The sequence below is a fragment of the Neophocaena asiaeorientalis genome, unplaced genomic scaffold (assembly GCF_003031525.2).
Source record: "Neophocaena asiaeorientalis asiaeorientalis breed wild unplaced genomic scaffold, Neophocaena_asiaeorientalis_V1.1 scaffold989, whole genome shotgun sequence".
In the NCBI taxonomy this organism is placed as follows: domain Eukaryota; kingdom Metazoa; phylum Chordata; class Mammalia; order Artiodactyla; family Phocoenidae; genus Neophocaena; species Neophocaena asiaeorientalis.
Window position 1 is genome coordinate 1,061 of NW_020172143.1, and position 72,089 is coordinate 73,149.

At 38.5% G+C, this 72,089-nt stretch overlaps 1 protein-coding gene across 1 annotated transcript; it reads left to right on the forward strand.

The window, feature by feature from the left end:
- Positions 1 to 3,366: 3,366 nt before the first annotated feature.
- LOC112405724 (spermatogenesis-associated protein 31A6-like) lies at positions 3,367 to 35,123 on the forward strand. Its single transcript, XM_024754239.1, is given in 11 exon segments — positions 3,367 to 3,544; positions 28,922 to 28,982; positions 29,211 to 29,653; positions 29,656 to 30,072; positions 30,075 to 31,251; positions 31,253 to 31,395; positions 31,398 to 31,598; positions 32,084 to 32,321; positions 32,323 to 32,447; positions 32,600 to 33,073; positions 34,792 to 35,123. Coding segments are annotated over 11 exon segments (3,789 nt in total).
- The last annotated feature ends 36,966 nt before the right edge of the window (positions 35,124 to 72,089 follow it).

Here is a 72,089-nt window from a genome sequence, read left to right on the forward strand (position 1 = left end):
ATTTATTGAAGAATCCTTGAACCCCTGGAATAAATCCCACTTGATCATGGTGTATGATTCTTTTACTGTGTTGTTGGATTCTGTTTGCTAGTATTTTGTTGAGGACTTTTGCATCTATGCTCATCAGTGATGTTGGCCTATAACTTTCTTTTTGTGATGCCTTTGGCTGGCTTTGGTATTAGGGTGATGGTGGCCTCATAGAATGAGCTTGGGAGTGTTCCTTCCTCTGCAATTTTTTGGAAAAATTTGAGAAGGATGGGTGTTAACTCTTCTCTAAATATTTGATAGAATTTGCCTGTGAGGCCATCTGGTCCTGGAATTTTGTTTGTTTGAAGATTTTTAATGACAATTTCAATTTTATTACTTGTGACTCATCTGTTTATATTTTCTATTTCTTCCTGTTTCAGTCGTGGAAGATTTTACCTTTCTAAGAATTTGTCCATTCTTCCAGGTTGTGCATTCTCTCGACATATAGTTTTTTATGGTTTCTCTTATGATCCCTGTATCTGTGGTGTCTGTTGTAATTTCTCCTTTCTGATTTCTAATTTTATTGATTTGAATCCTCTCCATTTTTTTCCTGATGAGTCTGGCTAAAGGTTTATCAATTTCATTTATCTTCTCAAAGAACCAGCTTTTTGTTTCATTGATTTTTGTTATTGTTTTCTTTGTTTCTATTTCATTTTTTCTGCTCTGATTTTTATGCTTTCTTTCCTTCTACTCACTTTGGGGATTTTATTTTGTTGTTGTTCTTTCTCTAGTTGCTTTAGGTGTAAGATTAGTTTGTTTATTTGAGATTTTTCTTTTTTCTTGAGGTAGAATTGTATTGTTATAAACTTCCCACTTAGAGCTGCTTTTTCTGCATCCAATAGGTTTTGGCTCATCATGGTTTCACTGTCATTTGTTTTCATGTATTTTTTAATTTCTTCTTTGATTTCTTTAGTGATAACTTGGTTATTTAATAGCATATTGTTTAGCTTCCATGTATTTGTATTTTTTACAGTTTTTTTCCTGTAATTGATTTCTAATCTCATAGTGCTGTGCTTGGAAAAGATGCTTGATATGATTTCAGTATTCTTAAATTTGCCAAGGCTTGATTTCTGACCCAAGATGTGATCTATCCTGGACAACGTTCCGTGTGAACTTGAGAAGAAAGTGTATTCTGCTGCTTTTGGATAGAATGTCCTATAAATGTCAATTGAGTCTATCTGGTCTATTGTGTCATTTAAAGCTTGTGTTTCCTTATCAATTTTCTGTCTGGATGATCTGTCCAGTGGTCTAAGTGGGGTGTTAAAGTCCCCTAATATAATTGTGTTACTGTTGATTTCACTTTTATGGCTGTAAACATTTGCCTTATGTATTCAAGTGCTCCTATGTTGGGTGCATAAATATTTACAATTGTTATATATTTTTCTTGGATTGATCCCTTGATCATTATGTAGTGTCCTTCCATGTCTCTTGTAACAGGCTTTGTTTTAAAGTCTGTTTTGTCTTATATGAGTATTGCTACTCCAGCTTTCTTTTGATTTCCATTTGCATAGAATACCTTTTTTCATCCCCTCACTTTCAGTCTGTATGTGTTCCTAGGTCTCAAGTAGGTCTCTTTAGACAGCATATATACAGGTCTTGTTTTTGTATCCATTCAGCAAGTCTGTGGCTTTTGTTGGAGCATTTTATCCATTTACATTTAAGGTAATTATCAATATGTATGTTCCTATTGCCATTTTGTTAATTGTTTTGGGTTTGTTTTTGTAGGTTTTTTTCTTCTCTTGTGTTTTTTTCACCTAGAGAATTTCCTTTAGCATTTGCTGTAAAGCTGGTTTGGTGGTGCTAAATTCTCTTAACTTTTGCTGGTCTGTAAAATTTTTATTTCTCCATAAAATCTGAATGAGATCCTTGTTCGGTAAAGTAATTTTAGTTGTAGATTTTTCCTTTTCATCACTTTAAATATATCCTGCCACTCCCTCTGGCCTGCAGAGTTTCTGCTGAAAAATCTACAGATAATCTTATGGGGATTCCCTGGTGTGTTATTTTTTGTTTTCCCCTTGATGCTTTTAATATTTTTCTTTGGATTTAATTTTTGTCAGTTTGATTATTATATGTCTTGGCATGTTTCTCCTTGGATTTATCCTGAGTGGGACTCTCTGCACTTCCTGGACTTGGGTGGCTATTTCCTTTCCCATGTTAGGGAGGTTTTTGACTATAATCTCTTCAAATATTTTCTCAGAACGTTTCTCTTTCTCTTCTTCTTCTGGGACCCCAATAATTTGAATGTTGGTGAATTTAATGTTGTCCCAGATGTCTCTGAGACTGTCTACATTTCTTTTCATTATTTTTTTCTTTATTCTGCTCCTCAGCAGGTATTTTCGCCATTCTGTGTTCCAGCTTCCTATTCATTTATCTGCCTCAGTTATTCTGCTATTGATTCCTTCTAGTGTAGTTTTCATTTCAGTTGTTATGTTGTTGATCTCTGCATGTTTGTTCTTTAGTTCTTCTAGTTCCTTGTTAAACATTTCTTGTATTTTCTCAATCCATGCTTCCTTCTATTTCTGAGATTTTGGATCATCTTTACTATCATTACTTTGATTTCTTTTTCAGGTAGGTTGCCTATTTACTCTGCATTTATTTGTTCTTGTAGGTTTTTACCTTGCTGCTTTGTCTGTAACATATATTTTTGTCATCTCATTGTTTTAAATGGTTTAGGTTGTGTTCCTGTCTTCCAGGCTGTTTGGCCTGAGGCCTTCAGCACTGGAGTTTGCAAGCAATTGGGTGGAGCTGGGTCTTGGTGCCAAACTGAGAACCTCTGGGAGAGCTCACACTGATTAATATTCCCTGGTGTCTGAGATTCTCTGTTAGTCCAGTGGCTTGGACTCAGCACTTCCACCACAGGTGCTCAGGCCTGACCCCCGGCCTGGGAACCAAGACCTCACAAGCTGCAATGGCATGGCAAAAGCGTAAAAAGAGAGACAACAAACAAAAAAGAGGACAACAATCACAAAGAATAAAAAAGAGAATAAAATTAGAAAAATAAAAAATACATTAGAAAAACTAAATAAAAATGAAAAAACGAAAAAACAAAACAGATCCACTGCAGCAAAAAAATTAAAAAGATTTAAAAATACATAAATACATAAAATGAAAAATAAAATTAAATGATAAAAAATAAAACAATAAAAAAGTAAAAAAAATTAAAACTTCCCTGGTGTCTCCACTATTTGTGTCCTTCCCCCAAAGTGAGCTACAGCCAATCCCGGCCTCCCCAGTAGGCACTCCAAGACCTCTAGGTAGGTCTCTGTACCCGCTGTGTCAGCCCCATCTCTGTGCATGCTCCTCTCACGTGTCTACTTCTGAAGCTGCCCTGGTGCACCCATGCCTGCACAGGCCAGCTGGGGAACAGACCTCCATGGGTATGCCCACAGGGACCAGTGCAGTCTTTGGAGGTCTTGGGAGCATGGCACTTGGCTGGCCTGGATCCGCACAGCCAAACCAGGCCCTGTCAGTGGCGGCACTCAGGCTGCCAGGATCCATGTGGCCCTCAGAAGCTTTGGTGGGGTTTGTGCTCAGGACTGGGTTCTGCGCAGGCAGAAAAAGCTTTAGCAGAGGTGGGGCTCAGGCCTGGGACCTGTGCAGTGGAGGGAGTCCTTGGAGGGCCCAGGCCAGGGACCTGCTTGGCTAGAGGGGGCTCTGGGGACTGACTTAAGCCCAGGACCCTAGCAGGCTCACCAGGGCCTGAGCAGGTGAGGGAGACACCAGCCTTACTCCCCTCTGATCCCCCTATACCCTGAGGGCCTCTCTCCACCCCTGCTGATCCCCTTTCTGTCAGTGGACCCCTCTGAGTGTGGAAACCTCTCTTCTTCCCCAGCCCCACTCAGGGACACTGGTCCCATCCTACCTCCACTTTTCTTCCCTGCTCCTTCCTGTCACATTCTACCTGGTCGCACAAGGATTCCTCCCATCCCCTTAGGGGGTCTGAGGGCCCCCCCAGCACCCAGTAGGTGTTTTGTGAGAATTGCTCTGATGCATTCCCACAGCACCTGTGAGGAGATGCAAACTCCACATCCTCATACCCTGCCATATTGACTCCTAATAATAGTTACTTTAAATGTAAGTGGACTAAAGGCACTATGTAGAAGACATAGAGTGATTGAATGGATACAAAAACAAGACCCATATATATGCTGCCAAGAAGAGACTCACTTTAGATCTAAAGAAACACACAGACTAAATGTGAGGCAATGAAAAAATGTATTCCAAGCAAATAAAAATGAAAAGAAAGCCACAGTAGCAATACTTATAATCAGACAAAATACACTTTAAAAAAGACTATTACAGGAGACAAAGAAGAACACTACATAATGATCAAGGGATCAATCCAAGAAGAAGATATAACAATTGTAATTATATATGCACCCAACATAGGAGCACCTCAATATATAAGGCAAACATTAGTGGACATAAAAGGAGATATTGATAGTAACACAAAAATAGTAGGGAGTATTAACACCACATTTCTGTCAGTGGACAGATTATCCAGACAGAAAATCAACAAGGAAACACTGGCCCTAAGTGACACATTAGACCAAAAGGACTGGATATAGATATAGACATAGACATAGATATAGATATAGATGTAGATATAGATATAGATACAGGTATAGATATATAGAGAGAACATTCTATCCAAAAGCAGCAGAATACACATTCTTTTGAAGTACACAAGAAACATTCTCCAGGATAGATCACATGCTAGGCTACAAAACAAGTCTCAGTAATTTAAGATTTAAATTATATCAAACATCTTTTCTGACCACAATGCTATAAGACTAGAAATCATCTACAGGAAAAAAACTGCAAAAAAAAAAAAAAGACAAACATGTGGATGATAAACAGTATGCTACTAAACAAACAATGATGCACTGAAGAAATCAAAGAAGAAATAAAAAATACTTGGAGACAAATGAAAATGGAAACACAATGAGCCAGAAAAAGCAATTTTAAGAGGAACATTTATAGCAATACTAGCTTATGTCCGGCAACAAGAAAAATCTCAAATAAACAACCTTATCTTACACCTAAAGGAACTAGAAAAAGAAGAACAAACAAAAACCAAAGTTAGTAGAAGGAAAGAAACCATAAAGATCAGAGAAGAAACAAATAAAATGAAGACTTAAAAACCAATTTAAAAAATCAATTAAACTAAGAGCTGCTTCTTTTAAAAGATAGAGAAAAAAAATCGTAAACCTTTCACCAGACTACTCATCCATTTAAAAAAAAGGGCCCAAATTAATAAATTCAGAAATGAAAAAGAAGTTACAACTGACACCAAAGAAATACAATGGGTCATAAATCATTACCATAAAAAGTTATATGCCAGGCTTCCCTGGTGGTGCAGTGGTTGAGAGTCCGCCTGCCGATGCAGGGGACATGGGTTCATGCCCCGGTCCAGGAAGATCCCACATGCTGCAGAGCAGCTGGGCCCGTGAGCCATGGCCACTGAGCCTGTGCATCTGGAGCCTGTGCTCTGCAATGGGAGAGGCCACAACAGTGAGAGGCCCGTGTACCACAAAAAAAAAAAAAAAAAGTTATATGCCAATAAAAATGGACAACCTAGAAGAAATGAACAAATTCCTAGAAAGGTACAATCTCCGAAAACTGAATTGGAACGAAATACAAAATATGAATAGACCAATTACCAGTAGTGAAATTGAATCCATAATTTTAAATCTCCCAACAAACAAAATTCTAGGACCAGATGGTTTCACAGGTGAATTCTGTGAAACATTTAGAGAAGAATTAATGTCTATCCTTCTCAAACTATTCCAAAAAATTGCTGGGAAAGCAATACTTGCAAGCTAATTCCATGAGGTCAGCATCACCCTGATACAAAAAACAAAGATACCACACACACACAAAAAAATTAGAAGCCAATATCACTGATGAATGTAGATGCAAAACTACTCAACAAAATATTAGCAAACTAAATTTAACAATACAATCCCCATGATCAAGTGGGATTTATTCCAGGGATGTAAAGATTGTTCAATATCCACAAATCAATCTATGTGATATACCACATTAACAAACAGAAGAATAAAAGTCACATGATCATCTCAATAGATGCAGAAAAAGCTTTTGACAAAGTTCAACATCCATTTATGGTAAAAACTCTCCAGAAAACGGGTATAGAAGGAACATACTAAAGGCCATACATGACAAGTTTACACACAACCATACTCAATCGTGGAAAACTGAAAGCATTCCCTCTAAGATCAGGAACAAGACAAGGATACCCACTCTTGCCATTTTTATTCAATGTAGTATTGGAAATTGCAGTCACAACAATCAAACAATAAAAGAAAAAGAAATAAAAGAAATCCAAATTGAAAAAGACAAAATTTTCACTGTTTTCAGATGAGCTGATTCTTATGTAGAAAATTATAAAGACACCACCAAAAAACTACTAGAGTTCATCACTGAAATTAGTAAAGTTGCAGGATATAAAATTAATATAAAGAAATCTGTTGTGCATTATACACTAGCAATGAACTATCAGAAAGAGAAATTAAGATAACAATCTCATTTACAATAGTATCTAAAAGAATAAAATACCTAGGAATAAATTTAACCTGGGAGGTTAATGACTTTCATTCAGAAAATTGTAAGACTTTGATGAAAGAAACTGAAGATGACAGTAACAGATGGCTATACCACGTTCATGGATTGGAAGGACTAATATTGTTTAAATGACCATGCTACCCAAGGCAATCTACAAATTCAATTCAATCCCTATCAAAATATAAATGGCATTTTCACACGACTGGAACAAATATACAATTTGTATGGAAACACAAAAGACTGAATACCCAAAATGATCTTGAGGAAAAAAGAATAAACCTGGGAGCATCATGCCTCCTGATTTCAAACTTTATTAAAAAGCTACTGTCATCAAAACAGTATGATACTGGCACAAAAACAGACACATAGATTAATGGAACAGAATAGAGAGCCAAGAAATGAATGGACACTTATATGCTAAATAAGTCTATGACAAAGGAGGCAAGAATATACAATGGGGAAAATACAGTTTTTTCAATAAATGGTGTTGGGAAATCTGTATGGCTAATGCCAAGAATCAAACTGGTTTCTCACACTACATACAAAAATGAACTAAAAATGGAATAAAGACTTAAATGTAAGACCCAAAACCATAAAACTTCTAGAAGAAAACAGTCAGTATGCTCTTTGACGCCAGTCTTAGCAATATTTTTTTGGATATGTCTCCTCAGGCAAGGGACACCAAAACAAAAATAAACAAATGAGACCACATCAAACTAAAAACCTTCCTGCACAGCAAAGGAAATGATTAACAAAAGAAGTATGCCTACCGAATGGAGAAAATACTTGCAAACAATATATCTGTTAAGGGGTTAATATCAAAAATACATAAAGAATTCATACAACTAAACATCAAAAAACCAAACAACCCCATTGAAAAATGGGCAGAGGACCTAAATAGACATTTTTTCAAAGAAGACATATAGATTACCAACAGGCATATGAAAAGATGCTCAGCATCACAAATCATCATGGAAATGCAAATCAAAACCATAATGAGATATCACCTCACATGTGTCAGAATGGCTTTTATCAAAGGAAAACAAAATAACAAGTGTTGGTGAGGATGTAGAGAAAAGGGAACATTCATCCACTGTTGGTGGGAATATAAATTGGTGCAGCCATTATTGGAAAAACAGTATGAAGATTCATCCAAAAATTAAAAATAAAACTACCATATGATCCAGCATTTCCAATCCTGGGTATTTATATGGAGAAAATGAAAAAACACTAATTTGAAGATATGTACACACCTATGTTCATTGCACCATTATTTACAATAGCCAAGATATGGAAGCAGCCTAAGTGCCTATCGATAGATGAATGGATATAGAAGATGTGGTATATATATTGTGTACACACACACACACACACACACACACACACACACACAGAAAATGGAATATTACTCAACCATAAAAAAGAATTGTCTTGCCTTTTGCAACAACATGGATGGACCTTGAGGGTATTATGCTAAGTGAAATAAGTCAGAGAAGACAAATACCATATGACTCCTCTTATATGTGGAATCTGAAAAAAAATAATGAACAAACATAACAAAACAGATACAGAGAACAAACAGATGGTTGCCAGAGGACAGAGTTGTGGGGGAATGAGAGAAATAGTTGAGGGAGATTAAGAGGTACAAACTTCCTATCACAAAATAAATGAGTCACAGACATGAAAAGTACTGTGTGGGGAATAAGTCAATAATTATATAATATCTTTGTATGGTGGCAGATGGTAATGTAGAGGAGCAAAATTTGCCACTCCAAAATGTCTCTTTGTCATGTGCATTATAATGAACCGAGAAAACTCAGGACCCAAAAGATTTAGGAGGAAATTTTGAACCTCCTCTTCACTACCTAAAGAATGTAGGTGGAAGGCCTGTTCCAGGAAGTGCTATCACCACAGATAACTATACTGTGAGCTAGGTTTGTAAATAGGGAGGAACATAGCAGACTCTGTTAAAATTCCTCTCTGTGTCCCATTGTCTCTGCATGGCCCAGCAAACATTGTTTATAAAGCATTTTCTTTTCATCTTCATGTCAATTGCTTCCCCCCCACTTTGAGGTCTTAAACCACTACCCCCAACATTCTCTTTTTTATTTTATCTGAAGATAATATTTACAGTATGTGTTTCAGCTTTTTTGGTGAGTTACTCAGTTTTCCTGCATCTTTCCCATGTATATATGTTATTAAATTATCATTTAATTTCTCCTGTTTTTCTGTCTCATGCCAGTTTAATTTTTAGACAAACCAGAAGAACCTAAAAGGGTAGAGGAAAATTTCTTCCTTCTCAAGAGTAACTAGACTTATCATGGTGATCATTCTGAAATGTATAGGAATAGTGAATCACTATGTTGTGCACAAGGAACAAACATAGAGTTGTAGGTCAATTATATTTCAAAACAACAAGCAAACTCATTGGGAATGAGATCAGGTTTGTGGTTATCAGAGCTGGGAGGTTGGGGGAGGGGAAAATGGATGAAGATAGTCAAAATGTACAAAGTTCAAGTTATAAGAAAAATAAGTACTAGGAATGCAATGTACAACATGATAAATATAATTAACACTGCTGTGTGTTATATATGAAAGTTAAGAGAGTAAATCTTAAAATTTATCATCACAGGAAAAATTTTTTTTCTGTTTCTTTAATTTTGTATCTATATGAGATGATAGATGTTCACTAAAATTATTATGGTAATTATTTCATAATGTATATAAGTCAAATCATGACACTGTACACTTTAAACTTATACAGTGTTGTATGTCATTATTTCTTAATAAAACTGGAAGAAAAAATAAAGTAAATATATATACATACACATATATAGTCAAAGTATGAATAAAATTTCTCCCCTGATGTACATTCAAAAATTGCAAGTATAGTTCTTTGGTTAAATGCTCCAACCATGACTTGTGATGCCAATCACAGAAAGAAGTGAGAAGGTATTGCTAAATAAACAGTTTCTTTACAGTGTTCTGTGCTGACACATTTTGATAAAGATATTTATTACAATATAAATTTGAAAATATAAAAGTATATCTTGATTGACTTTATTCTAGTATTGATTATAAGGAGCTTTATTATATACAAGTGAAGATCTAGCAGTTTTACCAAAATCTTTCCTTAGAAAATGTGAAACCCATTATTTTTTATTATGAGGGTTTTACTTCTTAGATAAGCAGAACATATAGCCAAGTGTCATGTTGTTGCTGTTTTATGAGTATATTTACATTCTTCCAAAAAAGTATAGTTTAATATTGTTTAACTTCAGCCTCATAAGACATTAGATAAGTCGATTACTTTTCACACACTTTTGCTAAACAAAACCTAATTTTACACATATATGTCATTTTAGACTATTTCAAGGAGATCTACAAGCAGGACATTTTAAAAATGGAAGCAATACATGCACATGAAAAATCATTCAAATACTTTTATAAGCAAAAAATGAAACAAAAAACGTGTTTTTTTCCTTCCACAGGCCCTGGTCCTGCTCTTTAAGGGGAAGCAATTTTTACCACTTTCTTTTTTTATTATATACTACTCCTTTGAACTCTAAATAATGCTTTATAATCACCTAATTTGTTTGATCAATTTTAAGTCAGTTTGACTTCGTATGAATGGTAGAGAATATGGTTCATTTATCTCAGTTTCTTCTCCTAAAAGTACATTTCTATTAGTTCTTCTGAAAAGTTTTTTAAAAGCTTTTTCTTTTACTTTCAGTAAATAATATGCATTCTGTGCTTAATATTATGCATAAATAATATATTGTCTGTCCATTTTGTGCAACATTGCTTTTCTCAGTAGGATGTGGAGATTAGTGCTCAACTTACCTCCTTTGCAACATTCTCTATCATGGCTTTCAACTTTTAGCAAATATAGTTTGATGTTTATATGGTCACTTTATGTAATTTACATTCTCTTTTGTAGGGTCAGTATCCTGTTTTTCTCCATCATGAATCCCCTCAGGGTGCACAGTTTGGGGTGGCTACAGTGGCTGCTGGCTTGATGGCTGCATCATCATTTGTTTACTGATATGGCAGGCAACATTTTTCATTCACAGTGCTTCTCCTTGGTCTTAAATTCAACTAATGTTTGGGTGTCATTTTATGACCAATTTTGTCCCATGGTGCTAAGAAGTCTCATTCCTAGATCAGGTGAAGATTCTGTTGATAGGCTACTCAATGTGTTAAATTTTTTTTTGATTAAGTCTTGTTGATAATCTAAAATTCTCTGGATTGCCTGTCTTATTGTCTATTATGGTCCAGGAAGTGTCTTCCCATGTTGCTTCTTCGCATGTGTAGAGTTGCACTATTACAATTCTTCTATGTATATATCAAATGTCTCAAGACTTTTATCCATCATTAATTTTGTTGGAGACAAACAAAATTACATATTGGGTAATGCAAGTTACACATTGGGTAATGCAAGAGATGATCTTATAAACTAGACAGAATAAGTAATATAGCTAGTAACATTAATAAGTTCATAGTACAACAAAGAGAGACACAAAGCATAAACAATTTGGAAACAGAGAACAATCTAAAACAATGATTAGTATAACTAGTTGTAATCTGGTTGCAATAAACCATTAAATCCACAGAGGAGCCAGCTGGAGAAGTCAAATTCTGGAAGAATCAGTTAGAGAGAAAAAGATAAATGTTTAATTTTCATTTACAAAGGTGTATTTTATCAACTTGTAAGTCATAGTGTAAGAGAAAATGTTTTCTGAAAAACAAAGATTTAAAACTAGCATATTTCAGAAAAAGTCATAAAATTATAAATCATATTTATCAGTTAGTTCAGGTCCATGTACTTAATTCCTGATGGTCTGGATGAAGTTGTCAGGTTTTCCATTAGATTTTTATAATTTCTTACCTGGTTCAGTGGTATGATCTAAAAATTATCAGAAACAAATTTGTCAAAAAGTCCTTTTTATAAATCTTCTTGAAGATCTTTATTTTATAAAAACATCAGAGTAAAACAATAATTGTCTATAAATGACAAGACTTAAAATGGCATGATTAAAGATCTGATTACAATGCAATTGACAATATACTTGGATATTTCTGTGACATATAACATTTTAAGGTAATATCTAGAATTGTGTCTAATAACATTACACCAGGGAATATCAGATTTTTAGGACTTCCATATAAATTTTTGAATATCTATATTAATGACATTTGTCCATAAAATGTAACCCAAGGTTCACCTCCAATCATTTGACAATGCTTCTCAAGTAATTTAACATACTAAAAAGCCTAAGGTGTTTAATATTCCTCTCTGAGATGTCTCAGGGTTCCTTTGAAGCATCCCAAAGTTAGCTGGAGATCAAAAGAACTTTAGTTAAAATTTGATATTTGGGAAGTTTGTCAAAAATATCAAAAAGGTTTCAGAACACTTGGTCAAATAGGATCCTAGGTCACTGTGAAACAATACTTATTCACTTAACCAAAGTGACAAAAGATTTCAAAAACAAATACAGATCACTTAAAGGCAAGGAAACTCACACAGTCTGTTACCAAAAGCAGTATTCCAAGAAAACTTTGTGTTCTTCAGAGAGAGAAACCAAATCCAGTCTAGTACCATCCTACTTTTAATGACAAAATCCATTTACCTAATTAAATTTAATCTAATCCCAACTTGACCATGTACAAAACTCCTTTTTCAGGGCTCCCTTTCAAAACTTTCTGTATCCATATTAGTTTGTCCCTTATTTTTCCATCCAAAAACAACTAGCTCTAGGACAAAATCTTTCTTTCCTCTTAACATATTTTCATTCCTCATGCCTTTTTTTTTTTTTTTTGCTGAAAACACACATCCTGCTTCCTTGTATACTGAACTGTTTCTGTTAATATCTCTAGTAGCTCTACTTACATATTAAAATTTTAACCCTTAATACCTTAATCTCTAGTGAAAATCAACAAGCAGCAAGTATGGTTAACTGTTTATCATACCAGCTTTACCTGGTTGGCAAATTTAGGATTATTCCATAACTTCTAGAAACATATATTTTATAATTTCTTTCTTCTATGTGGTACAAGACATGCATCTAACAAACCCAAATATCTTTAGGTTCCCTCTCATATGGAGACAAAAGTAGGTAAATTTAGACCTATTTAGTAATTAATGTTGTAGTATTTTACCTTATTTGAAATGACCTGGATATTCAAAGAAGTCCCATCATTTAACTTAGCAAACTCATTACCAAAAATCTGGGGAAACTATTTTAGATAGATGTAACCCCAAACTTAATTATTCCTAAAGAGTTAACTCAGAAGTTATTATTTCATTTACCTTTCTTTTATAACTTATAAAATATCATCATACCAAATTAATTTTATTGCTGACAAGCTCTGTAACAGAAATAACATGAGCACATTGACCTTCAGTAAGTGTAGGTACAATAAAAGTAAGACATGTCTATATTGATAAAACCAGTAAGCTTAAGCTAGCTTTAATACCAGATGTTAATTTAATATTGAATATTTCCTAGATCATGTGAACCTGAAATTTATTCAGGGTGATTTCTTTCATATTTAGAAATATTTAGTTTGTAAGCTCTTACTTTTAAGTCAATTAAATAGAGCTCTTTTATAAATTTAATTTTGGTAATATTTTCCAGAGGTAAGACATCGCATATAATGTACACACAGACAAATAAAGAGACAAAACTAGAGATTTCAGAGCTTCACTTTAAAAACTTAGTTATGAATCAGATACTAAAATATAAACTTACAAGTTATAAGAGTGGGAATAAGATAAATTTATTTGCCTAGAAGACTAAGGCTTTACTATTTTTATTATTTATTTATTTATTTTTTTGTGTGGTACGCAGGCCTCTCACTGTTGTGGCCTCTCCCATTGCAGAGCACAGGCTCCAGATGCGCAGGCTCAGCAGCCATGGCTTATGGGCCCAGCTGCTTCACAGCATGTGGGATCTTCCTGGACTGGGGCATGAACCTGTGTCCCCTGCATCAGCAGGTGGACTATCAACCACTGTGCCACCAGGGAAGCACAGGCTTTACTATTTGTGGAAAAGACTTAATGTGTTCTTGAAAAACTTAAGGAGGTTATGACTTAGATTTTTGACTGAGGGGGACTTTCCAGTGGCTTGAGTTTTATTTTATTTTACCTTTTAATATTTTAATGCAATATTTCATTTCATTTTATTTATTTTTTAAATTTAATTTTATTGGAGTACAGTTGATTTACAACATTGAATCAGTTTCAGGTGTACAGAAAAGAGAATCAGTTATACATATACCCACTTTTCTATAGATTCTTTTCCATATAGATCATTAGAGAGTATTGAGTAGAGTTCCCTGTGCTATACAGAAGGTCCTTATTAGTTATCCATGTTATATATAGTAGTGTGTAGATGTCAATCCCAATTTCCCAATTTATCCTTCCCTGTCTTTTCTCCCCTGAGAACCATAAGTTTTTTTTCTACATCTGTGGCTTTATTTCTGTTTTGTAAATAAGTTTATTTGTACCATTTTTTTAGATGCCACATATAAGTGATATTATATGATATATGTCTTTCTCTGAATGACTTCACTAAGTATGACAATCTCTAGGTCCATCCATGTTGTTGCAAATGTCATTCTTTCTTTCTTTTTTATGACTGAGCACTATTCCATTCTATATGTGCACCACATCTTTTTTATCCATTCCTCTGTTGATGGACATTAAGTTGCTTCCATGTTCTGGCTATCGTGAATAGTGCTGCAATGAACATAGGGATGCAGGTATCTTTCCAAATTATGGTTTTCTCCAGATATATGCCCAGGAGTGGGAGTGCTGGATCATATGGTAGCTCTATTTTTAGTTTTTAAGGAACCTCAGTACTGTTTTCCATAGTGACTGCACCAATGTACATTCCCACCAACAGTGTAGGAGGGTTCCCTTTCCTCCAAAATCTCTCCAGCATTTATTCTTTGTAGACTTTTTATGAGGGCCATTCTGACCAATGTGAGGTTATACTTCACTGTAGTTTTGATTTGCATTTCTCTAATAATTAGTGATGTTGAATATCTTTTCATGTGTTTCTTGGCCATCTGTATGTCTTCTTTGGAGAAGTGCCTATTTAGATCTTCTGTCCATTTATTGATTGGGTTGTTTGTTTTTTTCGATATTGAGCTGCATATACTGTTTGTATATTTCGGAGATTAATCCCTTGTTGGTTGCTTCATTTGCAAATATTTTCTCCCATTCTGAGGGTTGTCTTTTATTTTGTTTACAGTTTTCTTTCCTGTGCAAAAGCTTTTTAGTTTAATCAGGTCCTATTTGTTTATGTTTGCTTTTATTTTCTTTACTATAGGAGGTGAGTCAAAAAGGATCTTGCTGCTATTTATCTCAGAGAATGTTTTTCTGATGTTTTCCTCTAAGAGTTTTATAGTATCTGACCTTATATTTAGGTCTTTAGTCCACTTTGAGCTTGTTTTTATATATGGTGTTAGGGAATTTTCCAATTTCATTCTTATACATGTAGCTGTCCAGTTTTCCACTTATTGAAGAGACTACCTTTTTCTCCATTGAATAGTTTTGGCTTCTTTGTCATACATTAGGTGACCAAAGGTTCACGGGTTTATCTCTGGCCTTTCTATCCTGTTCCATTGATCTATATTTCTGTTTCTGTGACAGTACCATACTGTCTTCATTACTGTAGCTTTGTAGTCTGAAGACAGGGAGGCTGATTCCTCCAGTTCTGTTTTTTTTCTCAAGATTGCTTTGGCTATTCAGGGACTTTTGTGTTTCCATACAAACTGTAAAATTTTCTGTTCTAGTTCTGTGAAAAATGCCATTGATAATTTGATAGGGATTGCATTGAATATGTAGATTGCTTTGGGTAGATTTGCATTTTCACAATATTGATTCTTCCAATCAAAGAACATGGTATACCTCTCCATCTGTTTGTGTCATCTTTGATTTCTTTCATCAGTATCTTATAGTTTTCTGAGTACAGGTCATTTGCCTCCTTAGGTAGGTGTATCACTAGGTATTTTATTCTTTTTGATGTGATGGTAAATGGGATTGTTTCCTTAATTTCTCTTTCTGATCTTTCATTGTTAGTGTATAGGAATGTAAGGAATTTCTGTGCATTAATTTTGTATCCTGCAAATTTACCAAATTCACTGATTAACTCTAGTAGTTTTCTGGTGTCATATCTAGGATTTTCTATATATAGGATCATGTCATGTGTAGACAGTGACAGTTTTACTTTTTTGTTTCCAATTTGGATTCCTTCTATTTCTTTTTCTTCTCTGATTGCCATGGCTGGGACTTCAAAACTATGTTGAATAAAAGTGGTGAAGGTGGCCATCCTTGTCTGCTTCCTGATCTTAAAGGAAACGCTTTCAGGTTTTCACCATTGAGAATGATGTTTACTGTATGTTTGTCATATGGCCTTTATTATGTTGAGCTAGGTTCCCCCTATGCCCACTTTCTGGAGAGTTTTTATCATAAGCTGGTGTTGAATTTTGCCAAAATCTTTTTCTGCATCTATTCAGATGATCATATGGGGCGGGTTGTTTGTTTTTTTAATATCTTTATTGGAGTATAATTGCTCTACAATATTGTGTTAGTTTCTTCTGTACAACAAAATGAGTCAGTTATGTTTACATATATCCCATATCCCCTCCCTCTTGTGCCTCTCTCCCACTGTCCCTATCCCACCCTTCTACGTCATTACAAAGCATTGAGCTGATATCCCTGTGCTATGCAGCAGCTTCCCACTAGCCATCCATTTTACATTTGGTAGTATATATATGTCAGTGCTACTCTCTCACTTCATCCCAGCCTCCCCTTCCTCACCCAACCCCCGTGTATTCAAGTCCATTCTCCACAACTGTGTCTTTATTCCTGCCCTGCCACTAAGTTCATCAGTACCATTTTGTTTTTAATTTCATATATGTGTGTTAGCATCTAGTATCTGTTTTTCCCTTTCTTACTTACTTCACTCTGTATGACAGACTCTAAGTCCATCCACCTCACTACAAATAACTCAGGTTTTTTTCTTGATATGGCTGAGTACTATTCCATTGTATATATGTACCACATCTTCTTTATCCAATCATCTGTCAATGGACAGTTTAGGTTGCTTCCATGTCCTGGCTATTGTAAATAGCTCTGCAATGAACTCCATACTGTTTTCCATAATGGCTGTATCAATTTACATTCCCACCAACAGTGCAGGTGGGTACCCTTTTCTCCACACCCTCTCCAGCTTTTATTATCTGTAGATATTTTTTTGATGATGGCCATTCTGACCAGTTTGAGGTGATACGTCATTGTGGTTTTGGTTTGCATTGCTCTAATGATTAGATCGTATGGTTTTTATTCTTCAATTTGCTCATGCATCACATTGATAGATTTGCATATGTTGAAGGATCCTTGCATCCCTGGGATAAATCCCACTTGATCATGGTGTCTGATTCTTTCAATGTGCTGTTGGACTTTGTTTGCAAGTATTTTGTTGAGGATTTTTGCTTCTATGTTCATTCATGATATTGTCCTTTTATTTTATTGGCATTTCCCATGAGGTTTTGTTATAGCAGTCTATATATATATATGTGTGTGTGTATATATATATATATATATATATATATACACACACATACACACACACACACACACACACACACACACACATATATATATATACACACAAATGCTCCTGGCCTCTTAATTTCAAATACAATTTCCATTTCTTTCATTTGTACTCTCCTCTTCTTATGTTTACTGGTTTTGAGATCATATTTGTGTATGGATGATATCCTGCTTTTACTGTATGTTTGCCTTTACCAGTGAGCTTTCCCATTTGTGATTTTCTTGCTTCTCCTTGTGGCCTCTTTTTTTTTTTTTCCCCCTGCCTAGGGAAGTTCCTTTAGCATTTGTTGCAAAAACTGGTCTGGTGATGCTGAATTCTATTAGCTTCTATTTTTCTGCAAAGCTTTTGATTTCTCTATCGAATCTGAGTGACAGTCTTGCTGGGTAGAGTATTCTTGGTTGTAGGTTTTTGCCTTTCATCGCTTTAAATATATCATGCCACTCCCTTCTGGCCTGCAGACTTTATTCTGAACAATCAGCTGATAAACTTAAGGGGATTCCCTTGTATATTATTTTTTGCTTTTCCCTTGTTGCTTTTAATATTTTTTCTTTGTATTTAAATTTTGTCAGTTTGATTAATATGTGTCTCCACATGTTCCTCCTTGGCTTTATCCTGTATGGGATTCTTTCTGCACTTTCTGGACTTGGGTGAAATTTCCTTTCCCATGTTAGGGAAATTTTCAACTATAATCTCTTCAAATATTTTTCTCTTTCTCTTCTTCTTCTGGGACCTGTATAATTTGAATGTTGGTGTGTTTAACATTGTCCCAGAAGTATCTGAGACTGTCCTCATTTCTTTTCATTCTTTTTTCTTTATTCTGTTCCATGGCACTGATTTCCATCATTCTATCTTCCAGCTCACTTATCCATTCTTCTGCCTCAGTTATTTGGCTATTGACTCCTTCTAGTGTGTTTTTCATTTCAGTTATTGTATTATTCATCTCTGTTTGTTTGTTCTTTAGTTTTTCTAGGTCTTTGTTAAACATTTCTTGTATCTTCTTGATCTGAGCCTCCATTCTTTTTCTGAGATTTTGCATCATTTTTACTATCATTACTCTGAATTCCTTTTCAGGTAGATTGTCTCTCTCTTCTTCATTTAGTTGTTCTTGTAGGCTTTTTTATCTTGATCCTTTGTCTGCAACATATTTCTCTGTCATCTCATTTTGTCTACCTTACTGTGTGTGTGGTCTATTTTCCACAGGCTGCCAGATCATAATTCCTCTTGCTTCTGGTGTCTGTCCTCTAGTGGGTGAGATTGGTCCAGGGCCTGATGTAGGCTTCCTGTTGGGAGAGACAGGTGCCTGCCCTCTGGTGGATGGAGCTGGGTATTGTCTCTCTGGTGGGCAGGGCTGTGTCAAAGTGTATGATTTGGGATGTCTGTGAGCTTAGTATGACATTAGGCAGGCTGTCTGCTGATAGGTGGGTCTGTGTTCCTGTCTTGCTTGTTGTTAGGCCTGAGGCATTCCAACACTGGAGCCCACAGGATGTTGGATAGGGTCAGGCCTTGGTGTTGAAATGGGATCCTCCAGGAGAGCTCACACCAATTAATATTCCCTGGGGCCTCCACTGTCACTCCCCTTGCCCCCACAGTGAGCTACATCCAACCCCTTCCTCCCCAGAAGACCCTCCAAGACTCCTATGTAGGTCTTGACCAGGTTCCTATGGAGGTACTGCTTTGTGCTGGGTCCCAGTGCATGTGCACCCTTGAAGAGTTTCTATTTCCTCCAGCCCTGTGGAGATCCTGCACTCAAGCCCCACTGGCCTTCAAGGCTAAATGCTCTGTGGGTTCTTCTTCCCCATGCCTGACCCACAGACTGTCTTGGAGGGCTATTTTTATGTGGGAATATTCCTGTGTAGCCTGCATGGTTTTATTTTTTTTTCTTTTCTTTTCTTTTCTTTTTTTTTTTGTGTGTGCAAAGGCTATTTTTAGTATAGATATCTGCTACCTCTTTCCTTAGTGTATACTGGCTGTTATCATCTTGATAGGGGGTTTGACTGGTGTTGTGGTGACCAGAGCCTGCACTGGATATTGAGTGGGGCATTCCCTTTCCTCTGTGGTTGTCACTGCCTTGTCAGGGTTGAGTTCTGATCCCTAGTCGTTGGAGTAGAGGCCCTCAGATCTGTTTCTTAGCTGTGTTTCTGATCTGTGGTGTGAGGTAGGGAGGATTGGAGCACTCCCACTTGGAAAGAAGCCACTGAGTATTCCTCCTCTGGAGGTGTTCACCTGTGGGTATGCTCTGTTTTGTCTCCTTTCACCCATTGTGTGGGCTTACAAAGTACACTGCTGTTGGTACTGCTCTCAGTCCCACCTGGTTATGCCAGCAACTGGCCCTGGTGACTCAGGCATCATTTTCACCAGGCCACTGGCCCAGATCCACTGAGGTCAGGTCCCAGGACTGCAGTAATTGTGTACCTGCACCCACTATGTGAGATATGGAGGCAGCTCAGACTCTGGCCTGGCTAAACCCCAGCATGTACGTGCCCATAAAACCCACAGCTGCTAAAGCCAGACCTGTCTCAATTTCAGGAACACTTGTCCGCTGGGATGTTCCCAGGTGCTGAATTTAGGAAGCCATAAGAGGGAGTGTAATGCCATGATTTGCACAGCCATGAGGCGAGATTTCAGCTCTTCTTCCTTAGTTGCATGTTCCCTGGAACTCAGCTGTGGTTTCAGCCCCATCTCTGCATGTGGGCCACCCACTGACGTCTGCTCCCAAGGCTGCTGGAGCACATGAGCTTGTCAGGCAGGAGGATGTAGAGGCGGCAATCAGGGCAGGCAGACTGCCCAGATGAGAGGGTGCTGGGTGACTATGGGATGTGCGAGCCTGTCAGACAGGAGGTAGTCAAGGTGGCAAGCTGGGCAAATGGGCCACCCACACGGGAGAGTGCTGAGGTGATGATGGCTGGGGGCATGTGAGCCACTCTGGCAGGAACCCTTCCTAGTGCCTATGGAGGCAGGGGCCAGTGCATGAGGAGAGAGGCTGCAATGGTGGCCCCGCCCTTTGTGCATCACTCAACCATGACACTTTTCTTCTATGGTGGTCTAGGCTTCCTCCAGGAGTATTCCTTGTTTTGGAGCTCCTCAATCCTATCCCCTTGAGCTGTCTCCTCACAGCCAACATCATTCCCCTTCCTGGGTGTGCTCTTCAAACCCCACATTCCAACATTCAGCCCCCGTGTGCATCAGTGGTCACCAGTGGCTGGGACATGCAGAGCTGTGGCCAGACCATTTGTGTAGGCCTCACTCTCTCCTGCCTGCCACAGACTGGTTGCTGCACTATTCTCTGAGCCACCAAATTTCTCCTTCTGCCCCAGCTTCTCTCCCCACTGCTTCCCCAGATGCGGGAACCTCTTCTCACCTTCAGCTCTCCGCCCCCCCATCCCCGCCCAGGGTCACAGGTCATGTCCCACTTCATCTGCTCTTCCTTTTCCCTTCTTTCTTTCGTCCTACCTGGTTACGTGGGGATCTTTCTTGTCCTTTCACGTGCCTGAGGTCCTCTGCTAGTGTTTATCAGGTGCTCTGTGAGAATTGTTCCATTTGTAGATGTATTCTTGATGCATTTGTGGGGAGATATGAACCCCACATCTTCCTACTCCTCCGTCTTCTTGACTGACTAATCAGTAGTTTGAGTTTTAAAAGGCCACATTTTCCCCCTTTTTTAACCTTGGTTTCAGGTTCTACCTAATTTAGCTAATTAGGCTCAGTCTCATGTCATTGTGGTCTGTATTTACGTTTCTGATTTGTACCAATTTGCGAGACAAAGACAGTTGCTTTTAATTCCCCAAAGAACTGGCCTGTCACCTAAATAATATTAAAAGATTGATTTGCCCAACTACATTTTCTTTAATTTGCTTTTCTGTATCAGTGAGAAGATTTCCAACTAGACTGAAATTTCAGAATTCTATAGTCTAGAACTTTATGGTTTAATTTATCATACCTTCAAAACTTGCATAAGGCATTCAACAAAGACCCTCTTTCTGAGTGCACAGGTTAGACCCAGAGTAAAGTCTCCATTATTTATTTTTATTATCCTTTAAATATTAGCGCTCAGTTTTTTCTTTATATTGTATAGGCTCATGTAATTCCCTGGTTTCCTTTAGCATGTTTAATTAATATTTCCTTCATATGCCATCTTATAATATCAAGCAGGGGAAGAATTCCCCAGTGAAACATGTCTATTCCACACAATATAATTAGGCAAAAGAGAGGTAATTATCTTATACAATGCCCATTTAAACATACCAATTTTTATAAACTTTCATCTCAATTCAATCAATTTTGTACCTTTGACTTTAGTTTCCATTAGCATCCAATCAAGTCTTGGTCTTACAGGAGTTCTAAAATCTTTCCTTTCTTGTGTCCCCCAACCATTTTATCTGTTTTGTAGGAAAGACTCTGGGGTCCCCAGAGAGTGGTTTAGCCAAGGGACTCAGGCACTTTTGTCAATCTTTTAAGTTGATTAATTGGTCTAACTTTTGCCCCAAGTAATTGTTGGTCAGGTATCTCAGTGTAATTTTACATGTATAAAATTTATATATAATAAAATATACATATTTTAAACTGGAGTAAATAGGGCAGACTTGTTTGGGTCTGACCCTTTAATGTTGAGCACAGGTAGGAGATCTCTTTGGCCCATCCAATTTTAGGTAGTGTTGTATCCAATCTTTGATTTATCTCATTAATGTCTGTTTTATTTATCACACTTTAAAATAACCATCTAAAGATTTCTTATTCATTTAGGAGAAGTCCCTTTAAAATTTCCACCTTGTTGGGAAAAAGTTTCTAGACTGTTCCTTCAGTTTTTTTCCCTGTTACTTAACCTAATTAACAATAATTATTCTAATGTTTTTATTAGCATCTGTAAGACCCATTGAGGGGAAGCAGAGACCACAAATAAGGTTTCTCAAACCAATTTTTTGGGTTTGTTTGAAACTAAAGGAGTTTTTAGGTTAACCATTATATGTCTAATTTCCAACATTTTTCCCCCCATATGAGCCAATAAAACAGCTGTTTATAATGAGAGCTCTCTAAAATTTTACCAATTTAGAAGCTTCTCCAATTTGAAGGATCCATTATCTGGCCATAAATGAGGTATACCTTAATAGTGACTCAAACCAATAAGACGCAAGAGGCTTCCCCACAAAAGAGTGTAAAGGATGCTGTCTAAATAAGATCCAGAAAATTTACTCCCAAAAGTAGTTTAAGAAAGTAATGATCTTTGTAGTACAGGCTGACACAATGAAGGTTAAGATGGCAAAAAGCCCCTGAGAGTTGGTACAGTCAGACAAAAAACTCAGAATCCCAGTGTATTTGACTGGCTACAAAATGTACACCATATAAGTACTTCTGGATGGTAGTGACCAAGTTCTCAAAACATACACACACACACAACACACACACACACACTGAAGAATATCAGATAGAACACTTACATTTCAAAGACACAGGAAGAGAAATGCAAGTTTCCCCTAGAAAGCCTTTTATTTTTTTGAAGTCAGAATTCTGAAAAAATGTTTTTATCAAGCCAGCTTTTTCTAACTTAACTGCATATGCAATAAAAGAGGCTTATCTTAGTCATTTTTAGGGCAAGATTTTCTTTAAGTCCCAAGTAAGTAAGCACTTGTAAATGTAAATTTTGTATGTACATAAACCTGGCCAGGGTATCAGTTGGAGGCTGGAAATCTGTTGTTCCTTTTTCTTTTGTATTGAAAGCTAAGTTCCCCATTCTGAGTTCAATTTGTGAAGATCACTTTTATTTTGACAAACTCTATTAAAGTAGCGAATTCAAGTAAGACAAGTTAGTCTTCCACCTAATTACCCAGTCCAAATTTTACTCAGTGTCTTTCACCTGAGCAAAGTCTTCCCAGTCTTTCAACTGAAGATAAACCAGTGTCTAAACTGAGCAAGATCTTCCCAGTGTCAAGTGAGGCTAATCCACTTGAGCAAAAGTCTTCCCAGTGTTTTTCTACAGAGGATAAGCTCTCAGTGTTTAAACTGAGTAAAAATCTTCCCAGTGTCTTTCACTGAGGATGACCCAGGTACTTCTTCTTGAAACCAACTTTCAAGGATAACCTACTACTCGAGAAGAGTTTAACACCACTGAATAAAACTTAGGATCATCAACCAAAACAGGAGATCCAAGAACCAAGAGAGACTCGCCCAAATTCGTCTGGACTCTCTGAGAAAGTGGACAGGCCCAAGAAGCCTCTACTGGTGCCAAGACTCTGGATCCTCATAGAGTTCAGGCAAAGAAAAGTCTGCTCTGTGCCCCTTCATTGGTTGCCAAGACTGCTGACTGAAAAATATGCACAACCCAAAAGGAGAATTATGTTTTATTTGGCAGATTTTCTGAGGACTTAAGCCCAGAACACAGCCTGTCAGATCACTCTGAGGAACTAGCTCAGAAGACCTTAGGGAGGAGTCAACAAAAACCAGGTAGTCAGAACATCAAAAGATTACTATTAATTAAAGGAAACTAGACATCTCAAGTTAAGGACTTTAGCACGTTTCTATGTATGAGAAGATGAAAGAATCTGGGCTTCTTGAAATCATTCCTTTGATGTGCCCCTTAACTCTAGAATCAGTACCCTGTTTTTCTCCATCCCGAATCCCCTCAAGGTGCACAGTTGAGGGTTCCTGCTTTAATGTCTGACTTGATGGCTGCAACATCCTTTGTCTACTGATATGGCAGGGAACATTTTTCATCCACAGGTAAGAAATTGAGGAGAAAATTAACATAATTCATGATATAAAACCATTATAATATTAAAAATTCCCAAATGTCAAACAAACATAAGTACCCTTGACCTGTAAAATGGAAGATGCCATAGAAGGGAAAAAAAGAAACAATAAAGAAAATGTAGAAAATAAAGCATAAAATAAGATGGCAGAAATCAATAACAGTAAAACAACAATTAAATAAATCAAGGTAAATGTTATCATAAGATTTTTAAATTTCAAAAAAAAAACCCATCAAACAAAACATATTGAAAATAAAGTAATAGGGAAAATTTAGAGAGCAAATATGAATACAAAGAAGACCTGTTAGGTAGTTAGTCAGACATTAGCAGCAAGGAGGTGACAGTGGTGAGAAAGACAAGAAGAAGAAATTAAGTCACACCCAGCCATCTGGGGACTCTCCCTTGACTCCACCCAGAACGAGTGAAACTATGGTCGTGTGGTGGGCAGCTTATCCTGATAAAGAGAGGCACAGTAACACGAGGGGACTTCTCCAGGCTGTGCATGCCCAGACCAGAGAGGCGTATAACCTATAGTAAATCCAAACTCATTATACCATAATTACAGTAAATTACATGTGGTTTTGCCCCTCCCCCCACCCAGTAGGAATTTCTTGGGGATTCAAGGATGAGAGCATGCACAACAGAAAACTTGTTACATAGCTCAGAACTGTCAATCAAATAATGATCCCTTGTCACTCACCCCCACCTCCCTGCAAAATGCTCCTTAAAAGCGCTCTTAAGCCTTTATAGGAATGCTGCTTTCAATTCGCAGAAACAGCACCCCCACCCCCACCCCCGAGAGTGTACTTATGCTTCGATATACTTTGCTTTGGACTTGCTTCACTTCACTGAAATAGCCTGTTCTCAGAAACAGCCTGCTCTTTCTCTCTCCTTCTCTCTCTCCCTCTCTGAGAGTGTACCTATGCTTAAATAAACTTTGCTTTGTGCTTAAGTTTAACATGGTAGTTTGCGATCCTTTACTTACTATCATGGAACCAAGATAGCTGGTCCAGGCCTTCCACTGACCTCCTCAGTTGAAGCTATTTTGTTACAAAGCATGTCCACCCGGTGACAGACCTAAATCTAAATTTTGGTAAAAGGTTGAATTAAGGTAAGAATATCATATGGGAGGAAAAGATTGTAAGAAAAATAGTAGATGTAGAAGATATGTTTGTGAAAGTGCACATTCATGGCAATCTAGCCAAATAAACTCACATGCCCACGTTCCTACTAAAACTGTATAAAATTATGACCAACAAGCAGAGAATACACATTATTTTAAAGCCCTCATGGGGCATTAAGACAAATTTACCATGCGAATCCTTCAGTGAATCTTTTGTTACTGCTAAAGGATAGAAGGTGGTGTCATAAGGGAATTTTGTGTAAGACTCAAAGTTCCCTTTCTATATGGTTCAGGCTGGACTTGAAGCTTCAGGGGCCTGGGAGAATGGGGCAGGGAAGGCAAGGCACACTCAGAAAAGAGAATACATACATAACACACTAGGGTTATATGAAGAGGCTGCTCAAGACCTGGCTTAGCCCCAAGGGTTTGACCCCATAGTCCTACTCTTCACCCTACAGCCCTTTAGGATCAGGACCTTGGCTCACCCTAACCCATTCCTAGCTTCTGGGTATAGTATGAGTGCACATGTCTGAATGTTCATGTTCTCTCAAAATTTACATGTTGAAATCCTAACTCTTAAAGATAGGAGGCAGGGTCATGCAAAAGTGCTTATGAGCTTTCATGAATGGGCTTAGTGCCTTATAAAAGAGACTCCAGAGATATCTCTAGCCTCCTCCCATCATATGAGGATACAGAGAGAAGGCTCCAGCTGTGAACCAGGAAGAGAGCTCTCACTACGAGGTGACCATGCTGGTGACTTGATCTTGGGCTTCCCAGCCTCCAGAACTGTGATAATAAATGTCTGTTGTTTTTAATCTACCCAGTCTATGGTATATTGTTATAGCAGCCCTAATGGATTAAGACCACATATTTCAAAATTTATCTGGAGACTGGGGACTGTCTTATCGTTGCAAACTAAGAAATTGGGTTGAGACAACATATGAAAGATTTTTTTAAGTAGAAAATTATGGATTATTGGATTTGAAAGTACTAGATTGGTTAAGGAAAATGAGTATGTGTGTATGTGCGTGTTTGCAGTGTGTCCCCAAAGTTTTTGTGCAGTTTAAAGATTTACTAACTCCAGAATTATAAACGCTACAAACTTACAAAAATATCATTTGAAGGTTTAACAGTTACCAGATGCAAGTCTGTGTGCCTGATGCACAGTGAGGCTAAATACTGAAACATCAGAGTTTGGAGCAGAGAAAGGTTTACACAGTGCCATGCTAGAAGACATGTGGCTCATGCCCAGGAAAAAACCCAAACTTCCTGAAGGCTTTCAGCAAAGCCTTTTTAAAAGCAAGGTGAGGGAGGGGCATGGCTAATTGTTGCAAATATCTTGGTGTTGGATCCTTTGTTCTAGCAGCTGGCTAGATGGGTCAGATCCTGGTCAGGTCACATGTTCCTGTAAACCTCCAACAAAACAATTATTATTCTCTGTTCCACAAATTTTAATCTCCATGAATGGGCTCTTAAAAGTCAGAGCCTTAGAAATAGGCTATCCTGTATATTTCAGGCTATAGGCAACATTGTTTTACAAAAAGTGCAGAGCCAGCCTGGGTCACAAGGATGGACAGAGTTAGCGTGGGCAACAAAGCATAAAGATTAAAGTAAAAAAGATCTAATGTGGAGTCAGATTTGTTCTTCCCTATTACATAACTATTTATAATTCTTTCATACTTATGAATTTTGAAAAATAAATTATTTTAATTTTTGTGTGTAGTTCCCTCTGATAGAAAATGAGGCAAAACATACACTATTCAAAATTCACAAAACTAAATAAGTGTAAAAGAAATTCAAGTTCTATCCCTGGGTTTATACAAGACACAAAAATGATGTGGGAAAGTTGGAGCTGAGGACAAAGGAAATCCTGAGTGTAAAAATTTCTGTGAAATAGCCAATCTTCCAGGGTCAACTTAAGATTTTCAAGAGTTATAAAATTGGTGGGCCTCAAGTAAAGATCTCTAATGGATGAAGCAACCAGGTTCCAGATGGAATGAATAGAAAATTGGCTAAGTTCTCTCTGACAGAATGAGAGTAGTTGGAAGGAGGGATCTGGAAGCCCCAGGAGGGTGCAGGTGTCTGTGGGGTTGGATGGGAAGGAGGGGCAATGATTCAGCCTATTTCTCTTATTGCTCCCTCCCCCACACTCAGGAGCTCTTTGTGACAAGGCCACAGCTCTGCGATGCAGGCCTGGGTTTCTGCCATCAAGTGAACTCCCAGTGCTCTGTTGCCTGAGCGTAGCAATGCAATTCAGAAGATGGAGAATCTCTTTTCTTTGAAAAACATTGTTGCTATCTGGCTGAGATCCAGCCGGACTGCCTGGGTGATTGATATCATCCTTGCTGTTCCTGTGTGGACTGGGGCTTTACCTAATGTTACTCCCCTGCTTCCAGAGTAATCCATTTTTAGCACCACCTAGGAAACATAGAAACATCAGGAAGGTAAGAAACCTTTGGCTTAATCCCAGCAGAGATTATCTCTTTTTTTCTTATTCTTATTTCCACTTTTCTAAACCATCTAGAGAGACTCCTGAGATGGGAACTCTCAGAAAAGTGTAGAACATCATCCTTCTAGGGAAAAGGCAGGCCAGAGAGGGGTTAGAGTGGGCATGAGGAGTTCTAGCCCAAGATCTTAGACCAGGAGTTCAGGTATGGTAGAGGGTTCCAGGGCAAGTCCCAAATGTAGTGACTAATGGTCAAGGACTGGATTACTAAGAGTTCAGTCTCTGCAGGAAGGCTGCTCCCTGAGCCCTGGTTCACCAGCCACCTTCCCACAGCGGGTGTCTCAAGTGAGACCTTCCTCTGTTTTGGGGCTGATCTAAAGGCAATGCTGAGCCCCTGAGAGCCTGAGAGAAGAGGCTGGAGTGGAGGTCTGGCCTTGGGAAGCAGAATCCTATCTGACAAAGCTCATGTGAGCATTTAAGTCTGAGAATGTGTGTGTTTCTTGATCAGAGGAACAGTGACAGAAGAAATCTATGGTGATTAAAACTTAAAAAATCCTTTGCACTCTTCAAAGAAGAAAAACTGAAAACATTGTTATCCACTTTAAAAATAAGTAAAAGGCAAAAAAACCCCACAGAGTTTTAGTTAAATGTAGAAAGTCATGTTGTTCATGAACACAGCTTGCCTAGATAGAGGACAGTGAGAGTTGGGTGTTAGCCCCTCATTTTTTCTTATCTCTCAGCATCAAGTAGAGCTGAAGTGGAGGAGCAGGAGTAGGAAGAAAAGTAGATCTTTGAAAGCTAAGCCTTTGCCATTCAGTCCTGCATGCCCCCAATAGTTAGCTTCCATCTCTCCTAATCCTGAGGGCCCAGCTTCACGGTCTCTGAGGATGCCAGTGGCAGAGCTTATTCTTCAGGAAACAGAGCCTTGGGGAGGCTCCTTGGAAGGAGATCAGAACCCAGATACTTCCCAGAAATTTGTGCTTAGAATGAAGCCATAAGGACCTAGAAATGCGGTGTGTGGACTGTGGTGGGCCATTGGTGTCTGGGTTGGGAAGTGGGACCTCCAAGTCCAACTGTGGACAAGTTGTTTAACTTTGCTCAGATTCCTCTGTGTGATGACCACTGACCTTTCTCCCCTACAGGACAGTTGTAAGGGCTACAGGGGTTAATTAACATGGAAGCACTTTGCAAAGGACAAACCCTTTTCAAGTGATCCTTACCATCACTGTCAGGGACATGTGGCCTTGGACACTGACATTTGGGCTCCAGAGTCTAATCCTCCAAAGATTTCCCTTAAAGGGCCATTGCACTCAGCCTCCTGAAAGACTCTTAAGCCTCTGCCTTCACCACCATGACCCAGTATCCTGATTTCCAGCTTGCAGAGATTGCCTGGAAGAACTGGAGGGGACTCACAACCTGGTTTCACTTCTGCAAAGGTAAAGAATCTTTCCCCTTCTCTCCTGGGTCATCCTTCCTCCCAGAGCCTATAATGTGACCCCAGTCATGGGAGGGGGAGCCATGGGAGGGCGTGGCTAAAGCCCTAGGGTGAGGGAGAGCAGGAGCATTATGAAGTCAGTGTGGGGGCAGAGGAGGGTTCTTGGGCTGCAGGTGCCCACCCCTGCCTGTCCTGTCCAGCCCTCCTGGCCCCATCTGCTCTCCTACAGCTGCCTGGGAAGGCTTCCTGGCAAGGGCAACTCTCATCAGCTCTCATGTCAAGACCCTCCTGGTGAGATGTGCAAAGCAGTGCCTGCTGGAGCCCACCAGCCATGCAGGGAGCCTGTGGAAGATACTGCTCCTGCCACATCCCTATTGGTTCCTCTTACCAAGTGCCGTCTACATCTGGCCTCTTCCATTTCTCCAGGCCCAACGACCTCCTCAGTTTCTGTTCATTCACATACATCCCTGAGTGCCTCTCAGTCACCAGAGCCTTTTCTTCCACTAGATAGCCTTTCACCCCTGCCACTTGCTCTTTCCTCTCCCACATCATGTCCGCCTGATTCATAGGCTTGCCCTCTGACAGCCTCCTCTGCCTTACCACCACCAGACTCAATTCTGATTCTTACTTAGTGTGACTCTTCAATGGTACTACCACTGAGCACTGTCCCACAGAGGTGTCTCCACATACTCCTTGGTCATCTTCCATCATCCTAGCCATCTCAGGCTTTGGTCACTCAAGCTGTCCCATTTCAGCCCTGTCCTGGTGGCAGGCAGCTACCAAGTCCTTGTGCCTATCAACCTCATCACAGTGTAAGCCCCCAAAAAAGCACCTTTCCCACAACCCACCAGAGGCCTCATTCTGTGTAGGCCCCACAGACAGACAGGTAGAGATGAGTACCCCTCCTTTGCTCAACTCTGATGACCAGAACCTCCTGGAGATACAAGTCACAAAGAGAGTTGAGATCAAGATTCGGAAGGAAAAAGAAAACAATGGATCACATCTAAAACAAATGAGCCCAAACTGCCACCTGAATTCTTTGGGGAATATGCTGAAATCACTAGGTACTGAGCAGAACACTACAACCCCCAACTTTTCTGGAGCATAAAAGACAAACCAGAGCAGCTGCCTTGTCTTCAGCAGTTCTCATATCCCAAGGTCTTGGGGGACCATCTACAGCAGAAATATAACCAGTTTTTCTGGGGTCTCCTTTCTCTGCACAGTGAATCCTTGGTAGCTACTGCCTGGATCTCTGAGAGCTCTTCGGCACCACAGTCTCCTTCTTTCTTATTCAATGGAATTTCAAATGCCTGCCCAGTTCAAATGTCAGCTAAAATATCTCCACTGCTTTTCCAGTTCCAGCCCCTGTCCCATCTAGAGTTCCAATCTCGACCCTTTATTCCAACAATACCTCAATTCCAGCCTCCACTTCTGGCTCAGGTCCAAACCCAGGCACATCTCAAATCCTCTTTCCCAATCCTACCACCTTCTTCTCTACCCCAGATTAGGGCCTGTGGAGTACCTTGCCCTACAGCCCAGAATAAGGTACAATTTCTTACCCCAACTGGGATTCAACATTCAGAATGGTCCTTGTTGCAGAAGCAACTAGAAAATGGGTGGGCTTTATCTTCTGTAGTCAAAAGATCTCAGGAACTCTTTAGTGTCTTCACTTCCAACATTCCTGAGGACAGCTGGGCTGCCTCCATCCTTCCTGAGAATTTTCCAATCAGTCCTGAGCTCCAAAAGCAACTGGAAGAACATTTCCAAAAGTGGCTCATCCAACACCGGTGGGAGCTGCCACAAAGGATCCAAGAGCCTTTAGAGATAAGGCAGCTTCAGGGAGAATTACCAGGGACATGCCAGGCAAAGGACAAGCATGGACCCTCACAGCCCTCTTTGTTTACAGGTGAAAGCAACAAGGATGCACAGAAGGTGGGGTTCCAGCTAAGTCAGGAACTGGGCAAGGGCCTGGGCCATATTCTGGGGAAGGTCCCAAAAGATCTCTCCAGAAGCCCAGAAAGCTCCCTAGTGAAGTTTAAGGGGGTGAACTCTGAGGAGTCAAAAAGTGACTTGAGGCTCTTGAGGAGTGACTCAGGAATTGATTTACTAAGGAGCTTAGACAAGAATCTAGAAAACATTTTGAAAGGCCATTTGGGCAAAAAGTTGGGGCAGATCAATGAGGGTTTGATTCCTGTGAATGTGTGTCAATCCTGCCTTGCTCTCGAGCATGCTTCTCCCAAGTCCGATATTCACATGGAAACCAAAAATCTTGAAGGGTTGGGAACCCTGTATGAACACCTCCTGTAGGGTTTCCTTCCTTGATCCAGACACTCGAGAGGTGCTGGAAGCACATATTATAAGGTTTTTGGTAAAGCACAGGTGGACCCTACCCCTCAAGGTCCTCAAGCCCCTAAATCTAAGTTGAAAAAGTTTCAACCCTCCACCATTCTGCAGTTTGCCTTTTCCCCTTCAGCCACCTGTGTATCTGCGTCCCACTCAACAGTCAAGTTTGCTGAGTTCCTGGGAAAACCTCCTCAGGCTAATTCAGGAGAGAAGGTGATAACAGGAGAGTCAGTTCCTACCTTGATGAGGCCTCTCCTTGTCCCCTCACCTGTGTGTAAGGAAATCCAGAGTGCCCTGGGAGGGATTCCATCTGGTGACTACCATGGGCCCTCAAAGGCTTCTCTGACTGGACAGAGGGCAGGCCACCTTCTCCATTCCTCACACTCAGCCTTGTGGGCAGAACCTGGAAGAGTGAGACTGTGGAATGGGTCAAGAGGGACAGCCTAGAGCCAGGTCCAAGTTCAGAAATGGTCAGGAATGAGCCAAGAGAGGAAAATGGTGGCCAGGCCTCACGAGACCCCTGCCATAGGGTAACAGTGATGGAGGTGAACTTAGGATCCCAATCTTTGAGAGGTGAAGAGGCCAGGGAGGCTGTGGAGGCCAAGGAGTCCCCTGCTCTTCAACCACAGTCTAGTGTTATCTTGGAAAACAAAGTGTTGACAAAATCCCAAACCACATATGTACATATGAGGAGTTTAGAGGTGCCAGGGACCAGTTAAAATTTCCTACTACCTAGAATGTCTGTTTTCCAACATCCAGGTGAGCCATACCTTAACATGGAGGTTGCTAGTGAGTTTAAGTCCAAAGTAAATGTACAGTCAGACAACCAGCTTCAGGACTTTCTCAAACACATGTTCCTTGCTGCAGACAACTTGGCTTCTCAGGTGCCTCAGTGCCATCCCCAGAGAGTCCCCACCAGAGACAGGTTAGCTTCCCAGGAGCCAAGTGGCCTTATGGAAGCCCAAAGGAGCAACCTAGGGCAGCAGGAGCCCAAAACTTCAGGACTCATGGAAGAGCCAGAGCAAGATGATTGCCCCTACTTACAAAAGAGAGGACTGTAGGAAGCATAAACCAGGAGAGCATGAAGAAGGGTTTAAAGAATTAGGGACCTCTCAAGCTGGAAGTATGAGCCGCCCTGCCCAGGTCAGGGGAATAACAGACTCTGTTGGGAGCAAATGTCTCCAGTTCATGCCAGAGAAGAAACATAGCCCTCCAGAAAGCCTCTTCAGAAAAAGGATGAGGCTATTTTTATAGTGGATTTTCCCCAATAAAAAGTCAATGGTCGAGATGCTCTGCAAAAATTCAAGCCCATATCAGCCACTGCCCAGAGTCACAGATCAGTCAAAAGCAGATCAATCTTGAAGAGTGAGACTGCTGAGGGTCAGGCACTCATGACAGCTGTTGGACAGATCCTAGAAGAAAAAATAGCAATTCACCATGGACTTCATGCCACAAAGTTAAATGAATACAAACAGGAATTCCAAGCCCCAGTATGTGGGTGTTTCTGCTACCATAGGCTTACCTCCTACCCAGAGCAAGGGAGAATGATGAGTTATATAGCCTGCAGTCATTAAGCCACCTCCAAGGGCCAGAGTTGTTCTATCAGGGAAAGGGAAGTCAGACACCAACATAGTTTGAAAAGTGTAAGATTCGACAATGAGCAGCTGGGCCTAAGGTGCCTCCCATCCTCGCCCTCCAAGAAGAGTTTGTTTCCAGTTAGTACCTGTCAGTATGGGCCAATGATTCCAGGTACCCCAACCCGCCATCAACACTGTCCAAGGCATTGTCATCTTTGGGGAGGTGTCTTGCCTGGTCAACAGTAAAATCCTTCTTTAGTCTTCCCTTTAGTAGGAAAACATGTCTCCAAGTAAAAATTCAGTCCATGTAGAGAAAATGGTTTTCTCATTAGCACATCCAACATATTTAATGTTCCCCGATACATATATATGTATATTTTTTTTCTTTCTTTCTCATAAGAGCGTAGTGCAATGGCTGCTGTCTGTGCTGTGCACTTTGTCTTCTAGAAGGGAGGGGCATGGAGGGAGGTTGACAGCAGCATCACAAGCTTGCTCCTTGTCTCGTGTCCCTTCATTGCACCTTATAATACTGTCATTACACAAACCAAAGCTACTCTAACAATGAGATGGGAAAAACCTATGAAGCCCACACCCAAGGATCTGGTTCAACCAGTCTTTCTCCTTCTGCTCTGCTACTTTGAACTTTATGCAACTGTAGTGGATAGGTTTACACGATAGGGCCGGACATTCCAATTCAGGCTCCAGGAAATGTCAGAGCCAAGTGGATGGAAGTTTGGGGGGAATAGAGTATGGGCTCTGAGTTCAGAAGCAGGAGAAATCTTGCCCCTGGATCTCTTGGTAGGCAATATACAACATCTGCTCTTAAGAGCTGCTTCTCTCTCTGATGAAGGCCGGGATTGAGATATGCCCTATGAACCCCTTTTACCTTAGCCATAAAAAAATGTACAGCATCACCCTCCCTCACCTCTGTTTTTCCTACACTTTAGAGCAGCAGCAGGGATGGCATTTCCAGCTCTGTGTGTGTAGGTGGGGGCCGTATCAGGGAGGCTGCTGAGGGCTGTGTTGAGCCCAGTCCCATATAAATGAATGGCTATGTTCATGGGTCACCTACCTTCCACTCTATGTTAACCCCAGAGAAGGAGTTTTGGATGAATGGAATAGGGGTGTGACTGTTTGTAGTAATTATCTGATGGCCAAACACTGTGAATTTAGGGTGGGATGTAGGTGTAGAAAAAACATTGGATCCAAGGAAGGAGGCAAAATGGTACCATATTCCCATAAACGTGCAGTGAAAGAGCAGCCCCCTGACATACAACCACCATCTAAAGGCCTAAAGGGGAGGAAAAGTTAAGGGTCCAGTAGCTCATCATGGCCCCACCCCAGGGTCTCTATCCTATTCCAACTCTAAGATCACAGACCTAGAGAAACCACCTTTAGGTCAAAACAGAAGGTCAAACTTATAGAAGTAAAGCAAATCAAGGAAGGTTAATCTCTTAATACTATATTTAATAAGCTTACACATCATCACCTCTTGACTTTTAGAAAGGATAACTTAGCAATAGGTGTAAAAGCCAGGACTAGGGAACGTGGGATGTGACTCCTAGTCTGGTGACCTTCACATAAACACATGGCCCAAGGACTGCTCCAGGGGAGAGGTGGGGACTGGCTTGTGATTGTGTAGTAAGCCTTGCCTGTCTCCCAGTCTTTGATCACCCCAGAGCCTGGCAGGTGAAGAAGCAATCAGACAGGATTTGTGGTGGTGTGGAGGTGACCTGTGCAAAATGGATGGGGCAGGGTGCAATCCAGGAGTGTTCCACTGATCTGCTTCTAGCACAGCTTTTCTTGTCTCCTGACTCCCATCCACATGGAAAAGCAGGGAGATGAGGAAGAATTTCTCTAGAGTGATTTGGCACTTTCTGCCATGTGCAGGGCGCATGGTGGACACAGCTCCAGGTGGTGTCTTTCCCATTGTGGAGATTTCTGTTCCAGCTGATGACCCTGATCCAGATGACAACAGAAATGGACTCCATCCCCCATACCAGTCAGGCCCCTCAACATGTGGAAATTCTGGGACCGGGGGTGGAGGGGGCAGAGTGAGCACAGGACTGCTCACACCCCTGGTTTCTCCCTGGAGCCAGGCCCTACCTCTGGGCCCCAATTCCCAAGGCAGCCTCCAGAATGGGCAGAGCAGTGAGAGTGGAGCCAAGACTTGTGGGAGATGTCGGTACCCAGAGGAAAGAGTTGACAGGGCTGTGACCTGAGCCTGGCTGCTGCTGGGTCCTCTCAGGGACACCCAGAAGTGAGTTCTGGGAATATGGGGAAGTTGGACTTGGACTCCCCTGGCTCCTGCTGGGAGAAGTGCCACAGACAGGTGATGCTGATGGAACAGCAAGAAAACAGAAAGAGCAAGTCCCTTTGCACTTCTCTTGCTGCTCCGTCTTCCATAAGGTACAGTAAGACAAGAAATAGAGAGACCAAAAGAAAAAAGAAATGGAGAGACCCAGAGACAATACACAAAGACTTCACAGACACACCTCTAAAGAGAGACTTCTCACACAAACACCTTTCTCAGAGATCACATACTGAGACCTCACACAGGGAGGGACCTCATGTTGCCTCACAGACCCTCAGACAGAAACCTAGCACAGATTTAACAGATTTCCCAGAGATACCTTCCAAAGGGACCTCATACAGAGACTTCACACAGAGATCTCACCCAGAGACAACATAGAGACTTGGCACAAAGACCTCACAGAGACCTCACATCTATTCTTCAGTATCCATTGACAAGTCTTTCTTAGTGAATATGAAACCACTTAGCAAACTGGCAGCATGATAAATATATTATCAGTTGTGCCCCTCTGATATCCACCAGACACTCATTGTCAGCATTATTCTAAATGGGGAAATGTTTGAGAAGTTTTGTTCTTTTGTAAGGTCATTGTTTCTGAACAAAAGAATTATATATTCTACATGTAGATTTGCAAATTTCATTCTTAGGTGTTCATTAGCTTGAAAATCACAAATTATATTTTTTAGAAGAATGAAGAAAATAATGTTTATTTCTTAGAAATGCATGTAGTACTCTATTTTTTAATTTTTAAAAATTTTTATTGGAGTATAATTGATTTACAAATTTGTGTTAGTTTCAGGTGTACAGCAAAGTGAGCCAGTTATACATATACATATATCCACTTTTTTAAAAGATTCTTTTCCCATATAGGGCATTACAGAGTATTGAGTAGAGTTCCCCATGCTATACTGTAGGTCATTATTAATTATCTATTTTATATATAGTAGTGTGTATATGTCAATCCCAATCTCCCAATTTATCCCTCCCCCCCCCTTATCCCCTGGTAACCATAAGTTTTCATTTGTACCCTTTTTTAAGGAGAATCACAAATTTTAAACACAACTAAAACACTGTCAGTCTCCAGTGAGAGAAAATATTCGTCCAGTTTTAGTTATCATCCAGTCAAATGGTATCTGGCACATTTTTTACTTTATTGGGGACAAAGCTTAAACTTGAGACAGCTTTACTTGTTTCCTTTGGAAACATAAGAAAAACCTGCAGAGATCAGGTTGGAAGATGGCAGAAGAGTAAGACGTGGAGATCGCCTTCCTCCTCACGGATACACCAGAAATACATCTACACGTGGAACAACTCCTACAGAACACCTACTGAAGGCTGGCAGAAGACCTCAGAGCTCCCAAAAGGCAAGAAACTCCCCACGTACCTGGGTAGGGCAAAAGAAAAAACAGAGACAAAAGAATAAGGACGGCACCTGCACCAGTGGGAGGGAGCTGTGAAGGAGGAAAAGTTTCCACACACTAGGAAGCCCCTCCGCGGGCGGAGACTGCGGGAGGCGGAGGGGGGAGCTAATAAACCAAGAAAGAAGCATCGGTACTCACATTCACTTCCCAGAGGGCTGTGTAACTAGCACATTATTTTGCACATAATAGCTTGCATCAGGTTTGTGGGGTTGCTTTATTTTTTAACTGGCCAATAATCATGTGAGGATTTTTCACAAGTCAAATTTCTGGTTTTCGATTTTACATTCTGTCAAAATTATGCTTCTGAATATTATTTTATTTCTTAAAATATGGTAATGCCCTAAAATGATATTACACAATCATAATGTTCAGCTAACATACTTAAAAAGATGGGCTATTAAGGATTCATTCTTAAATAATTCTATGAAATTCACATTTTCTAAGACATGCAGTTAGGATCCATTTTATATTCATTACAGTGTTAACACATTGCTTTAAAAATTTTTGAAAGATTATAAAATATATGACTTAGCCTATGTTTGACATTATACATGTTACCTCATAAAATTACTGAGGGAAGCATATCTTAATATCTGAATTGAAGGTAGTGTACACTTAATCTACATTTGGCTTATAACAATGAATAATGGAAGGCTTTCATTTATTATATATCCCACACTTTCCAAAGGATACACTTCTAAAAGACTACTGATTTCTCACTGCTAATTAGCAACCTATTGTCCTTGCCTTGGTAAAATCTATTTTAATGACAGCTGGTTAAGTCTCCCAGATTATCCATTGGTATTACAGCATCACAGTCTTTTAAGAGGAGCAGGGCTGACATGAGGACTCTTTGGGCTTATTTCTATAAGAAATTTAGTTTTTCTATTCTCCTAATTAAAAAATGTATAATTATTAATTTTTCACTTTACTCCCTTATGTCATTGAATCAGAAAACAATGGAATATGGTCAAGTATGTCATCTAATACTCTATCAGATCACTTTTTTTTTAATAGTGCAGCTTACGCAGGTAAGTTTACTGATCAGAACAAAATGGAATCAATTAGGAAAAAGTTCATACAGGAAAATATCCTTTTCAAAGTTGACTATTTTAACACAGTTAAATAAGTGATTATTTTTTAATCCTTTGAGTTAAAGTTGTTCAGGGTGGCCAAGAAAGTCTGGAAACATGAAAAATGTCCATAAAAGCACTTTATTACTATAATATGTTTAATGTGTTGCTCCTCGTTATTAATTCACAGTTCATTAAGTTGGGCAAAATTACAATGAACAATGTGCATTAAAGCAAAATTCCCATCAATCATTTTCCATCTGTCATACACTGTGTCAGATGATTTGTGTGTCTAATTTTCATGGAAAAACTTGTACCTTTACTCCAGGATAAGAAATCAAGGGGGATCAATCTATTAAAAAGATATTAATATTCCCAGACTCTGTGGCTTTCAGTATTTTCTTTTCAAGAAGATTCACCTAGTGCAAATCTTATAAATATTTTTACCATTTAATATGCCCAGACAAAATGGATACAAAAATTAGATAAAACAACAAAAACAGATCCCCTTTGTTTTCAAAACATTTGATGTTTACATCAAAATATTTTGCTGAAAATGAAGTGATTTTTAATCTATAGTTAAAAGACACTCTATAATGATATTTAGAACATATTACAGATCTGAATTTTTACAAATAGATTTTTATTTAAAACAGGTCTCACACTGACATCAACAAACCAGGCACTCTAGAACAAAATGTGGAGAGATGACAATTATGTGATGACTTCTTAATACTCCAAGGGAAAAAGATTTTTTCCAAAGTAGTCCATCTACAATATTAACCCTTAAGATCTGCTCCCCTTGATAGGTTTCAATATTATTTTCTGTTTCATACACATTTACTTTATAATTAACTCCTACAGGAGGACATTTCTGGAAATGTTCCCAGATATGTACAGCCACACTTTCTGTCATGACCACACCATGGAGAAAGTAGGGAACATCCAGAACCTGATGATCCAGGGGTTTCATAATTACCCCTTTGAAGTCAGTCAGAATCATGATCATTCCCAGAACAGTGTCGGTCTTTATATATGTGGCCCTAGACATGCAGATTGTAACATTACCCACCCAAAGGCAAGTTGTCTTCCTTACTCAGGTTTGCAGGGGCGCCAACTCACTGTGGTAGCTAGAAGAGTCCGTTGCCCCCACCCTGGACCTGCATTCTGTACTCTCCACAGACACACTGTACTACAGATATACAAGTGGTGCTGATGAAACTTCCAGAAAGCTATAAAATGATGCATGCCAGGCACGGTAGATGAGGATTTAGAAAATGCTAACATCTTTTCTAGGAAATAAAGGTGACATACCTATCTGGCTTTAAGCATTTTTGTGCATTAGCTGGCCCCCTGGATCTGGGAAAAAGCATCTGATTTTAAAGTTTCTCAGCCTCATTCTCTGCAATGAAATCTGAAGCTCTTCCTTCCTTCTCAGAGTCCAGAAGCTGGAATTGATACAGTGTGCTCTCTGTGATTTCAGTCTCTACCATTTGTTTCCAATGACCACTTCAACTCAGATATCTCTCAATTCAGGGATCACTCCTAAACTTCAGGAAGAAGGTCGCTAACTACCCTTTTTATTCCCACCACAATGTTATGCTAGTAACCCCTTACAGTGCCAATACATTTATTTTGTAGAATGTGCCCCTTGGACTCCACCTGCTAAATCTGTTTTTTGGGCAAATCATTTGTTACTTAGCTATACAAATTTTATAAAATCATATTTCATAAAATTGTATTTTATAAAATGTTATTTTCTTATTTGATAAAATTGGTAAATCTCGGGATTTAGGTTTATTATTTTTTAAAATGGTACTCATTTTGCCAATTTTTCTCTTTTTACATATATCAGAAAATATGTTAAGAACTCAACTGTGAAGATATCACTATTTTAATTTTTTTCACTTTTTGTACTTAACTTTTATAACAAACCTTTATTATTGCACAGGAAACAAGAAAGTTTGTTCCTTGGAAAACATCAGTCTTAAGAACGTACTAAGTTAAAGCTTAGCATGTTAGATCTGTGAGTAACCTTGCCTTTCTTTAAATTTTTTTTATCTTTTTGCTGTACATGGGCCTCTCTCTGTTGTGGCCTCTCCCGTTGCGGAGCACAGGCTCTGGACGGGCAGGCTCAGCAGACATGGCTCACGGGCCCAGCCACTCCACGGCATGTGGGATCTTCCTGGACTGGGGCACGAACCTGTGTCCCCTGCATCAGCAGGCGGACCCTCAACCACTGCACCACCAGGGAAGCCCAACCTTGTCTTTTTATTCGTGATGTTTTTTCTGAATTGGTTTAAAAAAAAAAAATAAAGCCTTAAGAGCTTAGGGACAGAAGCAAATTGAGAATTAAAATCCAAATCATTCAAATGAAGTTTGTCAGAACAGTTTGTGCGTGGAGAGGACAGCTTCTAGGCACTTCAGAGAAACCAGCAGGGCAGAATTGAGAATAGCCAGCACCTTACAGGGCTTCTCACAGAAATGCTTTAATGCAAAGAGGCGACTAGATTTCACAGGGAGACCAGGGAGAGGATGCAGAGATAATTAAATGACATTCAAGCACCTGTTCACCTGGGAGGTAAATTCCTTCATATTGTGGTCAGATGCTGTTTAGGGGGACACTGGTGCAGGGGAGGTGTTGAGAGGATGAACTCTTCTCTGAGTGATTTTGCAAGTGTGAAAATTCATCCAACAGAGATGCTAGAAAAATTTGCTCCTAGTAGCGAGCATCCAACATGATATTTTGGGACAAAAATGTGTATTTGGAAGAATTTTTCACAAAAGGGCAGTGATGGGAGGAAAAGATTCATATGGGCCTGGCTAGTAATATTCTTCCTTCACAATTTTCTTGTGGGTTCCTGAGGCCTCTTGTGACTGCTTGGAGACCTGGTCCCCAAGCAATGGCCCTCTTTGTCATACTCAGGGTAACCCAGGAAGTTGCTTGTCTGAAGCAGAAAAGGTTCTCTTTCCACTCATGTCCTCTTGCTGACCACATGAACACATGGCATCACCTACAGCTGAGAGGTGTTTGTTAACTAGCTTTGTTTCATAGGACACAGCTCATATATACTCTACAGTAATGTTTATCACCATCTTTTATAATCTCAAAGTAAGAAGTAATCAGTGCTAAAATCATTCTACTGGACTAACAAAGAACATGATTTTTTTTTCCCTAATAGTGATTGTATTTGTTTACTAGGGCTGCCATAACAAAATACCACACTGGCTACTAGGTGGCTTAAACAACAAAAATATATTTTCTCAAAGTTCTAGAGGCTAGAAGTCCAAGATCAAGTTGTCAAGTTTAGTTTCTTTGAGGTCTCTCTCCTTTGATGGCTACCTTCTCGCTGTGTCCTCACATGGTTGCCCCTTAGTCTGTGCATGTCTGTGTTCTAATATTCCCCCCTTATAAAGATACAAGTCATATTGGATTAGAGTCCATCCATATGATCATTTTACCTTAATTTTCTCTTCCAAAGCAGTATTTCCAAGTAGAAGTTAAGCTTACTGTACAAGCAATCAGGTATTTAATAAGAGGCATTGCTATGGAGACAAAAAAAACAATGTTAATAATTGAGGCAAATTTCATATCAGTTTTTGAGTTCTGAGGGTAGACAGTTGAGAAGATCTCTAAATGTCAGGGTTAAAGCATCTTTTGTAGTTTGAATGTCCATGATGATGTCATCAGATGTTCAGGTAAACTTTCTGAGTGGTCCATATAGCAACAGGAATGAAGAAGATTGTCTAAACATGAGCTGCTGTGATTTCTCTGTTTATATTAAGATATCTACCTTCAGTATGCAGGACTTCAGAAAAAAAGGCAGTTTTAGTTTCAATGATTCCAAGTCAAAGGGGTGGGAGAAAATTTGAAAACACTAGTTTGGAGAGATGTAGTCAGGTAATGGAGGAAACTAAAAAAATTCAGGATACAGTCCAGTTTTCAGGTAATTAACAAAACATCAAGGAAAATTAATAGCACTAGAATCTAATATCCACAATACGTATTTTGGTTTCTATTGAAAGATAATTTTTCTCTCTAAAATCACCCTCATTTCTATCAAAGATAGCCAAATTAAGACAAATTTGTTTGCAAAATAAGTCTAGATTCAATAAACTTGGTCTTGTTATTTATATAAGTATAGCAATGATTGTGACTGACCATATAGGCTTATTTTTTATTTCTAGTTTTTGCTTTTATTAAGAGAATTTATTGCCTCTCTCTCCTCCCAATAGCTCAAACATAAAGAAGCAACATCAGAGGAAGACAGACAGACAAATGGCTCTTTGAGTTTGTCCTTCTTGGCATTGGTGAAGGAAGAGGCAGCTTTCTCAAAGTTTTTATCTGCTTAATTGGATGTAGTGGAGAAAAGGAACAAGGAAAGTCAGAGGATAAGTGAACAGGCTCTGCACCTACCAAGGATGTGTTATTCTACTAATTGTCCCAGTAGGAATATTCTATTCATGTTCTTTGATCTGATCCTTGCATTGGAAGATACTTCTTTTTTTAATCTTTTTTTAATTTAATTTTTATTTTATATTGAAGTATAGTTGATTTACAATGTTGAATTAGTTTCAGGTGTACAGCAAAATGATTCAGTTATACGTATATACATATATCCATTCTTTTTCAGATTCCTTTGCCATATAGGTTATTACAGAATATTGAGTAGAGTTCCCTTTGCTATACAGTAGGGTCTTGTTGATTATCTATTTTATATATAGTAGTGTGTATATGTGAACCCAAATTCCTAATTTATCCTTCCCCATACCTTTTCCTTTAGTAACCATGTTTGTTTTTTAAGTCTGTGAGTCTGTTTCTCTTTTGTAATTAAGTTCATTTGTATCACTTTTTTAGATTCCACAGATAAGTGATATCATATGATATTTGTCTTTCTCTGAATTATTTCACTTAGTATGATAATCTCTAGGTCAATTCATGTTGCTGAAAATGACATTATTTCATTCATTTTTATGGCTGAGTAATATTCCATTGTATATATGTACCAAATCTTCTTTATCCATTCATCTATCAATGGACATTTAAGTTGCTTTCATGTCCTGGTTATTGTGAATAGTGCTGCACTGAACACTGGGGTGCATGTATCTTTTTGAAGTATAATTTTCTCCAGATACATGCCTAGGAGTGGGATTGCTGGGTCATATGGTAGTTCTATTTTTAGTTTTTGAAGGAATCCCATAATATTCTCCATAGTGGTTGAACCAATTTATATTCCCACCAACAGTGTAGGAGGGCTCCTTTTCTCCACACCCTCTCCAACATTTTTGTAGTCTACAGTTTGTAGACTTTTTGATGATGGTTATTCTGACTGGTGTGAGGTGATACCTCATTGTTGTTTTGATTTACATTTCTCTAATAATTAGTGATGTTGAGCAGATTTTCATGTGCTTTTTGCCCATCTGTATGTCTTCTTTGGAGAAATGTCTATTTAGATCTTCTGTCCATTTCTTGATTGGGTTGTTTGCTTTTTTGATATTGAGCTGCATGAGCTATTTATATACTTTGGAGATTATTCCATTGTCAGTCTCACCATTTGCAAATATTTTCTCCCATTCTGTAGGTTGTCTTTTTGTTTTGTTTATGGTTTCCTTTGCTGTGCAAAAGCTTTTAAGTTTTATTAGGTCCCATTTGTTTATTTTAGTTTTTGTTTTCTTTCCTCTAGGAGGTGGATCTAAAAAGATATTGCTGCTGTGAAAGAGTGTTCTGCCTGGATTTTCCTCTAAGAGTTTTATAATATCCAGTCTTACATTTAAGTCTTTAATGCATTTTGAGTTTATTTTTGTCTATGGTGTTAGAAACTTGTTCTAATTTCATTTTTTTACATGTAGCTGTCCAGTTTTCCCAGCACCACTTATTGAAGAGACTGTCTTTTCTCTATTGTATATTCCTGACTCCTTTGTCATAGATTAATTGACCATAGTTGTGTGGGTCTATTTCTGGGCTTTCTATTCTGTTCCACTGATCTATATTTCTGTTTTTGTGCAAGTACCATACTGATTACTGTAGCTTTGTAATATAGTCTGAAGACAGTGAGCCTGATTCCTCCAGCTCCATTTTGCTTTCATAGTATGCTTTGGCTATTTGGGGGTTTGTGTTTCTATACAAATTTTAAAATCTTCTGTTCTAGTTCTGTGAAAAATGCCATTGGTGGGGGCTTCCCTGGCGGTCCAGTGGTTGGGACTTTGCCTCCCAACGAGGGGGATGCGGGTTTGATCCTTGGTCAGGGAGTTGGGATCCCACATGCCGTGCAGCCAAAAAAAAAAAACAAACAAAAACATAAAACAGAAGCAATATTGTAACAAATTCAATAAAGACTTTAAAAATGGTCCACATCAAAAAAATCTTAAAAAAAAAATTCCACTGATAATTTAATAGGGATTGCATTGAATCTGTAGATTGCCTTGAGTAGTACAGTCATTTTGACAATGTTGATTCTTCCAATCCAAGCACATGGTATATCTCTCCATCTGTTTGTGTCACCTTCAATTTCTTTCATCAGCATCTTAGAGTTTTCAGAGTACAGGTCTTTTGTCTCCTTAGGTAGATTTATTCATAGGTATTTTTTTCTTTTTGATGTGATTGTAAATGGGATTCCTTCCATAATTTCTCTTTCTGATCTTTTGTTTTTAGTGTATAGGAATGAAAGAGATTTCTGTGTATTAATTTTGTATTCTGTGACTTTACTGAATTCATTGATGTGGTGTATCACACTGATTGATATGTGGATATTGAAAAACCCTTGCATCCCTTGGGATAAATCCCACTTGATCATGGTGTCTGATCCTTTTAATGTGTTGTTGGATTCACTTTGCTAGTATTTTGTAAAGGATTTTTGAGTCTATGTTCATCAGTGATATTGACTTATTTTTTCTTTTTTTGTAGTACCTTTGTTTGGTTTTGGTATCAGGGTGATTATGGCCTCATAGGATGAGTTTGGGAGTGTTTCTTCTTCTGAAATTTTATGGAATAGTTTCAGAAGAACAGGTGTTTAGTATTCTCTAAATGCTTGATAGAATTCACCTGTGAAGCCATCTGATCTTGGACTTTTGTTTGTTGGGAGTTTCTTTTTTTTTTTTAATAAATTTTTTAAAATAAATTTATTTATTTAATTTTTGGTTGCATTGGGTGTTTGTTGCTGTATGTAGGCTTTCTGTTTTTAGTTGTGGCAAGTGGGGGCTACTCTTAATTGTGGTGCATGGGCTTCTCATTGTGGTGGCTTCTCTTGTTGCAGAGCATGGGATCTAGGCACACAAGCTTCAGTAGTTGTGGCATGCAGGCTCAGCAGCTGTGGCTCATAGGCTCTAGAGAGCAGGCTTAGTAGTTTTGACCCACAGGCTTAGTTGCTCTGTGACATGTGGGATCTTCCTGGACCAGGGTTTCAACTCGTGTCCCCTGCCTTGGCAGGTGGTTTCTTAACAACTGCACCACCAGGGATGCCCTGTTGGAGTTTCTTAATCACAGTTTCAATTTCAGGACTTGTGATTGGTCTGTTCATATTTTCTATTTCTTCCTGGTTCAGTCTTCAAATGTTGTACCTTTCTAAGAATTTGTCCATTTCTTCTAGGTTGTGCATTTTACAGGCATATAGTTTCTTGTAGTAGTCTCTTATGAGCTTCTGTATTTCTGTGGTGTCCATTGTAACTTCTTTTTTATTTCTAATTTTATTGATCTGAGCTCTCCCCATTTTTTTCTTGATGATGCTGACTAATGGTTTATCAATTTTGTTTATCTTTTCAAAGAACCAGCTTCTAGTTTCATTGATCTTTCCTACTCTTTTCTTTGTCTCTCATTTATTTCTGCTCTGATCTATATGATTTCTTTCCTTTTACTAAATTTGGGTTTTGTTTGTTCTCCTTTCTCTAGTTGATTTACATATAAGGTTAGGTTGTTTATTTGACATTTTTCTTGTTTCCTGAGGTAAGATTTTATCACTATAAACTTCCCTCTTAGAAATGCTTTTGCTGCATCCCATAGGTTTTGGATCTTCGTGGTTTTGTTTTCATTTGTAGGTATTTTTTAGTTTTTGCTTTGATTTCTTCAGTGATACATTGGTTGCTTATAGTATATTGTTTAGCCTTCATGTATTTGTGTTTTTTACAATTTTTTTCTTGTAGTTGATTTCTAATCTCATAGCATTGTGTTTGGAATAGGTGCTTCATATGATTTCAATTTTCTTAAATTTACCAAGGCTCACTTTGTGGCCCAGCATGTGATCCATCCTGGAGAATGTTTCATGTGCACTTGAGAATAATGTGTATACTGCTGCTTTCAGATGGAATGCTCTATAAATATCAATTAAGTCCTTCTGGTCTAATGTGTCATTCAAGGCCTGTGTTTTCATATTGATTTTCTGTCTGAATGATCTGTCCATTGATGAAAGTGGGGTGTTAATGTCCCCCAATACTATTGTATTACTGTCAATTTCTCCTTTTATGGCTATTAGCATTTGCCTTGTATATTAAGGCATTCTTATGTTGGGTGAATATATATTTACAATTGTATCTTCTTCTTGGATTGATTCCTTGATCATTATGCAATGTCCTTCTTGGTCCTTGTTACAGTCTTTATTTTAGAGTCTATTTTGTCTGATATGACTATTGCTACTCTGGCTTTCCTTTGATTTCCATTTGTATGGAATACCTTTCTTTTGCCCTCTCACTTTCAGTCTGTGTGGGTGTCTAGATCTAAAGTGAGTTTCTAGTAGGCAGCATATATATGGTTCTTGCTTTTGTATCTATTCAGCCAGTCTGTCTTTTTTTTTTTTTTTTTTTTTTTATTTTTGCAGTACGCAGGCCTCTCACCACTGTGGCCTCTCCTGCCATGGAGCAACAGGCTCCGGACACACAGGCCCAGCAACCACAGCCCATGGGCACAGCCACTCTGCAGCACACAGGATCCTCCCAGACCGGGACACAAACCCGCGTCCCCTGCATCGGCACGCGGACTCTCAAACCACTGTGCCACCAGGGAAGCCCCAGTCTATGTCTTTTGGTTGGAGCATTTAGTCTATTTACTTTTAACGTAATTATCAATATGTATGTTCCTATTGTCATTTTGTTAATTGTTTTGGGTTTGTTTTTGTAGCTCTTTTTTCTTCCCTTCCTCTTTTTTCTCTTCCCTTGTGGTTTGATGACCATCTTTAGTGTTGCATTTGGTTGCTTTTTCTTTGTGTATCTATTGTAGTTTTCTGGTTTGCATTTCCCATGAGGTTTTGATATAGCAGTGTGTGTGTATATATATATATATATATATATACATATATACGAAAAGTTGTTTTAAGTTGCTGGTCTCTTAATTTCAAATGCATTTCCAATATCCTGCATTTGTACTCTCCTCTTCTCATGATTGCTTGTTTTGATATCATATTTGTGAGTGGATGATTTCCTACCTTTACTGTATGTTTGCCTTTAATGGTGAGCTTTCCCATTCATAATTTTCTTTTTCTCTAGTTGTGGCATTTTCTTTTCCATCTAGAGAAGTTCCTTTAGCATTTGTTGTAAAGTTGGTTTGATGGTGCTGAATTCTCTTAGCTTTTGTTTGTCTATAAAGCTTTTGATTTCTCTGTCAGGTCTGAATAAGAGCCTTGCTGGGTAGAGTATTCTTGGTTGTAGGTTTTGGCCTTTCATCACTGTAAATATATTGGGCCACTCCCTTCTGGCCTGCAGAGTTTCTGCTAAAAAAATCAGCTGATAACCTTGCAGGGGTTTCCTTGTATGTTATTTGTTGTTTTTCTTTTGTTGCTTTTAATGTTTTCTTTCTCTTTAATTTTTGTCAAATTGATTAATGTGTGTTGGCATGTTCTTCCTTGGGTGTGTCCTGTATTTGACTCTCTGTGCTTCCTGGACTTGAGTGACTGTTTCTTTTCCATGTTAGGGAAGTTTTTGGCTATTATCTCTTCAAATATTTTTTCAGCCCCTCTGTCTCTCTCTTCTCCTTCTGGGACCCCTATAATGTGAATGTTGGCACATTTAATGTTGTCCCAGAGGTCTCTTAAACTATCCTCATTTGTTTTATTTTTTTTTCTGTATTCTGTTCTGAAGCAGTGATTTTCACCAATCTGTCTACCAGCTCACTTATTTATTCTTCTGCCTCATTTATTCTGCTATTGATTACTTCTAGAGTATTTTTCATTTCAGTTATTGTTTATCTCTCTTTGTTTTTTAAAACTTCTAGCTCTTTGTTAAAAATTTCATCTATGTTCTTGGTCTGTGCCTCCATTCTTTTTCCAGTTACTTGTATCATCTTTACTATCATTACTCTGAATTCTTTTTCAGGAAGATTGCCTATCTCCACTTCACTTAGCTGTTCTTCTGGAGTTTGATGATGTTCCTTCATCTGGAACACATTTCTCTGCCTTCCATGTTTGTAGCCTCCTTTGCTCAGGCTGCAGGATCATGGCTCCTCTCACTTCTGGTGCCTGCCCCCTGATGGATGAGGTTGGTCCAGGAGCTTGTGCAGTCTTCCTGGTGGTAGGGACTGGTGCCTGCCCACTGGTGGGTGGAGCTGGGTCTTCTCCCTCTGGTGGGCAGGGCTGTGTCAAGTGGTGTGTTTGGAGGCGGCTGTGGGATCAGAATAACTTTAGGCAGTCTGTCTGCTCATGGGAGGGTCTGTATTCCCACCCTGTTGGTTATTTGCCCTGAGGCATCCCAGAACTGGAGCCTGCAGGCTATTGGGTGGGGCCAGGTCTCAGTGCACAAATGGTGACCTCCAGGAGACCTCACACCAAAAAATATTCCCTGGGTCCTCTGTCACCAGTGTCCTTGCCCCCACAGTGAGCCACAGCCAACTTCTTCCTCCCCAGGAGACCCTCCAAGAGCCTCAGGTAGGTCTGGCCCAGGCTCTTATGGAGTTACTGCTTTGCCCTGGGTCCCAGTACACATGAAACCTTGTGTGCACCCTCCAAAAGTGGAGTCTCTGTTTCCCCCAATCCTTTGGAACTCCTGCCCTCAAGTCCCACTGGCCTTCAAGACCAAATGCTCTGGGATCTCCTCCTCCCATTGCCATGTCCCCAGGTTGAGGAGCTTCACGTGGGTCTCAGAACTCTCACTCCTGTGGGAGAACCTCTGTGATATGATGATTATTTTCCACTTTCTGGGTCACCCACCCAGCAGGTATGAGATTTGATTATATCACAAAAGCGCCCCTCCTACCATCTAGTTGTAGTTTCTTCTTTGTCTTTGGATGTAGAATGTCTTTTTTGCATGTTCAAGTCTTTTTTGTTGATGGTTGTTCAGCAGTTAGTTGTGATTTGGGTGGTTTCATGAGAGGAGGTGAGCTCACGTCCTTCTACCCTCTACCCTGTCTCCTGAATGTCATTGTGAGGAGTTCTGGCTTCTTAAAATTCAATTTTGATTGAAATTCATGAAGGACTTCAGGCTTTACCTCTGGTCAACCACTATCTCTGCAGAATATCTCCAGGGTTAGAGGGAAATCTCCCATATAGTCTCTTTTAAATCTGCTTTGCTGGAACTTTTTATAAGGAATCTCCAGATTTAACTTTTAATAGTCCCTTGAGGCTAAGAAACCAAGCCAATCATTTGACATCTATAGATTTGGGTGAATTCTTCTCCTCAATGTCCCCCAAATATTCTGAGGTTCTTGCATTTGCCAGGAAGTGACCTTCCTTACTCAGCTAGTAAAGCTGCTGGGAACTCTGTAAGCAAGGTATCACACTATTTTCCCAAGGGGCTTTATTGGCTCCATGAAGTCAACCTTAGTTTCTTAAAACTGTTTGGTCAAACCTGAGTTTATGTATATCTCTCAAATATGACATTCCAGGCAAAACTTTAGTAATATAATCAATGTTTGCAATTATGTGCTATTATAAGGGGAACAGATTCTTATTGAACTTATGCAAATAACTATATTGCCAAGAAAATAAGAATGTTCACTGAAAGCTTCTGAATTCTGGAGGAATTGGGTAGGGAGAAAAAGACAAATGATTCAGTTTTGCTTACAAAGGTATAATTTACCAAATTGCTCTAAGCTTAAGAGAGAAAAACAAATTTCCCTAAATTTGGAGAAACAAAACTTTAAAAAAAACCAGCAATATTTCAAATTTAAAAATCATAGGGCTTCCCTGGTGGCACAGTGGTTGAGAGTCCACCTGCTGATGCAGGGGACACAGGTTCCTGCCCTGGTCTGGGAAGATCCCACATGCCACGGAGCATCTAAGCCCATGCAACACAACTACTGAGCCTGTGCTATAGAGCCCGTGAGCCACAACTACTGAAGCCCATGCACCTAGAGCCCGTGCTCCACAACAAGAGAAGCCACTGCAATGAGAAGCCCACGCACCACAAGAAAGAGTAGCTGCCATTCGCTGCAACTAGAGAAAGCCCACACATAGCAACAAAGATCCAATGCAGCCCAAAATAAATAAATTTATTTTTAAAATCATAAATCATTATAACCATCTTCTTCAGTTTACTTAGTCCCATGTAATTAATTCTTGTTTTGTTTGATCTTTTGTTAGAAGTTTTATGAAACCATCAATTTCTCCATTAGGGTTTTGTAAATTCTTAGTTCAGTGGTATGATTTGAAATTCATCAGAAACTTGTGTTCTAGAATACTTGTTAGATCCTTTTCCATGAATTTCTCTGAAGATGAAACAGATTTTCAGGAAGCTTTCGTAAAAGCATCTGAGTAAAACCATTGTCTAAGTAATAAAAGACAAATATCCATTACTAAAAATTTGATTCATTCTAATGGAATTTACAAGAAAATTTATCTTTGTGACACAAAACATTTAAAATAATAACTAGAATTATGACTGATAACATTATACTAGGACATATCTAATTTTAGGAATTTCATATATTTTCTGGAACATTTATATTAATAACATTCACCCTTACAATATAACTTAGAGTTTATGATCATTTATTTAACAATGCTTCCCATGTAAGTAAATACCAAATAAGCCTAATTAGTTTCATAGCTCTCTTTTCTAATAAGATAAAACAAATCTTTTAAGGTGTTCCAGGGGGCCTCTGGAAAAACTGAACGTTATTTCCAGGTCAATAAGACTTCATTTAGAATTTGATTTGGGGGAAAATCTACTTTTTCAAAAATAAAAATGTTTTAAAACGCTTTGTCAAATATGATCATATGTCACTGTGAATTAATATTATTTAGTTATCAATTTAATCAAAGTGACAAAGATTCACATGTAAATACAGATAGTTAAATAGTTGTACAAAGACTTAGTTCTTTTAAGATTGAAAGCACTCAGTTTTTCTTCAAAATAATCAAAGACTCATAAAGACAGAATGTACAATATTTGTTTTGCTAGACAGATTACATTAAATGTAAAAACAGTCTTTGTTTATAATTTCTCATTAAGAGCACACCAATAATTAAGAAAATTTTTCAAAAAGAGAGAAAAACAAATTTTAATTTTCTACCAGCATACTTTGGATATTAAAACTCAATTACTTTATTAAATTCATTCCAATCTTAGTCAGACCTGACTACACATAAAATTCCTTTCTAAATATTCCTTTTTAACAAACCTCTTACAACTTTCTATGTACATTTTGGTTTGTCCCTTTTTCTCTTTCCCAATTAGAAGTTACCAGCTTTAGGACAAAAATCAATTAACAAAGTTTTTACTTTAACAAAAACATCTCCATACCTTACACTTTTCCTTACCCCAAAACACATTCTAATTTCCTTATAATTCCTAGTAGCTTTAACCACATATATTATTTAGAATTCTTAATCCTTTGAAACGTTAATTTTTTTGTAAAGATAAAGTTAAATATTATTAACTGTGTAAGTATTTTGTGGCTTGGCAAACTTATAAATACATTTCATAATTTCTAGAAACATATTCTACTTCATAGTACAAGCTTTTAATGAAGCACAAGACATGTTTACTAATAGAGCCAAACATATTTAGTGTGTAATAAGAAGTCAAAAGTAGGTAAACTTAGACTCGTTCAGCAATTAATATTTCAATATTTTGTCTTAGTTGGAAATGAGCTAGACATTCAATTCATTTAATTTAACTTAGCAAAACTCTAAGGGTAGAATTTATCAAAGACATTTAGAAAACTATTTAAGTTGACATAGCAAAAACAATTATTGCTAAAAAATGTTTACCTAAAAGAATTCTTATCTTATGTCTAATTAATCTGTTCTTAATCACTCAGATTACTCATGACAATTTCATAAGATGCTAAAGTAGTGTTAGCCATCATCTTAAATTATTATTATTATTACTTTTTTCTGAGAAATTTTGTAAAAGCAATAACATGAGCTTATTTGACTTTTAGTAAAACTACATAGAATAAAGCTATTATACTTAATGCTGATAACTCTTAAGATACATCTGTATTAATTAAACCATTAAACCTGAACTAGATTTTACTTACCAAAAATTATCCTAGATCATGTGAATTTGAAAAATATTTGTATTTGTTTTTGTTATATTTTTGAGAATTTTTATATTGCTTGTTGGAATAAATTAAATTTACTCACTCAGATAGCTACAGTCTTTTATTATTTATGGAGAAGACTTTTAAGTCTTCTTGCCCTTTAAATGTACTTGCCCTTGATAAACAATTTTAAGGAGACTGTGATTTAGAGTTTGAGCAAGAGAGGTTTTTTTAGTGGTTTTTGTTTTAAAAAAAACCTCGTTCTTTTTTTCTTTAAATTTTAGTTTCAGGTTCTAACAATTGAGCTAATCTGGGCTCAGTCTCAGGCAATGTGGCTGTGTTTACATTTCAAGGACATGGTAAGATTTAAACTTTAAGGGACAGAGAAAAAAATGTAAAATTTCTTCTATGAGTTTTGGAGTGTATTTTTCTATTATCATAAGTCTCGGGGTAATTATTATTTTAAAACCTTTTTCTTCTTAAGTACAGGACAATTTTGTTCCAATTATCCTCAACTTTTATAATATCTACAAGAATTTGAGAGGAATAGTTTTCAGGGTTGGTGAAGATAAATGGGCCTTGACTTGTTCCTAAGTTGCATTTCTGGTTTTGTAGAGATTTGGAGACAAAGATAATTGTTTCTATTAGCTCTTGAATATTGGCTTCCAACTGATCTTTTCCTAATTATTTGCAGGAGGGCCTAAGGAATTGCTGAGGAGATGGGGCAATTTTTTTTCTTAAAAATGGGAATTCATGTTGAATCTTTATTTTAAGTCTAATTTCTGTTTTTTCATCTTAATAATGATTCCCTGAGGCTAGCTGTTATACATTATTTTTCCTTTCAATTTGATCCTTCCATAAATACCAATATGACAGCTGTTTATGATGAGAGCTCTCAAAAAGGTTATCTTTTAAATACAGCAAATTTAGAGGATCCATCATCTGGCCATTGAGAAGTAAGACCTTACATTAATTTCAAATAGTGACTCAAATCAGTAAGTCTTTTTATGGAACGACCTAGAGGTAACTTTTCAGGCTTAGAATAAATCCCTACCATGGATGAAATAAGCATACTTTCAGATGGAGAGGGCACAGATGATATAGCCCCTATAATGTGAAAATTCATTTCCAAGGATAATCTAAGAAAGCAAAGGCCTTCATTGCACAGGCAGTAAGGGTGGTATAATGCAAACTGTGTCCCTGGTCTCTCCTGGGAATTTGAGGCACCTCTGATCCCAAACCTACTAATCTGTGACATCAGGCATATGCTACTGGAATGGGACTTTTCCATCACTAACAAGGCAATGAAGGTTGAAACAACAAAGGCCCCTGATGGACTGGGTCCCCTTAGAACAAACTCCTCTGACAGCTGGCACAACAAGACTAGAGTGTCCAGTTTATGACTTTGTGTCTCAGAACCCCAGTAAATTCAACTGGTTACCAGATGCACCCCAGTAAATACACCATCCAGATGGTGGAGACCAGAGAGAATATTCTCACTGGACAAAAAGCCAAACTCTCAGGACATAGAAAAATACAGAAGGAAAAGTCTCATCCAGTTTTTATATAGAGGACTGGCATCAAAGTTTGTCTTAATAGGCACTGGACTGGAGAGAACTGTTAACTCACCAGTCTGTGAGGCTGTCTCAAACATCAGGCTTATAGGGCCTATGCCTGTATTCTGCCTTATGGTTCTTTCTTCTTATGAAACATGACTCAGGAGACAGAGACAAAGAAAAACAGTGACTATCTCTGGGAAGAAAGGATTAAGAAAAACTGAGATGAGATTACTCATTTCCAAATAACAGATTTCCTATGTCACAAGGATCTTGCTCCATAAGTATTTTCTTCTGCTAATCTAAATTTAGAGATAGAGAAAAGGAGACTCTTAAGCACTTTCCCTCCTACCAGACCTTACAGGCCTGGGAAGTTGTGGAGATAAGAAATTTTACCTTCTGCTGGCCTTTGTCATGTGTCCTAGGATCTCTCAGCTGCAGCAGTCTTTTGGTGGGAAGCAGGGTTTAGCCAGCCTCCTGGTTGTCTTGTCAGCTGTTGAGGAGGAAGAAATGTCCCTGCCAACCTTCTTGAGTTAAAGAAGTAACAAGGTTTATACGGTCTTCTTGACCCTGAATTCCCTATCTCTGGTGCCAATGATGTCTTTCTACCTCCTGGTACAGGGAGGGCACCATTCACATGAGATATTAATTTCCTGCTTTCATGGAGACAGATAGGAAGGTCAGTGTGTCTCTCTTGCATGCATCAGTCATTTCTTCAGTAACATTAATTCAAAGTAGTATTCCATTGAGGCAAATTTTGGAGCATCCTGCCCTGGGCACCAACAAAGTCAAATGGTTTAGAGAGAAAGTAAGTCCCTATGTCAGCAGTGACCTGTGCTCATGGTGATTGTTATTCCATCCCCACAATACCATTGGGCTGGGTGCTCAAGAAAAAGAGCTGTGGGGCTTCCCTGGTGGCGCAGTGGTTGAGAGTCTGCCTGCTAATGCAGGGGACACGGGTTCAAGCCCTGGTCTGGGATGATCCCACATGCCGCGGAGTAACTAGGCCCGTGAGCCACGACTACTGAGCCTGCGCGTCTGGAGCCTGTGCTCTGCAACAGGAGAGGCCGCGATGGTGAGAGGCACGCGCACTACAATGAAGAGTGGCCCCAGCTTGCCACAACTAGAGAAAGCCTTCGCACAGAAACGAAGACCCAACACAGCAAAAAATAAAAATAAAATAAATTAATAAACTCCTACCCCAACATTTAAAATGGCTCCTGTCTCTTATAATTTATAGTACCAATGTTTCAAAGAAAAAATCTTATTTAGTGCCTCCTTTGTGCTAGACAATAACGCTGGTATATTTTCAAGATATACAAATAATAGAAAGAGACATGTATGGTACTTGAATTGTAGTGAGACATTAAAAGTTTTCCCCTCCAAAAAATCTTTTTGTTTATACTTATAAGAAAAAAATATGTAGATTCATTTTGGATAAGATAATTTATGAAGTGATAAATCTAACCTGAGAAAGTAGAAAAGAACACGGTACACAGGCTCTGAACATTCTACTCACAGAAAATATTGTCCTATTCTTTTGCAGTATGGACTTGTTCCCCTGTCCCTATGTCTGTCCCTTCCCCTCTCTGTTTCTGCCTCTCTTCTCTCTCTCCCTCACACATACACACATTCACTCGCCTACAAAAAAACCCATTGACTAAATGCTAATTGGCAGGCACTGTGCTCAAACTGAGGATACAGTGGTGAGTTAAAAAAAGAGATAATTTTTCCATCCTCGTCAAACTTATATTCCAAGATGGAGAAAGTGAATACTAATTAAAGTGTCACACAACCATAATATTGCAACCACAACTAACAAGCATAACCACTGAGTTAAGCTAAGCAAGCCACTATTGTTAGCTTTCTCTCAACCCTCAGTAGAGTGTGTTCCAGTTAAAGGCCTTGAGTAAGTCAATATTCTGTTGAGAAAATCCAGGAAAATTCTCAGTCTTCCACATCTGAAATTATGCAGTTTGGAATGTCAGGAACAAGAGTGAGGGGAAAGGTCATTCAGAACTGCAACTAACCAGTTTCTCTCTTTCTGACTGCTGCAATAACCTCCTAGTCTATCCTGTGTTTACTCCCATTCCTCTGGCCTGTTCACAGAGCTGCCAAAGTGGTCCCTTAAAATTTAAGCCTGACTGTGCCACTCTATACTCAAAATCATCCAGTGAATTCAATTTAATTACAATAAATCCAAAGTTCTCACCAAGGCCTCAAAGTCCTTTTTGATCTGTTCTCCCCTTCTCCCATGTCTCTCTTGGCCTCATTCCTACCACTCTCCCCCTTGTTTTCTGCAATCCAGCCAAACTTGCTTCTTCTCCAGCTTTTACTAAAACACTACTTAGTAGACAAACAATTTAATTTAAATTGAGCAAAAAATTTAATAAGACACGTAACCAAAGAAGATACATGAATGGTAAATAAGTAACTTTTTAAAATGTTCAGCATTATTAGTCATCAAAGAAAAATTAAAACCACAATGCAAATAACTTCACATCTACTAGAATGACTAAAATTAAAAAGATTGATAGCATCAAATGTTAGTAAGGATGGAGAACAACCAGAAGTCTCATACATTCCTGAAGAAAATGTGAAATGATGTACTACTTTGGAAAACAGTTTGGCATTAATACAACCCCCTAATTTCACCCTCTAGGAATTTAAATGAGAAAAATATGTCTACACAAAATTTATACATGAACGTTCATAGAAACAACTTTATTCATGATTGTGAAACTGAGTAGGATCCTGTGGGGCCTTCCCAGTTTCAGACTCCCAGTGTTCCCTGCTTCTTGTTTGTAGAAAAAAGCTTTAGTCTCCTAGGCCTCCCTTGATTTCCAAAGAGCAGTTAATGATTATAGAACTGACAAAATTCAGAAACAAAGAAAAAGCAGTCAAGCAAGAAAAATAACAATAGATTGAAAAACAGAGTGTTATCTATATCCCTTTCTCCTCAAGGGATATAGATAACAGTCTGACACATATCCTTGATGTGGTGCTCCAAGGACAATGGTGCTTCAAGGACAAAGAACAACCTTCTCTAAAAAAGTGTCAGCATTACACCCCTTACCAGACTCTTAATTGCCCTCCCCACCATGTTGTGATGGTTATAAAATTCCTGATCCCAGCTGGGCGATGGGACCTGTTCCAAATAAGAAAAGGCATCTTCCCTGTTCCACTGCCACCCTGTAGAAGGAAGGTATATGTGCCTCGACCAATTAGTAAATGAAATTTTCACCTTGGACCATTCCTTTGTTTTCTGGCTGTAAAATCTGATCAATAGCACATGTTTGGGGTCGACTGTCCCAGACTACTAGGAAATCAGCCTGCTGTTTTGGTAGACACACTTTCCTCTAATAAATTCTATCTTCTTTACATTCTGCCTTGTGTCTGGAAATTCTTTTCCAACCCACGTTTGGACCACGACACTTGAGCCTTTTTTGTAGACACTAAGGCTCTCCACCTGGTGGAGGATTTGACTACATGCTGATCACAAGCATGTAGGTCCCAGACTGGTTGGAACAAGAAGGCTGCTAATTAAGGTTCCCAAAACATCACCCTGTCACCTCTCCACCAACTAATCAAAAGAATGTCCATGAACTGAATTCACCCTGAGACTCTCACTCCTAATGTTGCAAACACTTGCCCAAAAGTCTTCAGAGAGTTTGGGTCTTTTGAGCATTAGCTGCTTGTTATCCTTGCTTGGCATCCTGCAAATAAACACTGTACTTTCCTTCACCACAACTGGTATCAGTAGATTGGCTTTGCTCTGCATTGGGTGAGTGAATCTGTGTTTGGTTTGGCAATAATTTTGGCAACCATGAAGGGGCCACCATCCCTAGTGGGCATCTCAACCATAGCACACTGGCCCCTGACCAGTGGCAGCTCATGGATACTACTCAGCAGCTGCTTGAGCACCTTTGTCTCAGGGGTGGCCCTGAACACTTGCCACTGACCAGGCATCATTGGCCCATGGCACTTTTGATTTCTGTGGTAAAGGGAAAAAGACACATGCTTTGCTGGTTGAGATTTCTCTAGTAAGTAGTGGAACTTGTGTGTGGTAATACCAGGGTATTCATTCTCTTAGCCATTTGGGTCTGTCAGTGGCTAAACTGTTAAGAGAAAAAAGTTTTCTTGGAATATTGATTTGCTTTTGATTACAGATTGTAAATTTTCTTTACCTTTTAAATAATCTTATAATTTTCTGTATTTGTTTTTTAAATCTTTCATTGTCACTTTGGTTAAATGGATAAGCATTGTTTCACAGTGATCTGTAATCCTAATTGACCAAGTGTTTTGAAACTTTTTAACATTTTGGATAAACTTCTCAAGGATAGAATCCTAATTGAAGTTATTTTGACCTCTAGATAGCTTTGGGATGTTACAGAGGACCCCTAAGTCATCTCAAAGAGAGATATTAAACTAATTAGGATTATTTGGTAAGTTATAGGAGGCACTGTCAATTGATTGGAGATAAATGTATCTCCAACCTTCTTAGGTTATACATTTAGATTATACTAAATATCATTAATATAGATATTCTTATAAATTATATAAAATTTGAATATGTCAAATTTGTATGTTACAGCAGTAAACAATTTTTTTTGTGTCAATTGCATTTTAACCAGATCTTTAACTGTGTCTTTTTAAGTCTTTTTATCATTCATAGATGCTTTTGCAAAAATGCTTCATCTTCAGGAAGATTCATACTAAAGACTTTCTGACAAGTGCAGGTTTCTGATAACTTTCAAATCATACTGTTGAATTGAGTAAGAAATTAAAGAATTCTAATGGAAATCTCTATGGTTTCATAAAGGTTAAGGCTGCAAACTGTAAACAGCTCAAATGTTCATCATCAAGTGAATGAGTAATTCACATCAGCAATAAAGGGGAATGAAATATTAATATACACAACATGATTGAATCTCAAAACATGCTGAGTGAAAGAAAAGAGGAACAAAATACACACTGTTAGATTGTATTTATGTAAATTTGGGAATGGGAAAACTATAGTAACTGAAAGCAAATCATCATATCACTTTTGTAGGAAGGTGAGGAATGACCACAAAGGAGCCTAAGGAAACTTTCTGGGTAATGGAAATTTTCTGTATTGTGGTAGTGATTACACAACTGTATATATTTGTCAAAATTTATCTAACTGTGCTATACATTTAACATGAGTGCTATTAGTTGTATGTAAATTATATCCTAATAAGGGTGATTAAAAATAAATATATATTATGTATGACATATAAATATATGTTTACATATATTACATATATATCATGACAATAGAATAAAATATGTTCTTAGTGATTAAATTGCCATTTAGCCAACATCCAGAATGCCAAACATCCTTATTTTTTTTCTTGTTTTTCCTATCTCTAACCTTTCAAAAAGCATCATTTTTAATAGTCACATCAACATTGCTGATTAGATTTTCAGTAATTTGAAAACACAGAAGACATTCCTTTTAAAAATATAAACAAAAGCTTCTTTCATCTGCTCTCTAGATCTTTTTATTCTTATGCCACGTTCTTTACACCAGTTGATCAATTGAGTTAGGCACTCATTTGCTTTTTCACAAACCTTTGTTGTGCTTCTGCTAGTTCTACATTAGGCAGTATTAAGGAGGAAAACCACTGACACAAAATGGTTTCATTTGTGCTAAAGCCCACGATACCACGCATATATTTAATAACCTATTTGCAATTTCGACCTTCACCAGAAATGTTATCTTAATTCTGAAATCTGGAATTTTCTGGTCAGCACCAATGTGGTAATCTATCACATGGGCCCTCTCCATCTCCCCCAACCCAAGAAGAGGCAATCTGCATGATCAAGGCTTCCCTTCCCTACAAAGAGAAGATAGTACTAGTCCAAATAACCTTTTTTTTTTTGCTAATGACTTTCTTGCCCACCCTCCTTTCTATAAAAACCTTCCATTCTGTATAACTTCTCAAAGTGCCCTTCTATTTACTCGATGAGATGCTGCCCAATTCATAAAGCATCAAATAAGGCCAATCAGATTTTCAAATTTACTCAGTTGAATTTTGTTTTTTAACAAGACTTGACCTTAAACAAGATAAACATTGCCCCTGTTTTGATCTCAGGTGGCCTCAGCCTGCAGCTGCTTGAAGCAGGATTTTGGTTCCTGGCCAGAGATTGAAGTCAGGCCGGGGCAGTGAAAGCACTAAATCCTAGCCACTAGACCACCAGGGACTAGTGGTCAGTGACAAGGTCCCAGCCTGTCTGCTGTGTAGAAATGAATTTCCAGAGATGGAAAGTAGTGAAACAAGTAAAGTGTTTATTAGGAGAACAAAGAATACATGTGGATAGACACATGGGCGGGCTCAGAGAGAGTTGCGCTCGCATGGTAGTTTGAATCACTTTTATGGGGAATATTTTCCAGGTTTCCTTTGACCAATCATCTTGCTTTGCCTGGTTCTGAGTCCATATTTGGTATACCTCAGGATCCTCCCGCATTCGTGTGCATAGAGGCCTATGGGTAGTTGACATCACTTACTATGGGGTGGTGCCCTCTCCCTTTTTGACCTCCAAGGAGCCCTTCTGCACATGTGTAGCTGGGAAGGTCTCCTTGACTTCGAGAATGAGGAATATCTAGTCTTTTATCTCTTATCTGGGCAGGGCCCAGCCTCCTCTCATGATTGTCCTGCTATTGATATTTTGGATTTTCTGTCCAGAGGGAATGAACTCCTGCTGCTTACCCTGGAGCCCATCTATCTCCTGCCTCACTTTCACAGAACTCACAATCTGCTGTGAAAGACAGCCAGAATATGAGTACACACACACAAATAATTTTAAAGCCCGATAGATTTGAAGTCAATAGAAAAGACATTGAAAAAGAAATTGGCCTCCTTTTGATAAGGAAGTCAGAGGTTTCTCCATAACTTGTTTTGAGAACAATAAGCCATGTCTTTTCCTTCTTCTACATTTTCTCTCCCCACTGCTCACCCCAACAAAATGCTGAAGACAGAATTTGCACTCAATAGATTACTTTTTAAATTGATGAAAAAGTATAAAGTATATTTATGTGCATTAACGTATGGAAGGGCATACATTTGGAGCATAGAAGCTCAGTACCTGATAGAAATATCACATAAATTAGGAATATAAAACTAATTATATAATAGGGAAATTAAAAAGAAATTTCAGGTTGTGTAGAGGCTAAAGAGAACAATAACATATATAATAGCTGAATATTTTGGCATTTGAAATTGGAATTTTAAAAATAGGTAAGAGAGGAAGAAATAGGAGTCTTAATTAATAACTGAAGGGGGGATAAGTAGCTTATTTAGCTTATTTCTGCCTTTTTAGTTGCCTAAAATATCAGTTTTGAAACCAGATATGGTTGTAATGTATTAGTTCTGCACAAAGTGCTAGGATGAGTTTCCCCACACCCACAGTTTAGGGATAGTGCTTTACTCATAACTCGTCTTTCATGCATTTGCCTAAATTCTTGTGGAATACAGTTGGACTTGCAGCTCATAAATATGACCTTTGGATGTGTTTTAAACACTACTGAACTCCATTTTAATTTTACATATTAAAGCCTCTGGGCTCTATTTACTCTTTCATTATTTAACATTCATTTATCTTATGAAAAACACTGTGATTCACTGTTGGTCTAGCTTTTTTTTTTCACTTATTTGGATGATTTTTAGAATCCAAACTGTATTGTTATTTATCTTGGAAAACAGAAACACTTTCGGGAGTCAATTCTCTGAGTCCCAAACCCCTCACCTGACAGCCTCTTGTGGTGCTAGGCCCCGGAGGGAGGAGACAGCAGGATCTGCAGGTGGAGAGGCCTAGAAAACTGAGGGTATTATGTGTCTGGTTTATCGCCAAGATTAGTCAAGCCCCAAATTATAGTGTTGATGGAGAAATTTTTCACATAATGAGGCATGGGGAAGTCATTTAGGCTTATACATGGTTCAGTCTAAACTCTGTGTGAACTGAAAGAGCCTGTCAAACACACACAGCACATCTGCTTTAACCATTAAGGAAAAGAAATGTCTGATTCAAAAATAAGGATAAATGACTCCCTTCTTATGATGTCCATGTTAACACCCTCTCGAAGATGAGGTTCCTTTCCCAGGTACCAGGATCCTACTGTCTCACTATATACGTACTAAATCTGTCTCTTTTGAAATCTTTAAGGAGTATACCCCTGTCATGTTTGATGTATGTTCTTTGCTCTGATAAAGTATAAGAGTACCATGCTTCAGTGGAGAAGTTCCTTAGAGCCTTTTGCGGGGCTGCCTCCCAGATTATAGCCCTCAGCTTGGCTCAAATACAACTATTTTATGTTCCTATTATAAATTCTTTATTATTTCCCTCCACAGTGTGTTATTCCTTATGAAGTCCAACTGTTCTAGCTTGACACCAAGCCACCCTGAAGCAGCCATCGTGTCTTCATTGCCTCTTTCTTACATCTGGGTCCTTGAAGGCTGCTGAGATCATACTTGCTTGTCTGTGTCCATGGAACCCAGGGCAGAGCCAAGGTCCCCCCACCAGGTCCCTGGATTCTGGTACCAAACCCAGGAGAAGGTGTGCTCTAGTTATATCATCCTCACCTGGCACCAAGGCCAAGATAGTCATGTGTTTTTTCCCAGACTTCTGTGAGAAAGGGTTTTGTGATGTTTTGTTTTCCCTAGTTCACCCTAGAGAGATGCAAGGAGGAAGTCTGATGCAGACTTTCCAGCTTATGAACATCTGAGGGCTGTGTCTCAGGTCAGGATCAACGTTCCCTTTTCCATGGTCATTCAAGTCAGTGAGGCAGCCTGACTTAAGGGCCAGGACCCTGCTTCTATAGTCCTGGAGTTGATAGCTGAAGGCTGGGGACAGGGGTGCTGCAGTTCTGCCCAAGGGGAATTAAAGGCCAGAAAGCCCTGGTTTCTGCAGGAGTCTGATAATCTCCTGGAATGTATGCCAGTTAACATAGAATTTCTTTATCCTATTTATTCATTATTGTTATTTCTCATTGTATTTTGGGACTGAATTTTTTTTTTTTTTTTTTTTTTTTTGTGGTACGCGGGCCTCTCACTGTTGTGGCCTCTCCCATTGCAGAGCACAGGCTCCAGACGCGCAGGCCCAGCGACCATGGCTCATGGGCCTAGCCGCTCCGTGGCATGTGGGATCTTCCAGGACCGGGGCACGAACCTGTGTCCCCTGCATTGGCAGGCAGACTCTCAACCACTGCACCACCAGGGAAGCCCGGGACTCAATTTTTTATTGTTACAGAAATCCAATGTTTTCAAAGATTTTCCCTCAAGGATTCTACTGTTAACATTTTTCATTAAGAGGAATGCCTGTCTATTCCAATCTTTTTTCTCTCCATTATTTACTGTGTCTTTTCTAGGTCTTGTCCTCGTCTCCTGGACCACAGTCAGTAATGTCTCCACCTATGTATTCTGAGTGTGTGATCATTTGGTCCAAGGGATTCTGCTGAATGAAGTATAAATTCTGATATCTTTCTCTTGCAAACTTTCAAAAACTACAAATAAAATGAAAATATGGGCAATATAAAATGAAAATATGATTTTCCATTCTTATTAATATCTATCTCTATATTTCAATAGAATTCAATTATTGGTCCCTGATGGCTATATTTTTCATAAGAATTCCCTAAATAATTACCAATAATTCACTACTCCAATGTAATGTAGAAGATATTCTTAGTGTATTCTTCAAATTCATGTTGATGGAATGCTCAAGTTCCCTATATCAAATTGAGCTCCTATATTCCCTCTGAATAATAAAACTGGTATGTTTGCTAAAGATTGTTGAACAACTTTTTAGCTTGACATGGACAGTACAAATATAGTATCACTAAGGGTGAAAATTTAGTATATGTCCTGTGAACTACCAATTTCATGTTTCACTCACAATCTAACCATTTAAATACAGAATTATTTCCTAATTCTCTGTTATATAAATCTCATTATAAATAACAAGCTTTTTTTTTTTTTCGGTACACGGGCCTCTCACTGCTGTGGCCTCTCCCGTTGCGGAGCACAGGCTCCGGACGCACAGGCTCAGCGGCCATGGCTCACGGCCCAGCCGCTCCGCAGCATGTGGGATCTTCCCGGACCGGGGCACGAACCCACGTCCCCTGCGTCGGCAGGCGGACTCTCAATCACTGTGCCACCAGGGAAGCCCAATAACAAGCATTTTAAAAGCTTTAAATTTTTAACTATAGCTAATTAATTTGTACCTTTTCTCCTCTAACAACAAAAATTGACTTTCATGGTTAACTCAGTTAAAAAATAAAACAGCACAATAGGAAAGAAGTAAAATATCTCCATTGTCTACAATATATAATAATATATATAAATATGTTGACGAAAAAACTTGGGTCTGCTCTCCCATGTGCAGTAACGCAAATCTACTGACACCAGGTTATGGCGAAGGAAAGTGCAGCGTTTATTACAGGGTGCCAAGCAGGGAGTTCAGGTCAGCTAGTGCTCAAAACACCTGAACTCCCTTTCCTGATGGGTTTCATGAAAGCATTTTTAAATACCAGATGAGAGAGGGAAATCACAGGGTATGTGATCAGCTCCTGCACAATTCTTTGATTGGTTGATGTGAGGTAACAGAGCAGTGTCACAGTGGTTAACATTATTGATCCTTAGGCTCCAGTAAAAGATCTCCTACTTAAAATAGTTTTAAAACTTAATAAAAATAAACATTAACTGAGCAGAGGGAAAGTATCCTCAATTTCAGAACAGTGTAAAGTCAGCAAATATCACAACTGGTGCACCCCTTGAAGATATTGATCTTGACTGGTTACAATTTTTAAGAAAACACATTTGGGTAAAATTAACTCTGCACTTAAAAAAATTGAGTCACAGGTTTTAGGTTTTCTAAATGCTCTAAAAGTACTTAATTTTCCTTTCAACCTCCCCCCAGTAAAGGGTCAATGCCTCTTGTATTGCTTTCTCTCACTGAACACACCAAAGAAAAATTGCATCATGTTGGTGTCTATCTGAATAAGGTGCTCAGGGCTCTCCCTGAGTCATTGCATGGTTCTCATTTGCACGTGGGAGCCAATGGGTCTAAGTGCAGGCCACCACAAGATGTGCCACTATGGCATGTGGATTATTTTGAGCTGAAAACAATCAAGGCCCAAAAGACTCAGGAAGAGCCTTTGAACTTCCCCCTTACTGCCTAAAATAATTTAAGACAGGAGGCCTGTCCCAGGAAGAAGCTATCACTAGAGATAAATGTAGTATAATATTAGGTGTCGTAGAACAGGAGGAACATTGAAAAGCCCATTTGATCAAAATCCTCTCTGTGGGACTTCCCTGGTGGTGCAGTGGTTGAGAGTCCGCCTGCCAAAGTAGGGGTCATGGGTTCGTGCCCCGGTCCGGGAAGATCTCACATGCCACGGAGCGGCTGGGCCTATGAGCCATGGCCGCTGAACCTGCGCGTCCGGAGCCTGTCCTCCACAATGGGAGAGGCCACAACAGTGAGAGGCCCACGTACCGCAAAAAAAAAAAAAAAAATCCTCTCTGTGTCTCATTGTCTTTGGATGGCTCAGCAAACATTTGTTTACCAAACATTAACTCTTTTTAACTTCCTGTGAATTACCTTACTTCCCCTTGAAATTTCAGACCCATACCTCCTTCTGATGCCAAAATTTGGCCTCTGTGCACTGGTACGGAATCGAATTCGGAGGCAGAGTTTGGGAGAAGTAGAAAAGAATAGGTTTATTGCGTTGCCAGGCAAAGGGGGACACAGCAGGCTAATGTCCTCAAAACTGTGTGTCCCAACCTGGGCGGATTTGGTGAGGAGTTTTATAGCAATGGTTCAAGGTCAGGGTTGCTGATAAGGATTATGGTGTGTTCAGGGCCTGCAATCCTTTAATCTGGCCTCAGGTGGTCTCCTAATGAGCTTCTATGCTTCTCAAGGTTATGAAACTGTGACCTTCTCTCTAGAATGAAGGATGCTTCATCAACTAGTTAACATCTTCCATTTGTTGGGGGTTTTAGTTCTGTAGAAGAGCTCAAAGTTATTATGTGTTTCGCTTGAGGCAGAACAAGGATCTTGTCCCAAAACTGCACTATTGTTTCTTGACAGTTCCTCCCTTGTCTCTGTATCCCCTCCCTTTCCTGATTAGCAACTATTTGACCCTACCCTTTGGAATTCAGGGAACATTGTGGAGGCTGAAGCCTAGTCCCTGCAAACAGGAAATGGGGGACACAGAAAGACTTTCGTGCCCAGGAGCCCCACAGGGTCCTGCTCAGTTTCACTTCTCTTTAGTCAAGAATATATATGTCACCTTGTCTTGCTGTCTTTGGAATTCTTCATACTTATGTGAATTCCCCAAGTGCACATAATAATTTAATTTTCTCTTGTTAATCTGCCTTATGTCATTTTCATTGCCAGCCAAAGAGCTAATGTCACCCAAAAACCTGGGTTTGCCTATTGGTGGGTGTCAAGCTGAAAGGCACAACAAAAACAAAGATTGGGAGAAGAAAGGATTTATTCCTTGCAGCAAGTAAAGAGAACACTGGGGATCTTTCCCAAAGCAGTGTCTTCCTGAACAGCAAAATTGGGTAATTTTTAAGCTAAGGGTACATGCATATTCATGAAGGGGTTTGGGTGGTCCATAGAGTCCAAGCTTTAGTGGACTGAAGTCATGAGGGTCATAAAAGGTCAATATCATCATTCCTTATGTTCCCAGTTAATCAAGCTAATCTTTACCATTGAAAGAGAACTGGAAGTCTTTACAATTATCTTTGTTATTGTTACTTCTTTTACCTGAAAACAGTCCTTTGATTCTGCATTATTTTGTTCCCTTAAGATCATTAGTTACTGAGACCCTTTCAACGGCAAGCATCCTGGCCAGGCTTAGATCACAAAATCGCTTAGGCCAAAAATGACTTTTGGGACATGCAGAGACAGTAGAACACAGAATGGACTCTAATCTCTAGCCCTGGCAAGTTTCCCCCACCATACTTAGCTCATATTCTTTGCAGATATCTCTGGTGACAGCTCTATTCCAGGAACAGGCCCTCTATCTAAATTCCTTTTAGGCAGTTAGGGGAAAGGTCAGTTTCTTCTTGAGTCTTGTTGCCCTTTAATGTTTTCAGCTAGAAATAATCTGCATGCCAGAGAGACATTTTGGAGTGGCAACTTTTCCCTTAAAGTCCAATCATGGGCTGGAATTGGGGTTTCTTTTAGCAGATAGGAGCTGTTCCAGAACCAAAGGAGTCAGTAGGTCTGTGGACTATTCTCCCCAGAAAGGATCTCCAAAACTGTGATTGATTGCTCACCTTATCAGAAACAAAGGACACAGATGATGATAGATAGATGATAGATAGATATAGATAGATCGATAGATAGATGATAGATAGATAGATAGATGATAGATAGACCATGATATAATATACTATATATTGTGAGCATTATTAACCATATATAAAAAGAAATACTAAATAATAGGTTAATATTGAAGAGCATTGTTTATATGTTGCTAATCATTCTGGCTGGATAACATCAGTGATATTTAGGACAAGATTGTTCATAAATCCATATTTCAAAGTCTTCTTGACAATATCTAATTTGTGGGGCTGAATTGTTAGGTATGATTAATTTGTCATTGGTTTTACCAGCAATATGGTATATAAAGAGTTTAAACAAGTAGTAAGAATCTACCAACTCAACATTTTCCTTGTTGTTCCCTTGTGTTTTCATTACTAGTAACTTCAAACTTCTAGTTCTTTTTTTTTTCCAGAAAAATAACAATTATTTCTTTTAATCTGTTTAAAGACAAAATCTGACAATCATTGCTAATATTTGGTTGACTACTTCAACAGTGTAGAATCTATAAGAGAAAATACCATAACTACATATCATCTATTAATATAACAATACAGATTGGGGAAAAACTGTATTTACCTATTTAAAAACTTAAATATTACAAAATAATAATACTTTTTTTCATCTTTTCAGCAATCTTGACACAGAAGAACTATATGGTAAGTTTATTTATTTATTTTTTTTGTAATTTATTTTATTTTATTTTTTTCATTTTAACATCTTTATTGGAGTATAATTGCTTTACAATGGTGTGTTAGTTTCTGCTTTATAACAAAGTGAATCAGTTATACATATACATATGTTCCCATATCTCTTCCCTCTTGCGTCTCCCTCCCTCCCACCCTCCCTATCCCACCCCTCCAGGCGGTCACAAAGCACCGAGCTGATCTCCCTGTGCTATGCGGCTGCTTCCCACTAGCTATCTACTTTACGTTTGGTAGTGTATATATGTCCATGCCTCTCTCTCACTGTCACAGTTTACCCTTCCCCCTCCCCATAGCCTCAAGTCCATTCTCTAGTAAGTCTGTGTCTTTATTCCTGTTTCACCCCTAGGTTTTTCATGACATTTTTTTTTCTTAAATTCCATATATATGTGTTAGCATACGGTATTTGTCTCTCTCTTTCTTACTTACTTCACTCTGTATGACAGACTCTAGGTCTATCCACCTCATTACAAATAGCTCAATTTCGTTTCTTTTTATGGCTGAGTAATATTCCATTGTATATATGTGCCACATCTTCTTTATCCATTCATCTGATGATGGACACTTAGGTTGTTTCCATCTCTGGGCTATTGTAAATAGAGCTGCAATGAACATTTTGGTACATGACTCTTTTTGAATTATGGTTTTCTCAGGGTATATGCCCAGTAGTGGGATCGCTGGGTCATATGGTAGTTTTATTTGTAGTTTTTTAAGGAACCTCCATACTGTTCTCCACAGTGGCTGTATCAATTTACATTCCCACCAACAGTGTAAGAGGGTTCCCTTTTCTCCACACCCTCTCCAGCATTTATTGTTTCTAGATTTTTTTTTAACAGCTAGTTCTTTGTAGGACATTTTTTAAAGCTACTTGTCCATTTTGTGAGAGTTATTTGGTTAAAACTAGATGTGATCAGTAAATCTGCACAGAGGGGAACCATACTCAGAGTGAACCAACAAGAGAGATCCCACTGTCAACTCCTCTGTATTGGGGACAGTCCTCTAACAAAAATTACACAAAATCTAGGGTTTTACTAAACCTGCAAACTAACAGATTAGCTTATTAGTGTTTCATGGATGCTGCAGAAGACACAAGACACCAGGTCAGACACAACAGACTTTATTATTTATTGCAAAAGCAGTAGCAATGTCTTCATGTCCTCAAGAGTTCCCCAATCCCTCAAGAACCACAGGAGTACCAAAGGGTCCACAGTGAATGTCTACAGATGCAGTGGGTTGCAATATAGTAGAAAGGTAGAAGAACTTGGATGATTCACCTTTTTATAGTGAGCAGAAGAAAATTTTCTCTATTTTTGTGGGAAAATATTACCTCATCTCTCAAGGTTACTTGTTGCACTTACAACCCTGAGAAATACATGCATAAAGAACAGTCAAGGTCTTGAACTCTTATCCTATCCAACCAGAATGTACAGGAATGCTCAGTGTTTATGACATATTGACTCTCTCAATACCCTCTTTTCTCAAGAGGCTTCATGAATCCCATGTGACAGGGACCACCTGACAAGGACCATGGGAGGGGTATTGTTGCTTTCTTGTGTAATTCCTGGGCCATGTATGTACCTCATTGGAGATCACTGCCTCAGAGAAATAATTTCAAGTTTTATATTTATTGGATGAGTAAACAAACAGAGCTTTTAGTGCACCAGAATTAAGTTAGGACTTTCCCCTTGCTTTTTTGTTTTCCAAATGAAGACCTTAAAAATCTATCCTGATTTTCATTTCTTCAAGAAAGAAAATTTAGTGACCTTCAAAGAAAGAATATTTAAGATGTGCAAAATTTCAGAATTAATCTTTCATAGTCAAACAAATTTAGTTTTAAGAGAAATTTATTATATCATTCTTACTGTTTTCATTATCCTGTGGACCTAGATCTCTGCTGGTCCTCAACTGACTTTTTGGAACTACTGTGTAGAGAGAGAGCAGCAAAGATGGCCAGTTGCAAGTGTGTTCTGTGTCATGTTATTCATGCTTTCTCTTCACTAATGCATTTTTAGGGTCTTCAGATGGTGCTTGCAAACTGATTAAGAAATGGGAGAGACAAGGAGGATAGAATCTATAGGATAGAATCTCTATGAGACAGAGTTGCTGCCATTGGCAACTTCAGAAATGAATGGCCCAAGGGCTTCACTGGTGGTGCAGTGATTAAGAATCCACCTGTCAATGCAGGGGACACGGGTTCCAGCCCTGGTCTAGGACCCCACATGCAGCAACGAAAAAACAAAAAAACACAAAAAAAAAAAAAAAAAAAGAAAAGAAGAAGAAAACAATGGCCCAGAGCAGAATCTTTAATGGACACAACATGCTGTGTATTGGCTCGGTGGAACCTAATAGCTTAGAGTTGAAAGCAGAGATCCTTTCAAGATCTGACTGCAAGAGCTGCATCTATCAGTTGACCACCATGGTGTACTGTGCACTGATTTCTTTATTTAGTATGGTTTTTCTTAATATCCAAAGATAATCTCTTCTCTGTCTCCAATAATTTCCCTGAAGTGAAACTGATCCAAAATGTTATAAAGTCTCTGGTAATGTGTCAAAGTGATTATGTAGAGCTACCTATTGTTTTTTAACAAAACCAGTCAGGCCATTAACTGTCATCTTGTTGTGCAACATTATTTGAAAATTTCATTCAATAATTAGAATAAAATTGGCTTTTTTGAGCTATCTTTTGAATCAGAGAGGAGAAATATAGAACTGAATTGTCCAGAATTATCTTTCTATTGCATAAATAATAATGACATATTCACCAGTCTAATTTACAGTGAATTTTATTTTTGTTTTTTATTGTTAAAAAACACATAACATTTACTATCATAACCATTTTTAAGTGTATAGTTCAGTAGTAGAAAGTGTATTCACATTGTTGTACAAGAGATCTCTTGAATGTTTTCATTTTGCAAAACTGAAAATCCACATTGATTGAACAATAGTTCTCCTTTCTCCTCTCCCCCTACCCAGCCCCTAGCAACCACCATTATACTTTCTGTTTCTATGAGGTTTACTACTTTAGATATCTCATATAAGTGAAATTATAGTGTGTGTTTGTCGTTTTGTAACTGGTTTATTAAATTAAACATAACGTCCTTTAAAAGTTCATCCATGTAGTAGATGTAACAAAATCTTTCTTTTTTAAGGCGGAATACCATTCCATTGTATGTATATACCACATTTTCTTATCCATTTATCCATTGATGGACATCTGGGTTATTTCTATCTCTTGGCTATTGTGAATAATGCTGCAGTAAACATAGACATGGAAGATCCTGCTTTCAATTATTTTGGATATATACCCAGAATCATTATTTCTGATCATGTGGTAATTTGATTTTTAATTTTTTGAGGAATTGCTATACTGTTTTCCACAGTAGCTGCACCATTTTACATTCCTGCCAACAGAGCACAAAGGTTCCAATTTTGTCATATCCTCACCAACACTTGTTAATTTTTTTAAGTTGGTTATCCTCATGAGAGTGAGGTGATATCTCATTTTGGTTTTGGTTTTTAGTTCTCTAATGATTAGTGATGTTGAACATCTTTTCATGTTTGTTGGCCATTTCTATATGTTCTTTGGAGAAATGTCTACTCAAGTTCTTTGCCTATTTTTTAATTGGGTTATTTGTTGTTGTGAGTTGTAAGAGTTCTTTATATATTCAAATATTAAGCCCTTAACAGACATATGATTTGCAAATATTTTCTCCCATTCTGTAGGCTACTTTTTTCACACTGATTGTTTCCTTTGATGTGCAGAAGTTTTTAAGTTTGGTGTAATACCTTTTGCTTATTTTTGCTTTTGTTGCCCATGCTTTTAGTGTCATATATTAAAAATCATTGTCAAATATAATGTCATGAAGCATTTTATATATATAATAATTATTATTAGGTCTTATGCTTAGATTTTTAATCCACTTTGAGTTAATTTTTTGTATGGTGTAAGGTTAGGGTCCAGTTTCATTTTTTTTGCATGTGGATATCCAGTTTTCCAGTGCCATTTGTTGAAGAGACTGTCCTTTCCCCATTGAGTAGTCTTGGCACCCTTATTGAAGATTGTTTGACTATAGTCAGGGGGTTATATCTGGGCTTTCTATCTAATATGTCATTGGTCTATCTATGTCAGTACCTCACTGTAATTTTACATATATCAGACAATTCTGTGACATAAATGTTAACTTTTATTTATGCTTTAACTCCAGTAAAGGTCACAAGGTGCTTAACTGACACAACTTTTGATAGTGTTTCAAGATATATTGATTACATCCTCTAATAAAATCAGAGAGAATTGCATCAGTGTTTCAAGCCACAGAATCCCTTGAAGAATTTTTTTATTAATCAATAAAGATAAATTGGTCTG